The sequence below is a fragment of the Phoenix dactylifera genome, chromosome 1 (genome assembly GCF_051530095.1).
Source record: "Phoenix dactylifera cultivar Ajwa chromosome 1, Ajwa_hap1_PhDact_Kaust_v1.1, whole genome shotgun sequence".
Taxonomy (NCBI): Eukaryota; Viridiplantae; Streptophyta; class Magnoliopsida; order Arecales; family Arecaceae; genus Phoenix; species Phoenix dactylifera.
This window is the reverse complement of record NC_143190.1, coordinates 6,832,167-6,904,255: the sequence shown is the minus strand read 5'-3', so window position 1 is coordinate 6,904,255 and position 72,089 is coordinate 6,832,167. Positions and strand designations below refer to the sequence as shown.

General features: G+C 38.7%; 4 protein-coding genes and 1 long non-coding RNA gene across 10 annotated transcripts in view; 4 read left to right on the top strand and 1 right to left on the bottom strand.

The window, feature by feature from the left end:
* The window catches only part of LOC113462860 (uncharacterized), a 7,709-nt gene extending 17 nt beyond the window's left edge, over positions 1-7,692 (top strand). The window contains exons 1-4 of one of the 6 annotated variants that reach the window (XR_015976860.2): positions 1-245; positions 326-444; positions 679-751; positions 7,481-7,692. The exon at positions 1-245 is cut by the window's left edge and continues 11 nt beyond it. Coding sequence is in view for 4 of the 6 variants with exons in the window: in XM_088719351.2 (XP_088575477.1) it covers positions 91-245; positions 326-444; positions 3,271-3,386; positions 7,481-7,555 (465 nt within the window). In the remaining 2 variants the exon portion in view is untranslated. Of the gene's footprint in view, positions 246-325; positions 752-3,270; positions 3,387-7,480 lie in introns of those variants that run through there. The other 5 variants (XR_015976859.2, XM_088719351.2, XM_026805443.4 and 2 more) reach the window with 5 other exon arrangements.
* A 4,725-nt stretch (positions 7,693-12,417) lies between these two features.
* Positions 12,418-21,875, top strand: LOC103709192 (cis-prenyltransferase 4, chloroplastic-like). The gene is made up of 4 exons (XM_039114346.3): positions 12,418-13,008; positions 13,289-13,356; positions 21,017-21,472; positions 21,595-21,875. Exons 1-3 carry the CDS (start codon positions 12,454-12,456, stop codon positions 21,465-21,467), a joined length of 1,074 nt encoding a protein of 357 aa, XP_038970274.2. The 5' UTR covers positions 12,418-12,453; the 3' UTR covers positions 21,468-21,472; positions 21,595-21,875.
* Positions 21,876-23,993: 2,118 nt separating this feature from the next.
* Positions 23,994-31,243, top strand: LOC148715011 (uncharacterized). Its single transcript, XR_015976856.1, has 2 exons — positions 23,994-26,349; positions 27,621-31,243. It is a non-coding gene; the product is annotated as an uncharacterized LOC148715011 (long non-coding RNA).
* Positions 31,244-33,761: 2,518 nt separating this feature from the next.
* Positions 33,762-38,019, bottom strand: LOC103709160 (uncharacterized). The gene has a single exon (XM_008794387.6). The coding sequence runs from the start codon at positions 37,101-37,103 to the stop codon at positions 34,272-34,274; it is 2,832 nt and encodes a 943-aa protein (XP_008792609.2). The 5' UTR covers positions 37,104-38,019; the 3' UTR covers positions 33,762-34,271.
* Positions 38,020-50,720: 12,701 nt separating this feature from the next.
* On the top strand, positions 50,721-54,848 carry LOC103709159 (CCG-binding protein 1). The gene is made up of 3 exons (XM_008794386.6): positions 50,721-51,014; positions 54,152-54,225; positions 54,323-54,848. Exons 1-3 carry the CDS (start codon positions 50,783-50,785, stop codon positions 54,647-54,649), a joined length of 633 nt encoding a protein of 210 aa, XP_008792608.1. The 5' UTR covers positions 50,721-50,782; the 3' UTR covers positions 54,650-54,848.
* Positions 54,849-72,089: the final 17,241 nt, after the last annotated feature.

The following is a 72,089-nucleotide window of genomic DNA, read 5'->3' as shown; positions in this document are numbered from 1 at the left end:
GGCCACCGCGTCCTCCCCTGAACCCTAAACCCTAAACCCTTGGAGCCATCGTCGACGGAGACTTCGTCTCTCTCTCTCTCTCCACCCGAAATGGCTTGGCGCGGGTCGATCTCCAGATCGCTGCTCGCCACCGCGCGTTCGTCCTCGTCCACCCTCCGATCGCCGGCGGCGGCCCCCCGCCTCCGCCCTCCGCCGCTCGCCGGCCCTCGCGTCCAGCGCCGCCGTCTCTCCTGCGCCCCTCCCAGGTGAAACCCCAGTTCTAAATCTGTCTGTTTTCTCTTTCTTTCCTATAATTTTCGATTGCTGAAGTGGTTTTCTCCGGTAGGACTTTGGGAGAGCTGGCGTGCGCCCAGTCTCTCCTCCCGCTCCACAGCGTGGTCGCCGTGCCTTGCCTCACCTCGCATCTTTCCGTCAGCGCGAGAGCGTGCTGTGAGCTCTCTCAGGGTACCTTTCGTCGCACTTGTCAAGATCGCTAGTTATGTCCTTCTTTGTGAGTCTTGTTATTAGTCTAGTCTTGCTTTTCTGGGATGTGAATCGCACGATAGAAAGGAACAAAAAAAATGCTATATTTTTTATGTTGTTTTGAATCTATAAGTCTGATATGAGGGGATCTTGAATTATATGATTAGGGTTTTGTAGTTTCCTATGTTTATTGTTTTCGGGATTGAGATTTGATAGGGAAAAATGGAAAAGATGGTTGATGCAAGAGACAGGCTGGCATTCGGTGGGAAGCTTTGACTTCTAACTTGATGTAGGTTTCCTCTTTCTTAATTGCTCTTCCTGCAGTAAATGGCTAGGAAAGTTTAAATTCAGGGAGAAAACCTGGAAATTTGAATAATTTGAAGGGAACAAAGAAAAAGAAAACACAGTCCTGTTCTGTGGGTTACATGCGACTGATATATCTTGTTTCTATCTTTTACGTTATCAGTAATTCAGTATTGATCTTAATGCAGCTTTTAAGTTTTTGACATTTTTAAAGTATTATATATATGCTTTATTTTACATTTTGGGCTTTGAATTCGATGCAGTTGGTTCACAGATAAATCAGCATATTTTTACATGTACTTATGGATCCATTCTCATCTTTTTCTCATTCTTGTATTAACTTGCAGTCGGTACTTGACTTTGATATTTTCCCTTTCTTTGCAATATTTTAAATGACTATTAGGATGAACTAAGCAACTGAAGTACTTGGGAGACCATTTGAGGTATTGTTTATTGACTGACAATGGGATGTTAGATAGTATGTAATGGGATTTGCAGAGACATTCTTTACTGCTATCCTTTATTGATCCTTGTTATATGTTTCTGGGATGGCGTATATTAGAAAGTTATGACCAGTCTACTCTTTTTTCAATTTTTTTGTTTCACTTGAATTGATTTTTGGTTGATTTGAGTTAATTGGGATTGAGATTTGATAGGGAGGAATGGGAAAGAGGGGTGATGCGAGAGAGAGGACAAGATTCAGTGAAAACAGGGGGATGGTGATGTTTCAACCACTGTAGGTTTTCCCTTTCCTAATTTTTATGCCAAAGTTAAACAAATATATTAGGTATAAAAAAAAGAGTGGGACGGGGGAAAGAAAATTGAACAAATGAATAAAATGGAACTCTTTGGTAGAGATGATGTTATTGATATTGTATCTTGCTTTTGATATTGTACTAAATTGGTAGCTCATGCTAGTTTAGAATGGATTTTTTGATTTGGTTAAGAGGTTTCTGTGCATATCTTTGGTTCTTGCCAATTGAAAAATGTGCAATTCGGAGCATGATGTAAAGGACTTGGATATTAATGCAGTAGAGTAATAATGTAGCACATGAATATTTTCTTTTTTCTTTTCCTTTATTTTCCTGAGCTGCCTTGTGGAAGATGCTGTAATAGAACATATGCTTCTGTTTTTCAGATCTTCAAAAAATTATGTTTCAGAAATGTTATTTTTTATCTTTTTCTTCAGATATGAATGTGGAGTGGTGAGCTTTCTTGCATTCAAATTGATCTTTCCCTTATCCATGCTCCCACCTGGACCTTTTGTTACATTCCCCAATCTGAGTTTTATGCTTTGAAAATATGAAACTCTACATAGCATTTCGTCATGAGTTTTAGCAAAACATTGAAGAGCCTGTTTATTCATTTGATGAAGTCGATATTGTATGGCTATTGTTGGTTTGAACTTTAATAATTTGACATTTAATGGTGAGGACCGTCAATTTCAACAAACATTTGGCTGATTTCCATGACTTTTTGCGGGAAGGCAGAAGAAACATCCATATCATTAAATAAAAGAAACACCCTTGGTTCCTATTCTGTCAGGTTCCTTTTTCTAAAGCTGATGTGCAACTTAACTTGAATGAGCCAATTGCCTTGTTTCATTATCATGTAGTACTTATTATGAAGAACCAAGTAGCAGTGTTTCAAGATGTTGCTTTATGTTTTCTTACGGCTATGGTGCTAATTGGTTAGACTGATATTGCTATATGCTTTTTTTTTTCAAAAAAAAAAGATGGAAAATTATGGGCAATGAGATTCTACACTTTTTTTGGAACTTTAATGCAGTGTCTGGTGCAAGTTTGACTGGAATTGTAATCAATGTTGATGCCTAGGATGCCTTGTTCTGTTGTTGTTGCTATTGTTTAATCTATTATTGTTCTGATCATGGAGAGAGAACAGGGCATCTAAAAACGAAATGGTGCCTAATGGATAATGTTGGGTGTCTTTTGTGGTAGAGGGTTCAGGAAAATATGTGCATTGTGGCTGTTTTGATACTATTGATCCTGTTATCTAATAAATCTGGATTTGAGAATATTTGAAGTTTATGTGTTGCCCACTCGTGGATATAAAGTGGAGCAGGATCTAGACATGCAATAGGCATACGAAATGAACTTTTAAGGAGGGACTGTCAAGGAAAGTGGCAAGGTTTTAGAATGCCAATGCCAGATAGTTCATTTACAGCTAACATGTGTTTCTATGCTTCAGTCATATGCAAATTATTTGTTCATTTAGTAATAAATTTTGTCAAATCAAAACAAAGATTTGTGACATAAAATCTGTTAGGCAAATAGTTAATCTGTATAGTTAACTGGTAGCTTTTCACTCTTTGGCACCTCAAGAAAAGAATATTTAACATTATGGAGGAGAGTTGGCTAATTGAAAGAAATGTTGCTAATTTGGTGGAATGAGTGCATCTTTGTGATTTCTTGCTGATGTATTTTTTGTTCTTTCTTGGTAGCTTGGGGTTTGAACATGGTTTCTCTAAAATCATTTGAGATGCAGAGGGGTTACTGAGGCTCCAAGTTTGTTATGGGCAATCGGCATGTGTTCTGGATGAAGGGTTATTAGTAGGCTCTTCGACTTCCAGCATCTTTCCATTTATAATGAGTAGTATGGAGGTAGAAATGATTGTACAGTAGTCTGCACTTCCCCTTAAAAAGTGCATTTTTGTTGTCCCTTTCTCGCCTTTTTGTGTATTCTATGATGTCTTTTGCATTATTGAAAACTTTGCATTTCTAAGAAACTTGAAAGGTATTATACTTTGTAACTTTATGGGACTATTGCTGGTTTATAACTAAATTTTGGGGTTTAGGGTGATCTTCTTGTTTTGAGATTGTTAAGCCTTGAAATGTATTTCAATTGAAGGTGACACTAATAATTGTAGTTTTAGGCTCACATTTCCTTCGTTTATTTAGTTTCTGAATGTAATAACAGTGTCATAACTGCATATCATGTGATAAATTTCTATCAAATGTCAACCATGAAACCTTACACATGAATTTGGTAGCTATACTCGCACCATCACAATTCTCTTTGAGTTTTCTATGCTTTGGTGTCAGTTTCATTTTTATTTATACTTATTTGTGTTACATGGACTCGGTTTGTCTGGCCGGTGCGGGCGTCTAAAGGATCTGATCCTTAAAATATCAAAGAATCTTTTCTTGCAGAAAGCCGTTTTGAAGTGTCACGCTAATGCCCGTGTTGAAGTGTCTGAAGACTAGGTGTTACCATATTGAATATGAATAATAAGTAATAACAGCATGACACTTCGAGTTCGATATGAGCAAACCATTATTATCATTTTTTTCATAACGTGAGATCTTATGTTGAGATAGTAATATGAAACAGAGATCATTTTGGATTTGATCTTGTGTCAGGGGCAAGGTACGCTGTACTAGCCCGAATCGGATGGTACGGAACGTACCATACAGGTTCGATATCGGTATCTGGTATGGGTGATATACCGACATTCGGTAGGTCAAAAAATTTCATACCGTATTGTACCGACACTCAGTATGCCAAAAAAAATTTTGTACCGTATCGTATCGACACTATGCTTGTGTGGCATCGATACGGAGTCCAATACTGAGACGGCAAACCTTGGTTAGGGGTACATTTCAGCATCACAAACCATTCTTTTCTCCACCAGAATTCTCTTTCTGACATTTATAATGAAAGAAAAAGTACAAAAATAAAGAAAAGATCATTTTTTTCCTTATTTGATCATATCAGAAAGGAACTACGAAAGTAGTTGTTACATTTGGGGAAATGAAGATTTAGAGTTATGGTTCTGGCTGAGAAGTGATAGAAGATTAGGGTTATTGTTTATAGGAGTTTCATAAGGGAAAGGTTAATGATATTTGCAACAAGTCAAGCCTGAGATTGGGTAAAATGCGTCTATAAGTTATTGAAGATTAGGGTTAGAAATAAAAATAGAAATGGGCCTCTAAAGATGCTTAAAGGTTGTAGGTGACGAAGTCCTTTGGGGAACTTTGAGAATATTTATAAATAGAAAAGATACTATTTTTTTAATTCAGGTTTGGTAATGAGCTTTTAGTTAAAGATATTTTTGCATATGGATGATAATAGCAGATCAGGCTTGTGCAAGCAAGCTATTAGATCGAGACTTTCAAGTCCGAAGTGAGTTAAGGTTCCAAAAGTAGATGAAAAGTGCATAATGGATGGACATAGTGAAGCATAGTCGATTTGGTTAGTGAATCATATTCTTTGGGTTTTGACAGACAGAAGAATGTAAGATGAAGTTAAAAGCACAATATATTAAGAGCAAAGGGGAACAAGAATTTTAGACTGTGTTCTGATAGTTAGCTATTTATATGATATTTTAAATCTATCTGGGAGATTAGTCAAACAAAGACTAAACAAAGCTATTTTGATGGATTAGTCAAACAAATGCTAAACTGGAGTATTCAAAACCTAGTCCTGATGCGTAATTGGAAGGTCACTCTTGGGGCAAATCTCCTACTCAGGTAGTTGGTGGATTATTGTAGCAATGTACCTGGATATGGTTTTATTGATAGCTTGGCATATTGTGATAATAAGACAGTGTATTTGGAGGTTAAGTGGAAGGGAAAAGTATAGAGTATATGTGTTGGTAGTGTGAAGGACATGAGGAGCAACTCTATGCACTACATATGGAGCGGTTAGGAAGCTTCCAGCATGAAGAGGTCTTAAGAAAGGGTTAAGCTTTAACTGCTTATCTTAGCTAGGTTAATAATGATGTTAACTCTTTGATAACATAGGAGGTCCCAAGGTGCATGTTAATCAAAAAGATGCGGTATTATTTGGCAAATTTTAATCTTTTATTTATTAGAGTAGTTTTGTAGGAATAGATGCTTAGATGTCTGGAAAAATTATGATCTGTGGTAAAGTTTTCAAAGTCAAGATACACATAAGCTTGAGAGAGGGCAAATGATTCCTAAAATAAAGCAGAAAGATGTGGATATAGACAAGAATTTCTATTTTAGTATGAAGGCAATATATGGATGACGCTGAAATGGTAATTGAATGGCCCTTATGATCTTTATAATCATTGAGGCAAAGGAAACTTTTTAAGTTATGGATATGAATGGTCTTCAACAAGAATCAAAGTGCTAGGCCATAAAGATGTTGAGATTAATGTGTAGTACAAGGATGGATATAAAGAGAAACGAATCTTGCACAAGCTTATTAGATGAGGTTTATAAGTAGCACCAGTAGAGGATAGAGTGATGGGCGACTGTTTTTGCCATGTGAATTTTAGGATAAAGATGATCATGTTTAGGAGACTTTGGATTTAGATTGAAGGGGCAGCATAGATGAAAAGACAAACCTGATTGATGCAAGTGTGAAAAGGGGCATTGGAGATTAGTTGAATTTTGGTGTTGGATAGAAAGAATGGGGTAAATGTGATTCAGAAAGCATTCATAAAGTATCTTTATTCAACTTTGTAAGCATCTTTGTTTCTCTATCATGCTAGCACTTGATGATATATCATTACCTCTTTGATCTAATGATCATTTCAATGTCTTATGCTTTACCCTTGTCAGAGTCCATAAGCTGCTTTCCTGTTTGAAATAGTGATCTAATATGCAATCTGAGATTTAAGGAATAGTGATCTAATATGCAATCTGAGATTTAAGTTACCCAGCTTTGAGCGGAGTTGCAGAATTGTATTTGCACTTGACATAGCAATTGACTTGCATGTTTAAGTTCTGTTCGATAGATTTTATTGTCTCGTAAGCAGTGAACATTCTCTATGACATAAAACATTTTTCCTACCTCCAGCAACAGGATTGTAGAAACAAGAAACTAGGAGGTATAAATATCAGCATGTCATCTTATAAGTGCATAAGTTGAACTAGATGGTATAGTTAATCTTCATCGATATTTGTGACCATGGAAATCAAATTGAAGATAGTCCCATCACTATGGAGTATCAATTCTGCCCAAGACATTTTTGTGGAAATCCATTAAGCAACATATATGTGCTATGTCTTGTTCTATTCTCTTGGTATTTGGTCTTTGGTTCCATGTAAGTGCTGTGGCTGCAGTTAAGGCACTTGATTGTGCTGTATCCTTTCTCACTCCTTGGATATTTGGTACATGGGGAGTCAACCTACACCTGTTATTGTGGCTTGAATTTATGATCTTAATTATATGATTGTTGAAAGATATTACTCTTATGACCTCTTAAAAGCAATAAAAAAATGTTTAAATGCAAATATAGAATTGTACCAATTGTTCTATACATGGTAGTTAATTTGTAGTTGCATTGAATCATAATGATATTGTGTTTCATATATGTAGGTCAGAGATCATTGAGATAAAGAGTAATTTTTACATTGAATCTAATTACAGTGTTGCATATATGTAAGCCAAAGATCATTGAGAGTAATTTTTTACCCAGGTCAAATCCCTATACATGCTACGTACTGCTCATTTTTTTAAAAAATTTTATTTGTATGATATAAGAGCAGTTAGATGTCAAACATGCCTGAAAGCATTAGAGTAAGTCATGTTTGTGCTATAAGGTTTAGCAGCATCAGCATAAATTATTTATTACAGGAGCTTGTCCGCACAGTGGAAGTCTTCATCATGATTTTTTGAGATCACATTAAATCACAACTAATATGTTTGTCTGTGCTTGATTTAAATCATTTTGACTAAGTCATGATTTAAATTACTTGCTGAAAGCTACGTTCCCCACGTGCAGGTACTTGAAGGCAGTAGGATTGATGACAAGCTTGTCAAGAGCATTTGGAGCAGTTGTCATATGGGGTGTCTTTGAAACCTTTGAGCTAATATCGTTAGCTGCAGGACTAGAACAAACATACAAATGATTCTGCTTGTTTTTTATAAAGTTTGAATTCTTCCCAACTCTTGGATTCCCAATTCATGTCTTAGATGCTGTCTGCTTTTGTTTCATGTGGAACTCTGAAATTGGTGGCTTGCATGTTTGGTTGTTTAGTTCAGTCCTTAAAATGCAATGTTAAGGGAAATTTTGAGGTCCAGAGACTAAATTAGGTTCCTATATAATTAGGTTACTTTGTGTCATTTATTTATTAAATTTCATTTTGGAGAACAACTTTAGGTTTGCCAAATCTTGTAGTATAAGATTAGAGACTAGGAAACAGCGGTTATCGTGGAAACGAGCTTCTCTGTTCATTCCATAGTCTGCTTATTTTCCTCCTGACAATTTCAAATTTGCACTTTCACTTCTGTAAGCATCTACTTCTTTGGTGAAAAGAACTCTAAATGTTTTTGGGATGAACAAAACATTCTAAATGTTATGCCTCAGGGTCTGGACTTGGTTTCTATTTACCTTAGATTTGCAGAGAATGCAGTATGCATTGGTTGGTGCATTGCAGCTGGTAAGCCGTGTTGATTGTTTATTGATGGAAAGGGGTACGCAGGCACAGAGCTTGTTATTAGACCTCCTTAATAATCGAATCCGATGGCTAAACCAAAAGAATTTTTGATAAGTAGCTTTATGCTTGGATCATTGATTACCCAAGGGGAAATCAACTTGCATTCATTTATGTGAAAAGATGGGTGGTCGATGTGTGGGCGAGAGACTTTCAAGCTGTGGTCTACGTAGATTGCCAAGGTAAAGACAACGGGCTAGCAGCAAGTTTTTCAAGTTAGTACATAATGCTTTTCAGAGTTTATCCATGCTATCAATATGTCGTTTCTTCTGAAATACAACATAGTGCATTTGGAATCATTATGCTTCATGTTTTGATATGTTTTATTGATCTAAAACAATTTGTGGTATGTAACAAGAACGTTTGGTAGCGTAGTGTAGAATCATAAGGAATGAATCAACTGCTATGAATCTCAATGGGGTTTGAGGATCTCTCGCAGTATTCTGCTAATATTCATACCATATCATTGAGAAGTATAATGGGTTAATTTTTGCAAGCATTGTGTATGTAGCACTTTCGCACTATAATCGTTGCTATTCTCTTTTGATTTTTTTTTTAATAAAACAAAAATATGGAACTCTCCATTGTTCTAATTACAGTTCTTGTTGATAAAAATAAATCTGAAGTGTACATAACCAAGAATCTAATGTATAGTTAATAATTCTTATAGAGACTGTACTGGTCCAACTAAATTTTTTATTGAATATAAAAATTCAAAAAATAAATAAATAGAATGGATTTGGATTTATGTAAAATAAATAGGATGGGTCAGGTCTGGGTTAGATGTTTTTCTTAATTAAATCCGCTTTGATTGATCCGATCCAAACCCTGACTTGACCCATTGCCACCTCTACTGTAGTCTGTGGTTTTGTGGAAGGGCATACAAAAATTCATAGGCCCACAACTGGCGACCTAGTAACTCCGCATTTAATGAGCCATGACATATGGTAAAAAATGGTTGAATTGCATCAATTCCTCTCTCACCTAGTAAGAGGATTGTCCATGTAAATTTTATAGGAGCTGCATAGCATTTTTTGTATGCATAAAGTACTGTCATTAGTTTCTGACATAATAACTCAGAGTTAGGTGGATTAAGACATCATATTATCAACAAAGCAAGAGAAGATTCGAGGCCTCTCTCTTTTGTACTTGTTTGGAGAGGGAAAAAATCTTCCAACCAATTTAGTGGAGCCCAAATGTAAAATGAAAGATGAAGAGAAAAATATATGGCGCAAATATGCTGTAAAATGACCATTTCTTCGGCATACTAAAATATAGTCGCAACCTCCTTTGATGTAAATCTTCCTAAGCTTTGTTACATGACAATTCTTTCATATAATGAATCAAGAGTAAATAAAAACAACAAAGAAAAGGTCCCAGTCGATAAAGAATCAGAAGCTTGTTGTATTGGAAGTGTAGAACTAAATTAAAATACCTTTAGGCCCTCTCGGATCTTTTTATATGGCACCGAGAGGCCAGTTTTACTCATACCCTTCCCATCCGTGGGCCCGGCTCGGTTACCCCTCTGAGCTCCGACACGACCCCTCCGTGGAGTACGTCACACCTGGCACTACCAAGGCTATCAGTGGACCAATAAGCCCTCCCATTCCACGTGTCCCAGCGGGGAGCATTTGATCTCCATATTTAATCGACGCCCGCGTGTTTCGAACTCGGACTGCACGGGTGGCTGTTTACTATCTCTTCTATAGCTGTATATATATATATAAATATAAATATATATATATATATATATATATATATATATATATATATATATATATATATATATATATATATATATATATATATATATATATATATATATATATATATGCACACATACATAAATATGTATGTATGTATGTATATCCATTGTTACACATCTCTAAACAAGCCTTTTGCCTCGAAAATCCTTCCAACTAGAAGATTACAAGAATGTATCTTGCAATTTTTGTCAAACACTTCAAATGTTACAATTGGGGTCCTTTAGTGCGAAAATTTGTGAAAAATTCTCTAAAATGCTTCTCGAACTTCTTCTTTAGCATACACTCTACAGGCCAATCATCAACCCAGTTGAATGTCACATTGTTGTAGAAGAACGCAATTGCAAGCGGATGAGAGCATGGTTAGTGATACATGATGCCGTTACCATCTCGCGAGCGTACGTGGTATCGTATCTGTGATACGAAAAAGATCCAAGATTATAAGTGCAAGTTGGGTACCAATTCTGAGGGCATTTCGGTAATTTCAATAAGATGGTGCGGAACACACTGAAGATCTCCGATTCGAGGCCAGGCAATGCTAGTGTTACTATTGTTTATCAGAATAATATGTATATTTTTGCCTCCGTTGCTAACGCATCTCTAAGTAAGCTTTTACCCTCCAAAACCCTTCCAACTATAAATAATATTACCAGCATGCATCTTGCAGCCCTCATCAAATATGCCAAATGCTTCAATTTGGATCTATTACTGTTGGAAATCGATCCGACTAAGATGCCGAGCTAGTTGAGCTATTGAAGTACTTGGACAGTCAGCTGTTTAGATGCTCTGTTGCTCAGATTGTGGAGATTGGATGAAGATTGTGATGTGTATCCAAGATGATAATTTGGTGGCTGTTGTGCTCGGATGGTGATGGCTCCGTTGCCGGTCGCTCCTAAGGTGATGCTGGATGGAGGAGATCGTGTTCGGACCCTCAATCCGATGTTGGATTCGATCTGAAACAATAAAGACAGAAAGTCCGCTTGCTAGAGAGTATCCTATAGAGGATCCTTTGATGTTTAAGTCGGACTCTTAAAAAACAACGGAAGTGCTGAGAAAGGCAGAGTGGCAACCCAAGGGTGTAAAAAGGTGCTTGAGGGTATTTACTGGGAGGATCTTTCAGGAATGATTTATATAAGCTAGGATCGGTGTCTGTTGCTGAGAAATTTAGGTGTGCAAAATTGGCCGATTTTGGTAATCGATTGCGCATCTTGAAGATCATGCGCAAGTGTTTTGCCTGTGCATCTCACTCGTTCGTCACGCGGTTATGGAAACCATTCGCGATCATGGCCAAGCTGTCACCAATTAAGAAAAATATTTGAAATTTGAAGACCTTTCTGCACATTACCTTCATTACCTTGTGTGAAATTGCCTTCATTACCTTCATTACCTTAGAGAGATTACAGTTATGGAGACATGAATTCTCTCTTCATCCAAATGGCTCGAGTAATAACTTTTCCTCTTATTGTGTGAAGCTCCAACAACCCACATGCATTTGGAAGTGGTATGAACATTTTAGTTGTGGAAAAATAGAGAAAAATAAGCATTTCCCCCCTCCACTCTTCTTTGACAAAAATAAAAAAAAATAAATATAAAGAGTTTTCTTTGTTGATGTAAAATAACATATCCTCCTCTCAGAATACTCCTTTTAATGAGATTGGTCTTCCTATAGATTTTTTTTGTTTGATAAATGCCTATAGATATTTTTATAGGACCCCTTTTTTGTTGAGATGAAGGAACTAATACATGTTGAAATAGGCAAATATGACTTTAAATCTCATGGAGAATCAAATGTTTGCATATTGAGATTTCATTATTAAAACGGTAAATGGAAACCAGAAAAGAAAGAGATTGACTGGCTTATACTTTTTTTACTTTAGAACTAAGGACGAAAGTATACCAAGTAATATCCATTTAGATTTGCTTTTGTATCCAAATCTAAAAAAAAAATAGATATGATATAGCAAAACAGTTACCTTATTCATATTTAAAAGTCCTATTTGATATTATTTGTAATTTTATTTAGTTTTATATAGCACGAACTTTAAAGAAAAATAAGTGATTAACTTGTTTTTTACTTATTTATATTCTAGTGATATCTTTTTGGTGGTTTACCTCTATATATATATATATATATATATATATATATATATATATATATATATATATATATATATATATATATATATATATATATATATATTAAGGTATAATTTCTCCGTCTGAGCAGCGTTAAATCCACCACGACCCACAGTACCTACTCGAATAGTGACCCAATAATGGAGGTACGTATATAGGCAAATAATGGAGGTACTAGTTAGATCTGTCGCGGAATGGGAAACCGAGGCCCAAATAATTCCAAGAAGCTCCCCATCGGAAAACGACGTTTCTTCACCTATTTCACTGTTGTTGCATCAACGGTACGTGCCTTGAACAAAGAATCAGGCATAAAAGCAGTTTGCAGAGAAGGGGAAATTGAACAAACACTAAACGCTGGAACCATGCCGCATCTTTACTGGTATCGGTTTGGGTTGCCGCTCGCAGCTCTCGCCAACAGTAGCGAGCATGCATCCCATGGAGCTCTATTTCCAATCCGGCAATACTTCCATGAATCACACCCTTTGCGACGTGCACCATTGCTGCCATTTGCTACTAGTGGCAAGCCAACCCATTTCCCCTCCCTTCCCTTGCCCTCGATCCCACATAAGCCCCCCTTTTCTTCTCCTCGACACCACTCCAAAGCTTTCCTCGGCAAGTTGCTGAGAAGGTCAAAACATCCGGAGAAAGAGAAGATAGAGGGAAAAGAAAGTGCGAGAAATGGAGATGATAGCTGCGAGAAGCTGCCATCGGGCGTGCGGCGAGAGATGCTGCCAAGGCATGTGGCCGTGATCATGGACGGCAACTCCCGATGGGCGAGGACGAAGGGACTGCCAACTTGGGCAGGGCATGAGGCTGGTTACAGGTCCCTCCAGGAGATGGTCAAGCTCTCTTGCCGATGGGGGATTCGGGTTCTTACCGTCTTTGCCTTCTCCTTTGAGAATTGGCTCCGACCTAAGGTCTCTTACTTTGGATCCGGAACTACGCAGTGCATGTTTTGCACCACAGAGATTGCTCATCTCAAAAACGGAGAGCTCTCAGTTTCCAAGATTAGCAAAAAGCCCTCCGTTTTCGAGACGAGCAACACGACTGCTATCCGAGCATGCATTACCCTCCGCATTGCAACTCATGCATGCAACGTAAAAGATCTGGATTCCTCGCACTCCTCCCACTCCACCATGCAAAGTCTCTAATTTACTTGCAGCTTAATTACGTACGCATATTCTTGTTTCTTTGCAGGTAGAGGTTGATTTTCTGATGGTGCTAATTGAAGGTGCTCTCAAGGAGAACATTAAGTATTATCTGAGGTAGGTGTGGTTTGAAGATTTTAAAATATATATATATATATATATATATATATATATATATTGCGACCTTTATAGCAAATTTGGAGGCTTATCCCTTGCATATATAAGAGTAGAGTTTAATAATGTAGTTATTTTTTAATATAGATTCAAAGATCTTGATCATAATAATTATAAGGGTCGATTATATACTCAGTGTAGGTAAGAAGCGAGATCCAAGCCAAGATATTGGTCTGGAGGAAAATCCTGATACAGATGATGGGATAAACGTTTTTGAGTAACAACTGTTATTTGTTAGAACATAGAATGGGAATATTATACAATGTGAACAATAGATGTTAGTTGATATTTTAAACGTGTATAGATAAATATAAAATTTTAAATTGTAAATCTTAATATCAGTTTTAGATAACATGTATGCACCATTTATTATACTATTACAAGAAACTCTCTATGTTAATGAGTCTCCAAAATTCGTGAAGGCGATGCCCAGCAGGGCTCAAACCCTCTCTCCCCTCTTTAATTTTAATAGTAGGGGACCATGGATGGCCCATAGGAGGAGTTAGAGAAAGGACTGCCCACAAGCCCATAATCTGTCGGCCATAATTAAAGCGACCATGTGAAGCGGTCGTATGCCATAATTTGTTGGCATTAATTCTTCCTAGCCCTTGTATAATGGGAGGAGTTGCCGGTTCATGCCACATCAATTCAAGTAAACAATAAAATAAACTTTTTTATATAAAGAGATAGTTTGAGAAATCTTAGGTAGGTAACATCATTCACAGATAACTCAATTCTGCTAAAATCTCTTCCGTCCATACTGTTGTTTTTCTATTCTAACTTAGACATCGGAGGGTCTCCTGCTAGAAACTCTCCGACAGACGGACTTTTTGTAGGTTATTTTCGAAGGAGATTAACTTTCTACATCTCAGCCAACTACTTCAGCTTGGCTCCTACCGACTTCAGGGTCATCCGAGCTACGCTCCGACTTCAGTTCGGAATTCAACAGCAACAGATTGACACTAGAAGAAGGATCCCCAACTATACCACAGATCAAGTGAAGGAATAAATCGCCAATATGAGGTCGTGTGGAGCTCACGGTGCATCTCACCCCTCGCAACGCCACTCTTCGGCCTCGCGAAGCTCACTATAGAGCCTAGAATATATTCCGCCAGAACAACCTGCCGCACCGGTGAACAACGAGCAGTTCATCCTGCTCATTCAATAGGTGCAGGCATTGATTACAGCGGTTCAGGGGTTGCAACAAGCAGCAACACGACCAGAACCAGTTCGGCCGGAATTCGGTCAACCTAGCCACCATTCTTAGTCGTCGGTGCTCCACATGCCCCTGGATAGTCGCCACTCTCAAGGTCAGGACTCGGAGTGGTCCCGTTAGGGTCGGCCCACTCAACAGAGTAGTCCTAGTGGGGGCAAAAAATGGTGTACTCTAAGCCCCCATTCTGGCAAGGACTCCACTCCAAGCCTCTCGCCTCCTTGCCACATGGAGCTTTCGCCCCAGCAGGATGCCAACCTTGATAGGAATTATAGCATATGCTCTCATGAGGAGTCATTTCTCCGACGCTCTGATGATGACCTAGGAGCTGTAGTCATGTAAATTTACGGTGTGGGCACCATTCGCATGGGCGGCTTATGGCACTCACTGTGCGCTGGATATAGAGCTGCCACAACTGCCAGTTGCTGAAATTATTAGTTCTTGCTGGCACGTGTTGATTGGCTTCTTGGCAGGGGCTGAAGTTGTTCACCTCGATTTATGCCCAAGGTGAAGGAGGTTGATCCGGTCCGAGGTCGAGGTGTCCAATATTTTCTCTAGTGCATTAACATTTATAGAGTTGTCTAGAATAATATGTCTCACTACTTGATTACTTGCACTGGCATCCTGAGCAAACACTTGTGCATTTCCTTTTGGTTTATAATCGGCTGGTTTGGTAAGTTCTAGATTATCCTTTTTCTTGATAGGGCAATCTTGTACCATATGTCCCACCTCGCCGCACGAAAAATATGCTCCCAGCTTCTTAAGATAAGGTCCATGATGATTCTTATCACAATACCCGCAAGTGTTCGATCCATTCTTTTGGTTAGAGTTGTTTTCTAAGATTTTGCCCCGATCATTTTGGGTTCTTGTTATTCATTTTCTTCTTTGATCTCTTCAACTCTGATTCGACCTTCAGATCTCTTTCCAGTACATCTTTATAACTACTGAATAGGTGAGATGACAAACGCAACTAGATCGGATGTCCTAGGCCCTGCTCAAACTTATTAGCCTTGCTCCTTTCAGATGCCAAGAGTTGGGGACAAAATCGACCTAACTCATTAAATTTGTTTACATATTCTAATACTGTCACGTCATCCATCTGCCTCAAAGACAAGAACACATTCTCTTTTGCTAACTTTACTGACTCAGGAAAATATTGATCATAGATAATTTTCTTGAACTCCTCCCATGTCAATTGATCATCCTCATTCTCGTTTGAGGCTTTCATAGCCATCCACCAAAATTCAGCATTTTTCCTCAATATTGGTATTGCCATCCTGACCTTCACACTTTCGGAATATTGTAGTCCATTGAACATCTTCACCATCTTCTGAATTCAGATATTTGCGGCTAGAGAATCAGCTCCACCCCCGAACATTGATGGGTTGAGCTTCCTAAATCTCTCATAATAGGACTCTATAGGTGGTGCAGGTCGAGGAGTGGCCTGCATCTACTGCTATTACTGAAGGAGCTGAGCCACCACCTGGCATACTCCAGCAATGTCTGCTTGGGTGGCTACCGCAGTTGGAGCTTGCTCAATCAGCTGGTTGGCATCTTTTCTCATTGTAGCTCCTCTCCTCCTAGCAGTAATATTTGCCAAGACTTTATCATCTCTGTAGCTCATTATCACCTATTAAAATACTAACATTAATAAATTTTCTATGGTTAATCAATAGTAGAAATCAGAATATCTATCTTTCCTTATTCAATTACGCGGAACCTAACTACACAAGACCTAACTACCCATAGCTATATTTTAAGTTTTACCCATAATCAAACCTATTGCTTGGATACCATTTTGTCGCGACTCGGATCTGAAGTTTGTTCTGTCGCGCTCTAGATCCGGAATATGACATGGTCGTGTTACTGTAGAGTATTGCCCACAATAACACGAAGCCCATGATAACAATATTCTTTCATATAGCATGATAGAATTTGTTCGATTCCATTTGCTAATCAAAAAGAAAGGAGTACAGAGCATCTAAAATCCAACATCATGCCTGTAACAATCTGGAACCTTACCCAAAATGGCTAGTCGGAAGATATTATTTGGGTTCTTTGATTTTGTATAGGTACCCAAGATCTACCAAGCGAATAACCAATGTGGAACTAAACACACATCCGCACGGGTCCTCACATACCCTCTCCGTTCAAGTCCTGACGTCCTCGTTAGGCTAAGGGTTCAAATTCATTCCAATTTCATCACAAACACCACGATTGGCTTATGGTCAGCCTCAATAAATTCGTGCCGCAGTGTCCTCTAGTCTACATAGGTTATGAATCGGATTTGCTCTGATACCATTTGTAACAACCTATAATCTCATCCAAAATGACTAGCTGAAAGGTATTATTTGGGTTCTTTGATCCTGTATAAGTATCCAAGATCTACCCAGTAAATAACCGATGTGAGACTAAACACACACCCGCACGGGTCCTCACAATGCCTAACCCATCATTAGCTACACCACTAAAACTTTTCCATAATATTGTCAAGCTTGCTAGTGCGACCTCCAAGCCAACTTTCGTCCCTACTGATCTTATTTGCCTAGGGAGAAAAATAAAACAGAGGTATATAAGCGACACAGCTTAGTAAGTAAACCTTTTACTGTCTTACCGGATCAAGTATAAATTTAAGAAAAATAATAGATATTCTAAAATAAGCATTTCATAATACCGTATATTAAAACAAGTCATAAGCAAATCATGCATGCATAAATCATTTATAATTCATAAACATAGCTTCAAATTTATTTTTCAAATAAATATATAGATTTTTTTTTCCATTTAGCCATATCGTAGTTCAAAACATTCCTCGTAGATATTTGTGCTATGGTTCTTTTATATCCGTAACAGAGCTAGTGTTCATAATCGATATAGATTTATGTTGGTATGCTAATTTTATACTTGTTGGCAGGGCCAGTGTTTGTATGGATGCTAGATCCGAATGTCGATTTTTTCAATTCAAAGGATCATACATAGCTATCTCAGAGCCTTTCGAAAACTTATATATTTTTTTAAAACATACACATAGATAGGTGAAAAATACTAAATGACATGATCTAATTCATAACAAAGTTATTTTTATCAAAATATTTATGAAACTATTTTTTATAATAAATCATGATTTTTATAACACATATGTTGATCCATAATTTTTAGAAAAATATGATATTTCTACAAGTAGATTTTATGTATGAAAAACATAATCATAACTTTGAAAACTAGCAAGGAATATAAAATTTACTTACCTCTATTCGCTCAAAGATTTCTAGATTCAGTTGAACAACTCCGCTGCACCTATCAAAATTGTTTTAAAAAAAATTACTCGTTATTCACCATTTAAAATCTAATTAAAATATCTAAACAATCCGAAATGGACTTGAGCAGACTTCAGATCCTGACTGGGTAGGTCGGACCTAGATCTACAAATCTAATAGAGAGAAGATGATTTCACCGAGGACGGAACCTCTCTCTCTCTCTCTCTTTAAATATTTTATTTATTCTTTCCTATTTTTTTCTTTTTTTTCTTCTCTTCTTTTTCTTCTTTTCATTTTCTTCGTTTCTTCTCCTTCATCACCCTCCCCTCTTTTCTTCCCATAAAACAGAAGGGGGAAGGGCGAGAGCCCCCCATCAGAGGGCAAGGGAGAGGAAGGGCTGAGGGCTTGCGCTGTCTACAGTGTCTGTGGCCGAGGGCCGTAGCGATTGTGGTCGCTGTGGATCGACCACCGGTAAGTCCTTCCCCTTTTTTCTTCTTCTTCTTCATCCTTATGTTGGTGGCCCTTTGTCGGATTCCGGCCATTGCTAGTTGATCGGAAGGAGGGGAGGTAAGGGAGGAGATGTGAAGGGCACAGGAGGCCTTACCTTGCTTCGATGGCATCCGACGGCCCGATTTCCAGCAGACACAAGTTCGGGCAGCCGTGAGCTCAATCAGGAGAAAGGAGAAAGGAGAAAGAAGAGACAAAGAAGAAAGGACGGAAGGAAGGAAGATGGAGGAGGAGGAAGGAAGGGGAAGAAGGAAGGAGAAAGAGGTTGTGGGAGCTCGGTGGAGTCGGAGGTTTTTATAACCCCCTTTCAGAATGGATAAGGATGCCAAATGGCTATAGCAGCCATACTGGCCATACCGGTCGGCCGTTGGACAGTTGCAATTGCCTCTAACGGCCGTAGCCTTCTTTCGGCCAGCCGTTCGGAAGCTCGGATAGGAGATCATGCCTCTGTTCTTTCCCTCTTCTTCTTATCTCTTTTTTTTTAGCCTTTGAATCAAAAGCTGGCTGGGCTTACCGACTTTGGTCCAGGTGAGGCCTAACTAGCTTGGTTCTTACATATTTAGAAGGCAGCTTCCTTCCATAAAAAATAATTAGGAATACATTCCTAAAGATTATAATCCTATCTTGTGCGTAAAAAATCCTCTCCCTCTAAACCTGAATGGGAATGCACGACACTTCGACTAATAAAAAAAAAAAAGCTTTTCAAAACTCCTCCAATGTTGACATAGCAACTTATAGTTGAATTTACATGTATTGCACAAATTTCCACCAGGCACACCAATCCCACTACCATGGGGCACAAAAAAAAAAAAAAAAAAAAAAGTCATGCAACTGAATAAGCATCCCCTCGCTATCGCAGTCAACTGTAGCAACAAAATTTATATTAGATTTAAATGTCATTGAGTCATAGCTTAATTGTGCCTGATTAGAGGATGCCGATATAAGAATTTTGATTTTCAACTGAACTTCCGGTACTTGTGTTTTCAAAAAAATTAAAAAAAGAAGCAAATAACCTTATGTTGGCAGCAGCGTTTGGACGACAGTAATTGGAAGGTTGCCTTTACTTGCAACTCATGCGCAAATATAGTTTTCCTTCAAATGTCAAATGAGATTATTTTCATTCATACATAACATAAACAAACATAAACGTATTTAAATTAATATTGGATAATTTCTAAATGTAGAAAATCTAATTCTTTCAAGATAGAAATGCACAAATTGAATGCTAGCAGAAAATTTTTACAATAACAATATATAGTATCACCAAGCACTTGCTCACATACTATCATCTCTTGCCACTTGAACAAGAAATCTAAGGGCTCAGTTCTGGTAGGAGTCAGCCCTCAAGATCTGGAGTGAGTATACAAGGTGGGGATTAGTCTCCTCTTACTCTTGAAATGACAGAGAAGGAAAGAAAAGTAAGCGGAAAGAAAAGAAAAGAAAAGAATGGTAGATTTTCTTTTCTTTTCTTTTTTTTTTGGTACAACAGCGATTCACATCCTGCAGGTATGGATGCGGCAACAAATTAGAAAACAATAAAGTAGATAAAAAAACTCGACACTCTATCAAATTAGAAAACAATAAAGTAGATAAAAAAAACTCGACACTCTATCAAGCTCCATCCATGCAACCCAATCAGCTGCATCATTCGCTTTTCTGTAGGTGTGTGATCTGATGGGTGCTACACTCCTGCAGTAGTTTGCGAATATCGAGGAGCAGCGGCCTACCCTTATTTGCACGGCTCCGATTTCGGATCCAATCAATCACTGTGGCCAAGTCGCCCTCGAGAATGAGCCGATCTGCATCCAGTGTCCGTCGAGTAAAAGAAATGCCCTCCCAGGCAGCTATGAGCTCGGCACATACCACCGAAGCATCGAAGATCCGCTGACCCCCTGCCGCTACTAGTTTGGACTCGTGATCTCTGATGACGAAGTTTACGCCTCTGTATCTCCCATTGTCGGCTACATTGCTATCGAAATTTACCTTCAGGAAGCCAGGGGGTGGGGGCACCCAAGATACAAACATATAACTGGGCACTGCAAGAGCTGGAAGGGGGACCCAGATATCCCTGGCTAACCCGATGGGTGAAATCTCAGCAGTACTAATGAACTCTGCTGCATGTAGTAATGCTCTAGCTGCTACCACCCTCGCAGGCGAGCTACTGCTCTCAAAGACTCAAGCATTCCTGTCCAACCACGAGTGGTAGGTCAGGTAGGCAGCACGAGTCCCTCTCTCCTCCCACCTAGATCCTGATGCTGAATCCTTCAGAAAAAGCAGGAACTCGTCAATAGACGACTACCTCTGCTACTGATCATGATGTACCCCTGCACTCCTCCATATCTAACTAGCCCGTGGGCACTCGATCACCATGGTATATGGACTCCTCCACCTTTGGGCATGCTCCACAAGCTGTAGCAATCCTCACTCTCCGTCGGGGCAGATTTTCTTTGATTGTGTCATTCATGACTGCATCCTTAATTGACATTGTATTGGTTTTAAATTAAATAAGAAAAACTGCCCTAATCCATCACATTTTTTTTTTTTGCCGTTGCCTATATGTGAAGGGCTAAAATCCAAATGCTGCTTTGAAGAATAACATAAATTAGACTGCTTTTGTTATTGACAGCGAAGGTATTCGGGTACGCATAATTGGTGATTCCTCAAGACTCCCAAACTCTCTACAAAAGATTGCCAAAGAGACACAGGAGAAGACAGAGACCAACTCACGGCTTGAATTGAACATTGCAGTAAGCTATAGTGGAAGAAAGGACATAACACAAGCATGTCAAAAGATTGCGTGGAAGGTGCAGCATGGTTTGCTGGACTCAGCAGACATCAGCGAGTCTCTAATCGACCAAGAACTGGAAACGAATCGTAGTAACGAATTTCCTTGCCCTGATCTACTTATCAGAACTGGTGGTGAGCTGAGGTTGAGCAACTTCTTGCTGTGGCAGTCTGCTTACACTGAGCTTTTCTTTACAAAGACGCTGTGGCCTGACTTTGGAGAGCCTGAGTACATTGAGGTTCTATGCTCTTTCCAAGAAAGAGAGAGGCGCTTCGGCCAACGAATCACCTAAGAACGGTATAACATCCTCCAGTTCTCTTGATCAACATCTTTTGTTTGACACTTTCCTCGGTCAATATTTACCTCATGACTTGGATGTCAGATTTTTCCTACAATTGACTTGTTTGATGCTTCTACAGAACACCATATTATTTGGCCAACTAGATCCCGAGTGAAGCTGTCAATGGATATACTCAATAAATTCAGTCAGATATACATTGCAAGTCCAAGTAAACCATATATGTGTAACTTTTCACTATGTCCTTGATAGAGGGTGGAGGTGTTCATGCCTCTCGTAATGCTTTATACATGAGTGCCTTCTTTTCTGAATTAATCTGATAAATGAACTCAGCTTGCCTGCATGCTTTTCTTGTACTGAAGCATGGCGTGGATTAATTACATTATCTAAATTGGCGCCCAATTCTTTAGTGTTGAAATGGTGTTCGATCTCAGTATTGTTGGGTACTTGAAAATCTAACAGCTTAGGGTCCTGGATTGCAGTTTACTTGGCTCGTTTTTATTTTCCTTTATTTTGTTTAATGAGCAATTCTCTCCACGGAAGCATGGGATAAGATATTATAAGCAGAGGATGGTCATTTGAAATTGCATGAAGGTTTAATTAAAAAAGGTTATGAGAGGAAAAAGAATAAAAATGCTGCCTTCTCTCTCTCTCTCTCTCTATGTGTGTGTGTGTGTGTGTGTTTCCCTCTCTCTGCACACACTTTTAGCGATGGACTATGCTCTTTTGAGAGCACGTATTTTAATCTTCAGGGAATTATCGGGTACCCAAAGCAAAAATCTACATGATTATGATTAATATGATTGGAGATATCTATAAACTAAAAGTTAAACGTTTTAGCGGTATCTAAACTATACATCAAGGAGGCACAAAAAGGAAGGTTTTCATTATGCTAGTGCGCTGAAATACGAAAATTTGTATAAATTAAAAATTAATAAATTTTAATGCTTAAACCATAGCAAAACATAATTTTATATCATCTTAATTGTATATTTTTCTTCTCGTTTAATAAATAGGTTTAGAGACCACCAAAATATGCGATTTTTATTTCAGATACTTTTAGCGGTATTAATCATGATGAACGTGTAGATTTTTAATTTAGATGCTTGGTTATTTTCAACTTGAGAGGAGTAGTGCACTCTCCTCTCAAGAGCGGAGTAAGCCATCTAATATCCTACTGATTCTCTGTGAAAACATTTCAAGCCATCCCTCCTATTTTAACTTGGTATATTTGAGCTAGTTTCTATAAGAGGAAATTTCACGCCAATAAGATCTAGTAACATCTTACCAAACCTGGGGTTTCATGTGTGACGGCCTAGATTTGGAACATAACATGATTGTGCTATCGAGAGGTACAACCCACGAGAACACGAAGCCAACATTACTTTTAGCTTTCAAATTATCACAACAAAATATAATAATTAAATATCTAATTTTATTATTTATTAAATAAAAAAATTGGTTCAGAGCATCTAAATTCAATATCAATATCAAACCCATCACCCTCAACATTCAGAAGATCATTAACTACAAATTTGTAGTCAATAATAAAATTTTTCTACAAAATCATCAAGCTTGCTAGTGCGAGTTCCAAAACTAAACCAACCTTTGTCCCTACAGATCCTATTTGCATAAAGAGAGAAAAATGAAAATAAAGATATATGAACGACACAGCTCAGTAAGTGAACCTTTTACTACGTTACTAAATCAAGGATAAGTTTTCTATGCCAATGCATCATTGAAGAAAAATAACAAAATTTTCAAAATAAACATTTCATAATACAATATATTAAAAACGGGTCATAAAGCAAATCATGCATGAACAAATCATCCATCTTTCACAAACATAGTGCCAAGTTTATATTGCAAATAAATTCGTAAATTGTTCTTCATGTCATGTAATTCTATTATGGATCAAAACAATGCTCACAGATATTCATGCTATTGTCACTATAATCCGTGACGGGGTCATCTTCGTAATCGACAAGATATCATAGTTCATATCCGTTACCAACTTTAACTCGTTGGCAGAAGGTCATTTTCATTGGATGCTAGCTCTAGAATGTCGATTGACCCATATTTCTAGAGACGGTCATAGCAATCTGTGAGTTTTTGAAAAATTATATCTTTTTGTTAACATATACCTATAAATAGATGAAAAACACTAAACGGCACGATCGGATTCATATTTCATAATAAAGTTATTTTCATCAAAATATTAATGAAACAATTTTTTATAATAAAGTATGATTTTCATAATATATATTATGATCCTTAATTTTAAGAAAAGCATGATATTTTCATAAGCAAATTTTATGTATGGAAAATATGATCATTTAAAAAAAAATAAGGAGCGCAAGATCTACTTACCTTCTCCGTCTTAAACCATCTAGGTAATTTAGTTAACCTTATAAAAATATTAAAAACATAATTAGTTTCTATTTGACAATTTTAATCGAATTAAAATAATAATAAATAGGGACAAACGTTCGATGATTTTAGGTGGATCAGGTCTGAATTAACACCAAAATAGCGCATCATCAGTGGATTCCATGGATCTTGGCAAGGCTGGGTGATCAATTCAGCAGGCAGCCTCGGGCACCAAAGCAGTTTAAGGTTTTTTTCAGAGTCCAACTCCGATTCGAGATGACTCGCCTCTCCTTGGGCATTCTAGAGAGAGAAAGTGGAGAGAGGAGAGAGAAAGTGGAGAGAACAAGGGAAGGGGAATCGTGAGGTCCCTCTCTCTCTCTCTCTCTTCTTCTTCCCGTGAAGTGGGAGGAGCTCGGCGGCAGAGCCGGTCATGGCCGGCGACCCCACGAGCCTAGGGGTACCGGCGGGTTCCCTGCCTGGCGACGGCCGGCCGGAACGGGAGAAAAGAAGGCGGAACAGAGGAAAAGCAAAGAAACTTGTCCGAGACCAATCCGGTGATTCGCCGACCAGATTCGGGGTGGTGACAGTGGCCCATAGGCCGGAAAAAGGGATAAAGGGGGCTTACCTCGTCTCTGGCGAGCTTCCCCGGTCGGATCGACGGCGAAACCTCCCTAGATCTGCTGCGGAGAAACAAGAGATCTCAACCTTTAATGGGAGATCTTCCGAGGTGGATGCCAAAGGAGAGGAAGAGAGGTCCTTTTATAGATGAAATTCAGTCCGAAGATGGTAGGTTCTTAAGCTGCCAGTCTCTCACCTTTTTCAAATTTATTGATTCATCAACGTTTTATTCATCTTAAAAGTGACAGTTGGTACTGAAGTTATCTTAACAAAATTTGCAGATATTCTTTTTTCTTTTAATAACAGAGCCCAAGAAATATCATGCTGTAGATATGAAGCTGCCCTCAGCCTAAATAGATTTCTTCATCACACTATTTTGCAATCCAATTATTGATTTTCTGATCATTAAGTTTAAAGAAACCCAGACATTCTAGTTGAAGCATAGTCCAAAAAAAAAAATGTTGTAAGGTATCTTGGCAATTACCATAAAGCACCCATTCTGATCTATGTTTCATTATTGTGAAAACAATTTATCCCCTTGTACTGAAAGTAGACCAAGGCATTCGCAACCCAAGCAATGTAAATGAGGCTCTTTTAGGCTTGCCTCCCAAGATTACTTCCAGTTGAATCAGTTGAAGTTTCTTTGTACCTTATCATGAAAGGAGATCCACATGAGTTCAATATTTTCTGAATACAATTACTTTCAGTCTTCTAATTTAACATCTTTTGGAACTTCTTGCCTAATGCACCTCCTTGTCTAGAAAGAAACCTCCACTACAGCTTTCCTATCAGGTGGTTCAGCCACCTGATTGAAGCCATGCAAGGAAACATCAAAAAGAATATAAGGGAGAGTAGGAAAAAGAAAACAGAATCGGGAAAGTTGTGCGCACTAGCCTAGTGTAAGCAGTTTCCTTAACAAGCTAAAATCACTAGAAACTAATGCTTGTTGAATTCGAATAATATGTCACTCACCTTATCCACACAGAACTCATTTGCTAAGTAGTATTGATTGCATAACTCATCCTCACATATGGACTGCCCACAATTGTTATCTTTGTTGGTTGGCACTGCTACGCTAAGGGCTTGCTCCTTAGATGAGGTCCAGAGTTCAAATCCTGCTTATTTCTCAAAATAAAATAAAACAGAATAAAAGGCTCATGTATGTGCTACTAAATTGGTGATTTATAGAGAAGCATCATTTCTCAGGGTCACAATGTCCGCATAGCATTGCTCAAATGTGTTATAACTATTACCTTAAAAAAAAAGAAACTGTCATAACTAAGCTTTTGATTGTTCAATAACAAACATCAATCTAAAGTAATCCTAGATGAATAAAGGTGCATACAAAACATCACTATTTTTTTGTAGATGGCCCAGCCAACTTAGCGGGTGATATAACCTATTATGTCATACTCAAAATTATATGTTAGACACACATCTCATGTTGGTTTTGTAGAATGTCATTCTGATGCAATTTATGTGTTTGCACAATTTTATGGTATACCACCGTGTCTAGTTTACAGAAACAAGAAAAAGGACTATATACTAGCATTTTTGGGAAATGCATCTAAACAATATTGTTAATGTAAATCTCCATTCATAGGAGACTAGCTAGGCGCCGCCCAAGAGATTTATCAAATTTGTGTAATTTATGCAAATTTTACAGTATTACCAAAAGAATCATTTTGAGCTAGCCAGCAATTTGCTATTTAATAGAAGTGGCCTTAATCATTAGTAGTATGAATGCGGCCTCTTGGGAATGATTTTAATTATTGGAGGTCTAGCTGCATATCTTTGGGCGAAGGCAAAGGAGTCTTTAGCATCGGAGAGCAAGAACTCACAAGAAGTTTCATATCAAGCCATAAGAGAAAATCTTTGAGGGCATGAGGTAAAGTAGCCAGCTTAGTCTTTGATTTTAAAGCATCTTCATGATTGCGCAAGTTTTGCCATGTTCAGGAAGCCTACCTAACAAATGTCTCAGGTGAAACTCAATGAGAACTTGATTGGAATTATCCTAAAATACTATGATTCGATAAGATAATCTAATCACTGATAGGGGCTTTTCCTTTTCTATTGTAGACTTGTGATGTTGATTTCTTTCAATCTTAAACATTAGTGTAACTTTTGATAATTATGTTGTTAACCCATGGAGCAGTTTAGATTTCAGAATATGATTGGATTTTTGGACATGAAAAAACACCATTCATTTTCAGATTGGGCATCAAACCCAGCCCCTATCATACAGCCTCAGGTCAGTTTGCCCTTTTGCCTTGCCTGAATTAACTTCCCTAGCCTATTCCCTTCTTCACCTATCTACGGATAAGTGGATAGTTTCCAATTCAAAGGGAAAAGTCCCACCTGCTCTAGCTTTGCTAGGCAGTACTGGAAACAAGGCTTGCATTTTAGTCACTGAATGATTTCAGTTAAGCTGATTCTTCTTCCCATTTGTTTCTTCCCCTTTTTGGCTATGAAGTTTACCATCTAAGTTTTGATGGATAGAAGCATAGGTGTTGAGCTCCCAGCTTTACATGTGCTTTTAAGAGAAAAAACTTTGTCAGTGGTAAGAAGAGACTAAGAAAGGGGGAGAGATTCTGCTGGATATATGCATGTACAAAGTTTGTGCTTATATGCGCCCACATAGATGAGCATGTCTTTATGATAAATTTTTGCATGCATGCTCTTTTAATTTTTATGGCTTGAGTTTTATTTCAAATTCGTAATTTAGATCAGATCTCAAAGAATGCATCAAATCAAGTCATGAACAGCTTATCTTCTAGTCATTCAGGTCAATTGCATATGTTAGGCCCTGATGCTTATCCTTGGAGGTGTCCTTAGTGCATGGAAACCTATGGACACATCACAGTGCATAAAAATGAAATATTGCCAGTAACTGATGCCCAATGCGGTGGACAGTGTCCTAAAGAGCATATAGTTACCGATATACTGAGCCACTTTTGCAGTTATAGGATTTGAATATACTCGACTATGCTGATTAATTCTTGCTGCCTTGCATGGTATGCAGCATGAACTTGTTGCAGCTTAGTCACATCGATTTGTATTCATAGTATTCCATCACCAAGCACATCCAATTTTAAAGTCACCCAAAACATCCTGAGTTAGTAAAATAAGTTTTCTTATCTTTTCTTTATGCATTTGTAGAGGATCCATCCCTGGACAAGGCTGCATAGGATTCCATTTTTTATGCTTGTATCAAGTGCCAATATAGTAAGGTTGCTTCATTCTAACCTGAGTGTCGCGGGTTTGAAACACAGAAATGGTGTCATTGGAATGGAAACAACCTCTCTGCATATGGGGGTATGGCTGCATATGTCTGACCCTCCCAAATCCCGTAGTGGCGGGAGTCTTGTGCACTAGGCCGCCTTTTTCTATCAAGTGCCAGTATGGTATGACTGAACATATAAAATTGATCTCATGTTTCATTCTATCTCGAACATTAATGAATATCTTCTGCCAGTGTCTTTGATCTGATCTTCCTAGTACATTTCTGTCACTTTGCTGGGTAATTTTCCCTTTTTAGATGGCTGCAACACCCTTCTTTACCCTATTTTACCTCTCACTCCTGTTGATTTTGAAGAGTTTGGCTATCCTGTGGATTTTCTTGCCATCAAGAAGTATTCCCCCTATGATAATATTTCAGAAGGATGTCCTTTGTCCATCGGTATTGGTACATCATCTTTCAAAACAGGGCAAGTTTCATCTGAAATTTGCAAATTAGGAGTATTAAAGTTATTGTTTAAGAACTGAAACACTTTTTTCCCCATCTTCACAAATAATAGGTTTGTTTTATAAAACTAACTACTTATGTTGTCTATTGGCATATATATAGGTAATATAATTTCCTAAGGTGGTTTATGTCTGAAATAACATTAAATGCGTCCACCTTTGCAGCCATCTTAATGTTTTGCATCTTATGGAGTCTCACCTTGATTAGTCAAGTGCCCCTGAATATAGAGATGATACGCCATGGTTCTGGAAATGACTATCCTTTCTTCAAGATAACTGCAGTTTAGACTTGTTATAGGCATCAATTAGATTAAAGGAAGCACTGGAACCAGCAAACCTTTATCAGTTCAATTAATCGTTTGTATAAGACTGTATATGATTTAGGTTTTAGCCTAGAAGAGTACACGAGTAACAATGGAACTTCAAACAAGTATTTCTTTTTATCAAACTTATTAATATCTATAGTTAATTTTCTTTAATAGTATATTTGTATTTCTTAATAATGCACCTAATTCATGGCTTAGTCAAGTGCCCCTGAATATAGAGATGATACGACATGGTTCTGGAAATGACTATCCTTTCTTCAAGATAACTGCAGTTTAGACTTGTTATAGGCATCAATTAGATTAAAGGAAGCACTGGAACCAGCAAACCTTTATCAGTTCAATTAATCGTTTGTATAAGACTGTATATGAATTAGGTTTTAGCCTAGAAGAGTACACGAGTAACAATGGAACTTCAAACAAGTATTTCTTTTTATCAAACTTATTAATATCTATAGTTAATTTTCTTTAATAGTATATTTGTATTTCTTAATAATGCACCTAACTCATGGCTTAAGTAGGTTATGTGCAACTTAGAAATCCTTGATTGGAGGCCATCCTACCTTAGAAACATTTTCTTTTTCTCCCTGATTGTTCCAACTTGTTAGAGGTTGTTGATGATGACCCACTTCATTGCCATTATATAATTTGAGCTACAGTAATTCCAGTGGAATTTGACTGCAAGTCCTATCAGTACAATTTGCATGATGGGCATAATAACTGAGATTGTATCCACTATTAAGATCTACGACATTAAAAGTTGCCTAAAAATCGAAGTTTTTGGAGGTTTCTATTAATGCCTGAACTGTAAAATGGGCAGAAAATGTATTTTATTGGTATGGCTTGAGAGCTGGAATGCATGAGGGCTATATAAATTTAGAAGCCGCTGCGTGAGCTCTATCATCTTAAGCATCCAAGGACCAGGTTTTAGAGGTTTTGCCATAGTTACAAGTGTAGCCATTGGGAAAAGTTAAGCGGGATGTAATGATTTGGAATTTAAAAAAAAAAATCCAGAAAATTCATTAAAAGTTCAGAAAGAATTTGGATAGCAAAGAATTAGAAAAGAAAGAGAAATCGAAAAAATATGGACTCTCTAAAATTCTTTTAAGTGTGCTTACTTAAAAGTAAATTTATGAGAGGAAAAAATATCAAATGATAGGAGAAAACATCACCCCTGGCAACATTATATGGTATTAATAATTTGTAACACACAAAAATTTCTTAAATAAGCCATCAACAATTCGTGAATAAATTGTAAAATTCATGTTTAATTGGAAAACAATTGAATTGTTCTAGATTAATTTGTTTTTGGATAATTTGTTCTAGATTAATTTGTTTTTGGAGAATGAAGATAATTGGATAATTTTTCAATAATTTGGAGAATATTGTAACTATGGGTTTATTTAGCTTCTAAATCATATATCAAATTAATATTGTATATTACTTATACCATAGGTGTTATTTATTTTGAGGCCGCTCTATGCATAGTTAAGAAATCCCTAAATACGTGATCTTTTGGCATCAAGCATTTTAAATGGAGTAGATCATGATAGATAAGGTGGAATGGTCATTCAAATGGTTCATCATATATTTTGTGCTCATGTTTTCAAATCCTATTGGTGGGGAATCTACTAGCTAGCGAAACATTGGCACAGCATGCATGCACAGTTATACTAGCCAAATTGTATACTTCCAAATCAATTGTGGAAATGATGATAATTTTGGTGCATATATTATGCAATATATCTATTATTTGCATCTTGTTTTATATAATTCCCCTCTCATGCTATTAAAAAGTAGTTGCTTTGTATTTTAGCAATATAAAACCACTTCCCTCTGAATGTTAATTGTTATCAAATCTATTACTATGCATAAATAGACTCATCTATATGCACACTCAGAGACAAAAAAATTTTATATCTAAATGGGTCGCAGAGGTACGTGAGCACGCTATATATGACCTACAACATCCGATACTGCTCAATTTAACAACAGATACAGTTAATAAAAACAAGTATCTACAGTCCAAGGAATCGGCATTGGAGACTGCTTTTCTTATCAGATAGGTTACAGAGAGCTAAAATTTGGGCCATCCTATGCATCTCTCGACAGCTAAATCTTTCAAAGTTTATGGGGCAGTTGTGCTATATGAGAAATTGTTCTTTGAAGGGCTTCATATTGCGATCCCAAATCAAGTGATGCTTCTGCCACCAAGCTAAGTTGATTGATGGCCTGATTTTGCTGCTCTGCTCAGCCCAGAATTGTTATGAAGAGGATGACAATTTATTCATCTACTTATGATTCGATCCGCAAGATGCTTTTGCAAGACTTTGTAAAGTTTCCTTCCATCATGAAGTTAAAATGGGTTCATCATCTCCACTGTCGTCATCACCAAAATCTTTTCCTGTCATATATAACTAAGTTGAGTTCGCCCCACGTAGGCAACTGGTTCTTTCTACAAGAAATGTTGAAATTGACGCAAGAGCTCGATTGCGAAAAAGAAAAAAGGGGACCAGAGTGATGCTGTTTGTCGTGTATGAATGTAATGTATACTCAGCCTTTGATGTCTTAATGGAAGAAAGAAAACATCGAAATAATTTGAATTCAAATGGCTACCTGGTTTGCGTGGCTGTTGTCAATGGCTGTGAAGGGCCACGCAATTGCCAATTGCCATCCGTGGAGCTGGTATTACAATTAATCCTTTGTTATCTCATATTTTATTATGTTCGTTTTGTTTGTCAATGCCTGTAAAGGCCCACGCAATTGCCATCCATCGAGCTGGTATTATGGGAGGTCTCGGGGAGTTGGCATGTCGATTGCGCAGTAAAAAGTCTGATGATCTCTGGAAAAAAAAAAAATTTCTGTCAAAATATGCTTTTTAAAAAAATATTTGATTGATCATAAAAAAAAATAGCCATTTCAAAACAGCCTACGTTTGGGTGAACATTTAATTTCTTAAAAAAATATGAAATAACTATCATACTCTTAATTAAAAAAAATATTATTCATAAAATTTGATGGCATGATAATAATTTTTTTTAATACGCAAGTAGTTTTTTCATATTTATCATAAAAAAAATTTTATAAAATATGGCAATATCGTTTCTATTATTTTATTTTTGAAAAAACTCCAACTAAATATTTTTTAATTTTTTTATTAACTATACTTCTTGTCTTCTTTCCTCGGAGAACCAACCAAACAAGTCCTATCCTAGAAGGTATCAAACCTCCCCTCTCTTATCAACGGCCTACCGTTCTCTCCTAAAATGTCAACTTTTACCGAATTCCTTTGTACGAGAAAGTATGGAGGAAAGTGCTCGGAAAGTAGCTTTGCAAAGTCCATTTCAACTTTGAATAACAGGGAGTTGACAGGTGGATCACGACAGGTTTGTTTGTCTAAGCTGCGTCCAACTTCCAATCAACAGACCACAGCATTCGCGAATCCAGGAAGAGCATTGGCGAACTTCGGAAATGTCAAAGAAACGAGAGCGAGACTTTTGGACGCTGGTTTGACTCCAGTAATTAGCTGTGAAATGTGATAACAACGGAGGCACACCTTCACATCATAGCTGACCTCCACTGCTGCATGCCGGACACAATATGGAACCGAACTTTTGCCGTTTAGCTAGATATCAAGTATTTGTACTTCTTTGACTTCAATCCTTGCTGATGCCAGTGTTTTTGACTTGTTCTCAGCAGCGATTTCTCAAGCAACGACTTCTTCCTGTCTTCCATGCTGTAAAATGTGTTTTGACTAACATCTCTTAAGCACACAACATCCAAAGAAAACAAAACCAGAGGTAGCGAGGGAGATTCCAGTAGCTGTATCATCTAAAAGGATGTGAGAATGGAATACCTCAACAAATGGAGGAAAAAGAAATGATGCTGCAATTGACTGCCACAACTGGTGGGGGGCTAAAAAATTCCATGTTGCTTCCCATTCAGTGTTGCAAGTATGTCTTCTAAAACATGCAATTGCCACCTGTTATGAAGATTATTTATAATCAAGTGGAAGATTATGTATAACCAAGTGGTGCATCTTCTGGTTGGCCCTGCAAAGTATCTTTTATTCCAGAAGGGGAACTAAGCAAGCTCTACAATCTTGTTTTATCTCTCGGCTCTTCCTCTCACATCACTGGAGTAAATGTTTTGCTCCTCTCCACAAAACAAATCTACTAGAAAAGTTAATCAGCCATTTAGATCCAGGGGCCCCCTATGCATGTGTCAATGAAATAGATAATTCAAAAATTTTCACAAGTTCTCATGTCACGATCTCTTACAATAGTTCCCAGCCATTTCTGGGAATGAAACTTTGGCACCGGCTAATGGAGAAACTGACCTCAATGTATGTCCCTAGGAGAAAGAACAAGCAAATTCAGAATATAATAATTATTCAGACAAGTACATAGACAAACAAATAAAATAACTTTCCTATCATATATGTGGTTATTGATGTGCCAGCATTGCAGGTTATTCCTCCTTGAATACAGGTGAAGCTTGTGTGCTCTCGCTTGAAGAATAAAACAGTTTATATGCAATGAGACGTTGGACGATGAGAGGATGACCATATTATCTGTATCTCATTAATCAATTGCCACTTGTTAGTGTGTATCATATACCTAGACTTAAAGAAAAACTTGGCCTACAGAGATTTATATATTGATCCTTTCTGGTCCGCACAGAATCTGACAAAAGAAATCAGTTCTCATACTCTGTTAAAGTATAACCTCAGGACCAGCAAATTGGACTGAACACATGCCTACAGGTATCTTTGCACACTAGGTTACAAGCAACAAAATTTTTATAAAAGCCATCATGCCATCCTTCCTATCAACTAATTTCCATTTATATCAGCAAAATAATGGAATTAAGGTTACTGATGGAAAAAACTTACCCTGAGATGGTAAATGGAGTATAGTTCTGCTTGGCATTCATGACCATGACTCCAACCAATTGATTCAACTTAAAGAAACAGATAAACTGCACTCCGATCTCTTTTTAGTGAAAATGCTAGATGACATCCTAGATAGTCACAGAAAAAAAGTGTGACACAATAGGGATAAAACACAAAGTTAGGGAAAATCAAATATATATATATATATATATATATATATATATATATATATATAGATATATATAGATATATATAGATATATATATATATATAGATATATATATATAGATATATATAGATATATATATATATGCAAACAAGTGTACTTGAAGATCTCTCTGAATAACCGATACACTGAAAACATTTGATACATCACCGATTGCAGACATGAAACCAAACCCATAAGAATGGAAAGAAAAAGGGTTAAAATTGTTTGCTTCATCTTCCTATCTAAGCAATGAGAATCTTACAATGCAGCAGAACTGTTCCTGCTCATTCACTTCTGCTTTACAAACATATTTGACTGAAAAGGTGCTCCACTGGTAACTTGGTGATACATAGCTTTTAACCAAACTCTACATGAAACAAAATGATACATATCCAAGGAACAGTCCAAGAATAAGCAAGTTCACCTGCGGAACCATAAACTATCACCCCTTTCTGATGGGGAAACTCCTCTAGGATGCAAAACAAACAGATGAAAAGTTAAACTACCCCTTTGGTTCTGTTACTGCATCCCCCAAACAAACCATTACCAGCATTCATGATTATTCTTGTATGTTCGAGCTAACCGGGAGGCCGCAGGCCTCCATAGAAGTTTGACAGAATCTGCATACCAAATTGTGATGGCTATGTTTTCGATGCCTCCACAACTGTGGATAGTCTATCACTTTCAAGAAAGGCTGGATCCAAAAATTTCGCCACAAAAGCCCACATCCTGTACACATCTTCAAAGTTTGTGAGGAACCCAAGGGAAGCAGTAACAACCTCCACTCTGATAGCAGCATTCTTAGTTTTGCTGTCATGGCGACCATTTGATGTAGGCCGGCAGAATGAAGTATCAGTCAAATCCACTGCCCCGTGTAACTGTTTCTGGTTTTCCATGACCCTTATATGACTAAGAAAGCCGATGCCCAAAGAAACGCCATTCTTCTCAGCCAGCCTTTGAACAATTTCTGGGTTAACCAGCGATCCACTGCTATTCTTCACACTGAATGCCACAGCTGCACCTCTTTCATACTTGATTTTTGGACCATAGATCTGGACAAGAGGCAGGCCATTGCCCCCACCTGCATCTGGAAAGCGCAACTGCAGTAATGAGGTAACCAGCCAATTGATCAGATAGCGCAATCTAAGTGTGGTCTTGTTGAGACCCATCATGTTCACATGATCAAGATGCCTACAAATTATTTCAGGCTCCCTTCTGCTCCACTCTTGAGCATCCTCATCATCACCATCACTTACGGCATCATCATCACCCAGTGCATGCGTAGAAGCTTCACCAGCATCTGAAGTATGATGTAATCCTTCTGCATGCTTGCCGTCCTCCATGCTGAAGGATACCCTACGTCCCATGCTTGTGACCCCTTCACTCTCTTCTACACCGAAAAATCTACCTCCAGCAAATCTGTTATTATTTCCTTCTCTCCTTCCCAACAGCCGAAACTCACCTTCTGTTTCCCTTCTTATGGCACTTTCTTTTGCCTCAACATGGCCGTCTGGGCATATTTTAGATGTTGAACCATTCTCATGACTACTGTGGCACCCAAACACAGAAGCCGAGATGCCGGTTTTCATTCCATTGGCAGTAGCAAACTTCACAGCTCGTGTACGTGCTGCTTCTTTGGTTACAGGCTCTTCCTCAATCTCACTGATATTCTGGAAATCTGCATTCATTTGGCCTTTTTCTGGATGCTCTTCTTCAAGATCTTCCTTAACATGGTCTAGTTCTTGTGAGACTGATAAGACAGCTGCATCAAAAGATAACACATGATCATCATAAATTGGGCTCTTTGATATCTTGGACATTTTTGGCGATACCTTCTTATGGTTTTTCCTCCCAGCAAACCAAGTAGGTGGTAATGGAGATCCCAACTTCCCTTTCTGCAACTGCCCTGAATTGTCTGACCCATACGGGCTCTGGCCCAAATCAATCCAGAAGGAGTTCTCCGATGACTCATCCTCGCTAAAAACTGGGCTTTTCATGACCTCCCCGACAGAAATGCTCTCTGTCTCCTCGAAGATGGTACTCGCCTGATCCCTGTCAGAGCTGTTATCATGATCTATCTCACTTTCAAACACATCTCTTACTTGAGCCGATGTGAATGCACCAGAGAAAGCTGGCAATCGGGATCCTTGGTGGGCATCAGACTGCAATGATTCATCATTTCCATTGACTGTCTCATCTTCAAGCCCATCCAGTCCATCCAGACCATCCACAGAGTCACTCAGATACTGGGGAAACACTGGAACAATCCTCACCATTCCCGACCCTGTGCCACCACTTGGGTTATGCAAGCTTCCCATCACTGACTTCTTGATAAGGAGGCATCCGAAACCAGTTGGGTCAGAGCCGAACACCCGGTAGAACGACGTTATAATGAAATCTGGCCGGAAAAGGGACAGCCCGAGTGAATCCATGTCCTTGGGACCCAAAGAACCGGCGTCAAGCAACACATGCCAATTATTCTGCTGCGCTAGTGCCATCCACTGATAAGAATACTTAGCTCCAGTAACCCTAGACTGAACTGGGAACACAAAGAGACCAACAGCCGAATCCCGCTTCCTCCTCTTCTTGGTTGAGATCTGCTTCCTCAACTCCGTGGAACAGATCTTGAGCGTCGGCCATTTGAACCATGCATTGCATATCTTCGCACCCTTCTCCCTTGCAGCCTGAGCCATCCAATTCACAGACTGGCTCTCATGATCAAACATGGTCAACAGCTTCTTGTTTGTGTGAAATGGGTAAGATTCGGCAAGCAATTTAAACGCAGAACCTCTGCTGACAGTAAAGACCAGACCATACTCGCTCTCGGGAATGTTCAAGTAGTCCATTATCCGGGTCTTGATATCATGTTCGGCAGTGCCCTTCTCAGCACCACCATAGAGAGCATGGTTGCTCAAATTGGCGGTGATCTCTGATAGACTAAAAGCAGAGGACTCCCAGCTCTCAAAGCTCTGGAGGTTAGAGAAGAGGCCAAAGCCACAGTAATCGAGGCATACCTTGGCGCCGCCATCGGAGAGGTGAGAGTACTCGTCGGATCTCAACTTGTCGATCTGGCTGGAGGACTGGTACTTGGGGTACATGGTGAGGAACTTGGAGAAGGCTTCGTCGAGGTCGGGAATGGCATCGGCGGCGTGGAAGGTGCGCTCCGCAGCGAGGGCGGTTGCTCGGAGGAACTCTCGCTGGGCGTGGAGGCGGGCGAGGGACCGCGACCGGCCGATCGAGCCGTCATCAGGGTTGCCGAGCTCCGAGTCGACGTCCTGGGACTTGAAGAGGGAGCCATCGTCGCAGGCCTCCTCGAGGGCCTCCCGGAGCTTGCTCTCCTGCAGCTGCCGGAGCATCGAGGGCCGCCGCTTGCCCTCCTCGGACAACCCGGACGACCCGTCCCGCCACCGGTTCTTCTTCTCCAGGATAAGGGCGGCGCAGTGGGATATCGGCTTCCATAGAGACAGATGCATGTACGCCACTCCTTCCAATCTCCTCAGAAGACCATCAAATTTGGATCAAAACCCTAATCCTGGAAAGCACGGAGGGGGTCAAAATCCGAGCTTTCGTTCAAAAACCGAAACTTGAGACGGTGGGGTGGGGATTAGGGAAAAGGAGGGAAGGAAGCGCTAGAGATTCAACAACATTCCCTAACTTTTAACGAAGTTTGAGGACTTTTGGAAAGAAGAAAGAAAAAAGGGCATTCAAACCCTAGAACCAGAGATTCCCATTGACGAAACCCCCAAAGATGAGAACTTTGAGAGGATCAAGAACCCATTAAGAGGTAAAGAAGAGAAGAAAAAAAAATAAAAAAGAAGCAAAATGGAGCAAGATTTGATTTTGATTCCAAAACTCCCTTCTCTCCTTTTCTCATCAGCTCAAGAAGTCCAAGAGCCAAACCCACGTCAGTGGATTCAAATCAAAGGCTTTTACTTCCTCTCACAGAAGCCTCCGAAACCCTAACACCTGAACCCCATTCAAAAGCAAAGAAAAATACAGCTGAGATCCTGCAAGAACTAAAGAATCCAAAGAAAAAAAGAAATTAAGAAAAAAAAAATCAGCAAAAAAGTGTCCAAAAACAAGTCCCAAGAACCCTATTTTAAGCCCCTCAGAGCAGCCAAAAGAACAGATCTTCCCCCATCTCAACAGAACCCAGATCCCCCAAACCCCTTCAAGTGAAACAGATACCAACCCCTCACTACTCTCTCTCTCTCTCTCTCTCAATCTTCTCTCTCTTCCCCTATTTCTGTTTGCTTTTCTCCACCAACCTCTTCCTGCATCAAATTAAAAGATGGCCAGCTCCATTACTCCATTGGTCAAGCCATTACAAGTTTGCATTCATTATTCTCTCCTGTTCCCCTCCCTTTGCCCATTATAACCCCTACCACAGCACCACCTACTCTCTCTCCTCTTTATCAACTCACAGTAAAAAAGAGAACAAATAAGAAAAAGACAAGTAAAACAAGGCTTTTATTAACTAACCCACAAGTAGAGAGCATGGTTATTGACTTCCCATGACAAAAATATTCTATTTTTCTTTGTTATGGCCCCTGCCACATCACTCTCATCAAACATCCAATTAAATACTTGTGGGGTGGGGGCATATCTTGCCACCTTTTATTGCTAGGCCAAAAGTCAATCACCAGCCTTGGTGCAATGCTGGGCGCTCTCATGGGGACGTCCATGTTATCTTGCATGTTGTTGAAGAGATCTTGGCACATGACATGGCTTCCAAGTTCCATTTTTCCTGTTTTTGTGCTGACAATTCACGATTCGTGGGTTAGCAATTAAGCTCCTTTGCTTGGCAGCAACGCATTGGTTGCAGAGTCATCTCATTGAGCATTAGAACAGGCTTGTTCCTATCTTTGTAAGCACGGTGGAAAACTATTTTGGGATGGTAGGTGAAGGGTTGGTTCCTATCTTTGATATCTTGGTGCCAGAAGCAGAGCTGAGAGCAGCCTAGTTAGTGTTGAGATATGTGCGACACGTGTTGCGGGCGGAGATGTTCTCCTGGAGCACGACTTTGCGACGATCATTAGATGGTTTCTACAGAATTCAGGCGGGGTCGGAGACTACCATCTGTTGGTGAGAGATGTTCGGGCCATAGTGGGTGATAAGATGATTATTCAGCCAAAACATGTGTTCAGAAAGGCAAATGCGGCTACGGATTGGGTGGCGTCCTTTATCGCCAACCATTCAGGAGACCTTCTTTGGATAGGAGAGACGGAGTTGCCTAGTGCCCTTGCGATGTTTTGCTTTTTAATTTTTTTGGCTGCATCCATATATGTTATGTATGATACTTCTGTTCTAGTGTTAAAAAAAAAAAGGGAAGAGAAGAAAAGAAAAGAAAAGAAGGAAGAGAGAGGCTGGTTATGGTCGCAATTTATGGATTGAAGCCAATTGGGTTAGAGGTCAAACCATGGCAGCTTGTTATACTTGGCCCGTTGGTGGCATGAGATGGTAACTGAGCTCATGCCCATTTTTTGAAATGGATAAAGATATCACTTTACCAGCACTTTAGTAGCAGCATTATGAAAAACGACCACATGAATATGTCGTACCTTCCTGTGGACCAAATTTTCAATTATGTTATAGTTAAGTGAGCATGATTTTTTTTAGGTTGCTGTTGTCACGAAACTGCACTTATTTAACCACTATAGATATATTGGAGATATATATTTTAATATGTTTTAGATATATTTAATATATGAGCTATATTTTAGATATATATTGTCTAAACAATATCTATTGGCTATGCTCAATCTTGGAATGCGACCACTGCATGCCACTTTTTTTTAAAAAAAAAGGGAAAAAAAACCTCAAGAAAGTAAGAGAGTAGAGAAATTATTCATAAAATACTACATACATACATACATATATATACATATATATATATATATATATATATATACATACATACATACATATATATATATATACATATATATATATATATACATATATATATATATATACATATATATATATATATATATATTAGTTTTCATGTAAGTTTCAAAGCCACAATGATGACCAGATAAGATCAAGTAACCTAGTGTTCCAGCATGTTTCAAAGCGGCAATGATGACCTAATAAGATTAAGTAACCTAAATCAAGGCCTCCATGTTCAATGTGCATCATCAAATTTCGACATCTGATAATCTACAATCTGTCTTTAAAAGCTGAAAGTAAAATTTGTTTTCTAGTTCTTCTAATCCAAGGTCCTTCATTGGTCATTTTCACTTGGTTACAAGTATATAAATTTCTATGAGTCAAAAGTGACACATCTAGTTGAATTAATTAGCACTGAAACACCCAATCAGCAATAAATTGGAAGCTAATACAGGACCTTCATTCCTATCCCATCTCATTGGATCATTTATTTTTATCACTATCATCCATGCAATTATGGTCATTTTTTAACCCAACTACTCGAAATCACAGTATAATTAAAGCATATAAGTCAGTTTCAACTGTGGAATACCTTCCATCACAATTATATATCATATGCCAACTTTATTTTTTCCTATTCCCTTCGGCATTGATGAGTTAACAAACATAGTTCTATTCTTTTCTTCGGAAAAATACAAGCTTGGTGGAGTGTCAGATATTTAAGTCACCTGTTGTTGGTGAGGATCTTTTGAGATGGGAGAAGTTGTGTAGGTCAGCGCATACTTGGAAGGAGGTAGGCAAGTTTATTCATCCATCCAAGGAAGAAGCCTTCTCTAGCCTTGGGACAAACGTTTGACCCATTTTTTACGTTTCCCATGTACAAAAGTAGCTCTGATACTTGAAACAAAATACAGCTGGGGGCAGTCCAATTTTTGCATCATAATATGCAAACGAGTACCAAAGCAATTTGACCGTTGGAAAGGCATGTTCTTTTTGTTACTAAAATAATAGACGGTAAGAAAAAACTTATCGATTGAGGCGTGATATCACTGTCCTTAAGAATAGATCGCGCCTCTCGAAGAATAAATCTCGGTGTAGCAGGTAATGACGGCCTATCCTTCGGAATACAACAACCGGATCACTCCAAACATATACTCGCAGGTGCAGTGACGCTAGCAAACAGCCCATAATCGCTCAGGAACACAAAAAACAGAGAAAGTATGAAGAGAAGAAAGAGATAAGATTTACTTCTTATAGTCCTCGGATCGAATATAGAGTAGAGAAAAAAGAGGCGTTTATTTAAAAGACACGATGTTTTACCAAGAGACACAAAAAGTTATAAAATTTAAATTCAAACAAACCAATTTTGAAGATTATATAAAGAACTTTTGAGTTTCATCTCTTTTCAATGTGGGACTAAAGAAAGTACACTAGACAAAAAACAAAAGAATGGTAGACTTGTAATTTTGAAATACTCCAACACTTTCACCACTACATTGTATGTATATGCAAATGAGGTGTAGGCTAACTTCAGTGCTCTTTTCCATCTTTTCAAGTACATAATCTAGACATTGATCGATGAATAAAATTCTTCTCTCTTAACCAAGTGACCTATTCTTCTCTAGAGAGAGAGAGAGAGAGAGAGATAGATGAGTCTGGTTGCCACTAAAAGTTAATTTGATTTAGGCACCAAGCTAACTGAATCATTGGAGAACTTGACAATCGATTGTTTCGATCGTAGAAATCGGCAGAAAGTTGTAATGTTCCGAGACCATATGGTAGTCGATGTGCTTGGATGGCGACGGCTTTACTTCTGATATAGTGTTGGAAAAAGAAAATCATGCTCAGACTTTCACTTCAACATTAGATTTGATCTGAAACGGCAAAGATGGAAAAAAAAAATTTGTTGAAGAGTTTTCGACGGAAGACCATTCGATATCTAATATAATACAGTAAAATGACTTGTATATGATTTTCGGAATGACCTACTTCTTGTGAACCAGTGACCAGTCAATGTTGTCACGCGGCAGATCTCGTTATCTTTTTTTTTCTCGATGAAGACAGCATATCCCATTATCAAGTTTTGATATTCATTTCCATCAACTTCCCAGAGACTATTTATTTTCTCTTTTGTACTTCATTTTTTTGTGTCAACGTGACATTTAGAAGTTCTCCGCCTTGGCTTATGCAAGGACTCAAATATATAAAGAGCATTCTTGGTCTTAGCAAATCACTGTAGCTTAAACAATTGCTACGTTGCTTTTCAAAACGTGTGTTTTAATAGTGGGCCACATAGTTCAAAACTTCAGTTACGTACACGCAATTGTGAAGATTCCAAGAAATGAGACACATTATCTTGCAATTATACTTCCAAAGTTAAAGCATATATAGGCTTGGTCTCCTGAAAGAGAGCATATAATCTTGGATGGAATTAGTAAAAACTATCTAAAATTTTATAAACTGATTTTGCATTGAAATAATTTGATTCCTTTTTTATGCTCATGCGAAGGTGAAGGCATGATAAAAGTTGTGGAGTGAAAATCATGAGCTTGCAAGGGCCTGGAGAACAAATTATAATTTATTTTGACTGCGTATTTGGGTGTGTTTTGTGAAGGAGCAAGCGATTTCCTTTTGACTTGCAACTGGTTCTCTCCACTTTACCTACTAATTAGCTGGAAGATGCCGACTGGTTATGCTTACATATTTTTTCATTTTTTTGGGCCTCAAGAAGACTTGTATTATATGTCAGATACGAGTGAAAATATCTCAAAAGGGATTTACATGGACACTGGTACTTCAAAAATTTAGGTGTTGCACCCTCTAGTGGGAAGTATATTACATCTGAAAAACTTGTGATTGGGACTCAGCCCAATCCTCTACTAATTTATTAACTCAAATAAGTCAATTCAATGAATCAATATATATAAAGAGAGAGAAAGAGAAAGAAAGCTAGACTTTGCTACACTCGAACCGACATTCATTCAGATCTGATCAAGTCTATATTGGACAATAAAAGTGATCCGTATCATTAGATATAATATATTATCTCTAAATTACTTATATACTAAAAATTATATAATTTAGTCGCTTTGCCCTATACATTAAGTAATAAAAATATATGTAATTTGGTGTTATTTAGGCTGTCCATTTTGGACCATTTAATGCATAGGTTAGGCCTTTCCAATTTATATGATTTTTTATTCATAAGCAATCTATAGGTAGTTGGATGTGAGATTTCTATCGTCCAAACTAAATTTAATCAGATCTAAATGGAGTTAGTTTGTTATAATTTTATATACAGAGAGAGGGACTTGCAAGTTTTTTTTTTTTTTTTCCTCCTTGATACTCTTGCATGGTGAAGTGTGCCTCTTGTGAAGTTTCAATGCTAGAATATTTGGATATCTACCCATCTTCTCATTTTCCAGATCACAAGGCAACCACAAAAAAATAACCGTGCGACGGAGTAGACTTAATTTTTTCAATGGGAGCATGTCCGGGAAAAGTCTCCACCTTGGGGGATTTTTCTCTAATCGAGGCGTTTACCGTTTCTTCGCTTCCTCTTTGTTCTCATGTGCTTGCTTATAGCTCATGTCCATTTATGGTGTGTCGTCTAAGGCCTTCCATTTTATTTTCTCAGTTCCTCATTTCCTAAGCAAAAAGGTGGCGTAAGCGTAAGGTTTGCCTGTGTTGAAGAAAGAGGAGATAAGTTTCTGATACCATTCCTCTAGAGTGCCGAAACTCTAGGTTTTCCCACTTCTTGTTTCCTTAGAGACCACAACATCTCTTCAAATCTTTTAAGGCTACTCATCTATCGAGATTATCCGATCTTATAGGGTGTTAGAGAAACTACGACAGAGACGAAAAATTGAGGAGAAATGTTTTCTCTATATATTTCATAAAGAAAAGCGTACAACATATATACACAACTCTAGAGAACAAGGATTTCTTTAATGATGATTGAGATATGGGATATACAGTAATGATAAATTTATATATAGAGGTTCGATTTGATGAGCTGTGCTATTTGTATGGCTATAATATATCCTTTAAATGGTGGCTAAGATATGGGATACATAGTAATAGTGGATTTATACATGGTGGCTGAGATATACCTGGGATATATCCCTTAAATGGTGGATTTGTACAGCTGTAATATAGAGGAACAGTTTAAACTGTGGCTTACTCATCTATCAGCATCTGTGATCATGGGTGCATATGTTTAGTGGAAGGTGAGAAGCATCACTTTTCTCTTTGGGAGTGGAGCTGAGAACCAATCTCAGTGCAATTGAGCGGTAGACCTGTAGTCCCTTTTGCATCATGCTTCTTTGAGTGCTTTCCAACTTGCTCTTTTATTCTTTTCCTGTAATTGCTGTACAGTTTAGGGGTTTAGTCTAAAAGTTGGCATCTAGATGGGCTCCTCTACAGTATTATTATGCTCACAATTATAGCACATCTAAAGAAGAGAGAATAATTTGATTGGCATTGTGGTGAATGGAGGAAAAGAAGAATGGCAGCTTTGGCATTTGACCCAGACTCTTGAGGAACTTGGACCTCGATATCTGGGCTTAAAAAAATAAAGTGGCCTTGCTGGCTGCTCTACTAGGCATAACCTTAAAGTGATTGGCTGGACTTGTCAAGAGGACTGTTTTCTTCAAACAGATGGCATTTGGATCTGTATACATTAGAAGTACGACCCCATCCAGAAAAATAAAAAGGTTTCTTTCATAGACCATAAAGATGACCTTGGAATTATTTATGGGGCAAGGAAACCTGAAGAACTACAGGTGAAGTCTTAAGATGATTCCTGTCCTCAGGTTAGGAAAGAGTACTCTTGTGTTCATTTTTGCAGATACAGGCAGGCTACATTTATTTATATGTTTAATTGCCGGAATTGTCTGTTTTGAATCTTTTACCAAGCCATTATTCTTCTGTTCCTAAATGAATACACTTTTTCTTTCAACATTGGGTGCACACATTGGTAATGGATGCACATGTACAATATGTATCAATTCATATTCAAAATGTTCTTATAGCAGTCATAAGAGCACAAGGTTATATTGGTTCGACGAGGTTAATAGTAAATCTTTATTGCAGAAACTTAAACTTGATCCATTTTCGCAAAATCTTCATACTGGTACCATTTCAATTCATTTGTTCTTTTTGCTCTAAAAAAAACAATTTTTGTAAAAAATAAAAACAAATTAAAATTGTTGCCACCTTTTTTTTATTAACTGGAGCTGCAGTTATGAATTATGCCCCCAACAAGCAGGACGGATCCAATTTGATATTCTTTATTTAGTTCTATAACATTCTTAGCATGACTAAATATGGCATAATCTTTATTTAGTTCTAGGCAGATTTACATGAAGTAGACTAAAATGATCAAGGAAAAGCTTCGTATGTATGGATAGCCAATTGATGTTAAAAGAATTCGAGGAACAATTGCAAATCCTATCAAGATTATAAGCATATTTTCCGAGTAAGAAATGTTTAGGTTCCCGTAAAACAAAGTAAAGATGATTTAGAGAAAGACCTAATTCATCACCAAGATGGTGTTCTCTCTGGCATCAAAAATAAGTGGGTGGTAATACTATAGTCCTGATTCTAGAGTGTCCTCTAAGTAACAAAACAGGTATTGCATGGATATCAGACATGTTGATGGTATGAGAGTAAGAATGCTTGGGTATATTTGAGTAGTGAAAGTGGAAACATGTGGATTAAAATGAAGGGGTTGAAACTATCCTTGAGGTATTGAACACAGTTCATGGGATTTGGAGTGATCATGGTCCCCTCAATTGAAAAAAGTCTTCCATATTGAGACAAATTACAACATTCCCACTTTCTTTGGTACCACTGGCAATTTAGTAAAATTTTTAGACCATTTTTGAGAGAAAGAATGCCCATTCATTTTAAATGGATGGTTGGTTAAAAATAATTGAAATTAGCAAACAAGACCCCTAAAATATTATATAAATGTACATTGGCAATATCCATGATGTTAATTTTGCTAGTATTATTCACTGTTTTATTAAAACAACAAATTTCAATGTTATCACCTATTATTTAAAATATATATATATATAATTATTTATATTTTTCCTATTCTAAAAACTATATAAGTGTGTTGACAATGATTTGAATTTTTTTTATTATATTCAAGATTTGGACCTAGAACCTCTAGCTGCAATCAGAATGGTATAACCACTAAGATGAGACTTATTCCTCAAAATGCCCTACCACCGTTGCTTCTACCATGTTTTTTAAACCTCTCGATGCTCCTGCTGGATTACTTATACCTCGCTAACTCTTCTAATCTTTGCATCTCCTCCCATCTGATGAAGCTCCTCTATTATTCTACATGCAGCATTTTTTTTTTTAAGCTCCTCTATTTCCTTCTTTGTTTCAACTTATTGCTTGCACAATCTTGTAAGATGAATAGTAGGAATGTTTTCCAACAAATGAACAAGGATACAGAAAAATTTTGAATTTTTCCATGATCGAGATCCTAAGAGGAACGATTCTGAGGAGTCTATATCAAGATTAGTGGGAATGGGTCAGGGCAAGTCAGAGTTAAAACAAGGACCAAGGGCTCATTTGGTTTGCTATAAATGGGCTGAGCAGGAGCCACTTTGCTAAAATAGGTCCTGGGCCAAAGCCGTTTCAGGCCACATAAATAGGTCCAGTGTGGGAACTCATTACAGCTTCACTTTGGACCAACCAAATGTCTCAAGTGGGCTATCTTGGGCCGATTTGAGCGCGGATGCCAATCAAACAGGCCTTAAAAGAATGCTTCATGATGGGAATTGATGGGCCTTATGATTGCAAGATAGACCTAAGGGGTAATAGATATGGCATTTGTTGGCAATCCATGAGCAGGTATTAATGCACTGCTATATAACCTTCTCAGCTAGGAAATTTCCATGGCAAGAAACATGCCATTAGTATACTAATATCAAACTAGATCATAATATAGTGATTGAAAACCTTATGTGTGAAGGGTTATAGTCTGGTTTTCTGTGACTAATTCATCTCTAGTTCCAATTGAGCGAAATCTTAACTAAAATATTTGATGATCAAACTATGACTATTTTGGAGGAAAGGTTATTAGTTGAACTAGTTCCATCATCACTCAGCTAGTGAACCAGTCTAACTGCGAAGCAACATGCACAAAGCCATAATAAGAATGTAGTTCTCAATTTTGAATTTGATTAAGATCTTGACTATTTTTCTTTTCTTTTTTTTCATCATGTGCACCACATCAATATATTTAATATCTATTTTAATATATAATGAGTAATGCTATGACAAGGGAAGACTAGGAAATCATTGTTGCCACCGCTGTATCCAGTTACTACCCTTCACTCAAGCTTAATTGTTGCTAAACTCCAAGCAAGTAATACTAATCATGTCAAAAACAAATAAGATAATATAAAATCCTATTAAGTGATTTTTAAAATTGAGATTAGTATATATGATCATTATTAGGGGTTGCCATGTATCTTCATGCAGAGCCCCACATGTGGAATTTGGATGAATCAACCTTGTTTTTCATAAATACTATTTTTGCATTGTTCTTGTACCTCCGAAGACCACTACACAATCGAGAGGATTTTTTATTCATAGCATGAATGATTCATATACTTGTTTGTTGCTATTTATTGCAGCATAATGCTTGTAATTTTGCTTTGTACAAAGTTTTCCTTCTCGCTCCGATAGCATCTAGGAGTTTGGTCCAATTCTTCTTAAAGATGAGATATCAGCTATAGTTGGAGAACGTAACGTACAGTATGAGGATATATGTCAACTAAGAAAAAAATTGAAAACGTTCAAGATGCGTCGAGATAGCAACTGATATATTTCATTCAGAAATTAAAATTTCAACCGATATAATAGTCTAAAACTGTTGCTAGATATGAGCTTTGAAATTTATTGGTTAATATAATATCAACTGAGATAAAAAAAAAAAATAGATCAAATTTTCCATAATTATACCGGTAAATTTCATATATCGAGATAAATCAGGATCTTGGGCTAATTTCTAAGATATATCCTTGATCCCCATTATCCATTGTAATACCTTGTATATGGGCCAGTCCATTTGACTTGCCAAAGTATTGGGCCTGGAGGATTTGGCCCAACAGAAAGAAAAGCAAAGAAAAAAAATGCACGTGCCGCATGCGTGTGAGGAGGGAAGAGACTCCAGATGGGAGTTTGCTTCCTCAGTTTGTCAGACGGAATCCAGCTTCAGGTTGAATTCCAGTCGCAACCGAGCTTTATTTATAGGTTCCCCTCATCCCTCTTTCACTACATCGGAGATCACAAGTCCCCGATTGAAGCCGTTGTTTGAATTCTTCGATTTTCTTTCCAAATGCCAGCCGCCATCGATGTTGTCATCACTGCAAATTGTTGCTAGAAGCCATGTAAGAACCTGACAATCTCTAGTTAACTCTTTTCTCTCTCTTTTATGACCTTTGGGAAGCTCGACTCTAACTAATAATTGCCGGATTTTAACAAGGAAGAGCGATGACCTATCTTTTCTATTTTCAGATACCACCTCTTCTTCTTTCTTTTTCGGGCTATTTTAGCTGCTAGCGCTTGTCATCGTTGCCTTCCTTCGACCTTCTGCAATGGTTGGTGACCATGGTCAGAGTCTTGGCCGCCGGAATTTGTCGTTCTTGAATTTCAACTGAAGCCCTATTTTGAACATTTCGGTTGATCTCTCCGCCATCGGCCGCCATTTATGGTGGCCCAACCGTCGATCCTCCTGCCGGCAAACACCACCACAACCATTGAACTTTGGTTCCGGTTCTAATGGGGGAACAAGTTCCCCTATTTCGCTAAAAAAATTATAATAGAGATAGAAAGAGAGAGTTTAATTTCTCTCTTATTTCAGCCCTTTTTTCTTTCTCTCCTCTCTTCCCACTTTCTCTCTCTTATTCTCTTCCTTGTTTCTCTCTCTACCTGGACTTTCTCTCTCTAGGATTGTTGGACCTTGTAAGTATACCTCTTAGTGATTTTTGGATCGATCTTGATAAAGGGTCCTGATCTATGGTCATTAGGAAGTGTGCCTACCCCTACTTTGGCCACTCTCGATTTCTATTGAACCACCTATATCCTAGTTGAGCATGATCGGATGAAATTTGCCTTGATCGAACAGACCGGGATGTTGGACACTTCCGTTTAGTCAGCCCTATAAGGGTCTCAAAACTTAAAATTTTTATTCTTAAATCAATTATGATTAAATTATAATAAAATGATAATGCAATTTCGAATATTAGGTTCTGAAGGAGGATTTAAGGATTAGTTGGATTGTCTGCTCGTTGTTTGTGCAAGATAAGTAATGGTCACCTTTTCTAAATTTTTATTTATAATATATTATTTTTATATCAAACAAATTGTTAACTGATTCATACATGATTTCTAAATTGTATGAGATAGTGTTTTGAATTGAAAATAGAAATATAATTTGGAGTAATATTTTTAGAATCGTTGTTATATTATTTACTGATGTTACATCATACATGCATATTTTGATTGGATTATGATATAAATGCTATATTGTAAAAAGAACTTTGATATGTGTTAGATTTGAACTCTCAGCCTGACTATATATTGGACTTTACTAATTAGAGGTTATGCATTAGTACTTTAACTATTATTGTGCTTATTGATTCTGCTTGTGACCCCACCACATAGTATAAATATGGTATTCTGATCCACTCTATAAGGTATAAGTGCAGTATTTTGTCCCACTTCGTAGGGTATAAGTGCGATTCTATTTCTGGTCTAATTAGAGGGTATAAGTATGCCTTAGTTAATGGTTGTTGAGTTGATTATGATTTGTTTCGAATTAGATTTATGATTACGTATATGAATATTTGAAAAATATGGATTCTAATGTATTTGTATTTTGAAACAAAATTAGTTGTCTTTACACTGATTTGTCGTAAATTATGTTTTACTATTGTATCTTATTTTAGTACATTAATTATCTAGTTAGGGTATTCATTACTTACTGGACCGTCGAGCTCATTATTCCTTCTTTTCTTCACATATGCAGTTACTTAGTTCTAGATATGGGTCTTACTATGCGAATGAAACTTATCTACGTAGTTTAGATTTAGTGCTATTATAACCTTTTTATTGGATTATTGTTTGAGGTTTAATTGAGGTAAGATTTTTAAATATTTTTTGTTAGTTCGATTTGGTAGTTAATCAAATTATGATTTATGATATCACGATGAGATGTCTTGTATATTTATAGAGAAAGTTCTGTATAAATATGCATAAGTTGCCACAATCCATGACTCGCGAACTTAGGGACATACCTACAATAATTTTTTTTGGCATATGGATTAAATTCATGATAAAGCCAACTCATACAATGGGACCATTGTTTCATGGACCACTAGCAATATAAAGCCTAGAAGCTACCAACAATTAAAAAAACAAAAAAATCGAAAAAAGGGCACAATAGTCCAAGTAGATAGTGACGTCCGCAAAAAAATCTTTCCTTATGCCAAAATATCTACAACTCAGCAATGCGGCCAAAAATCTATTGCTACATACCATGTGGCTGTATATGGAGCCGATAAGAGCTGCTGATTTATGTGAACCTTTTTCATTATGCGTATATTTTAATACATCATTATAAAGACCAACGGTAGCTGATCAATGCTCTCCTCCAACCTCCAATATGGTGCACATAATTTTTTTATGCGAACACCAGATCTACAGTCCCTATCCGCATATCGTCGGATGGATCCATCCAATCCGTAAATCCATAGCGTCACCGATGAGCAAAACAGGCGCCTCAACGCAACGCTGTGTATTAACAGATAGGTTATGCATCATGCCCTAACCCGAATCCTAATGAGCGACGTGGCTGAGATACGGTATTTCCATCTTTCCAAGTTTCGGCACCTTCAGCTTTCTGCGGATTTGTAGTCTTTTATTTTCTAATTTTGCTAGCCATGAATGGGCTACCGATGTTAAAAAAAAATAAAATTCTCTAATTACACCTCAACTAGGTGCTCTTAAGTAAAATATCTTGCCACGTCACTGTCACCTGCCCTTGGTCATTGTAGGGGTTCCTTTCTAGAGTCGATACAGAGCTTTAATATAAAGAAATAATAATTATCTCTGAATCTTATCCGTTTTATCCCCGGCCTTCCGCTATCCGTCTATAAAGTCGACCCTGAAACGGAGTTTGAAGAAGACCGACCAAATCGTTGTGTGATACGAGCGGAAGGCGAGAGAAATGCTGCGATCCGTTGCTATCCCATCTCCCTCTCCCTCTTTTGCTTCGAGTTTTTTATTGGAGCCCGCCGCCGTCGATCTCTTGCGGGGTCGGCCGGCGAGACCGAGCGTGGTCTGCAACGCGCAGAGGAGCAGCGCCTCCATCCCGAAGCTCGAGCCTTTCAGCAGGAGCCGGATTGATAGGCGGATGAAGGAGCCGTCTTTTTTGCAGAAATCCGAGAACGATCTCACAGGTACTCACCGCCTTCTTGTACAAAGTTTAAACCTTTACTCTTTTTTCCCCCTTTTTTTGTCCTCGTTATATTCTTTGAGTTTCTAGGGAGTTTTGAGTTGAGGTATATGATGGTGCTCTATGTTTTTCTTTATAAATTCATGAATTTTTGGTACTAGCTTCTTTTTTTTTTTTACATCTCGGGATATGATTTGAGAAATATGTTGTTTTCTTTGTTTTTAACTCCATAATCATGCATTATTTTTTCATATATTATGTGATTTATTTATTTTCTTTCATGATAAATTCAATTGTAGATGTACAATAATAACTTCCCCTGTTGTGTGAGAAGGAGTTTAAAATTAACAAAGAAATAAATAAATAAACAAGAAGTTATGAGAAGAGAAGAGAAGAGAATAAATAAATAAATAAATAACTGGGGGGAGGTGGGGTTGGAAATCACAGTGATGCATCAGAGTCTGAAGAGAGGTTTAGGAAAATTAGCACTGTCTCCAGGACAAAGGGATAGTCAAGGGAAGGAAAATTAGCACTCTCTCCAGATCACTTGTTCAAAGTCAGGGTTACTGGCACCTTTGATTTTTAGCAGATAACTGATCAGGGTTAAATAAAAACTTTAAAGAGTAAAAATCCTTCAAAACACCAGAGATTCAACTTGATGAGGTATGTCTTGTTGCTACTTTTATTTTTTTTACTCTTTGATATAAGCAAATTGAATATCGTAGAACCATTTCTGGCCTTACTTCGCTCTTTAATAGATTTCAAGTTTGGTGAGACCTATATGATTCGGTTTGTATATGGACACAGGGATCACCATCATGTATCTTGGGCCCCTTCTTGGATGGGGAGTGAGAGACTGCTCGAGTCCCTCTTCAGTTCTGTTTTATTTTATTATGTTTTTTCTTGAATGTTGATGGAGAGGGCAACACCAGTTTTCGATTTATTTGATTAATCCCTGTGTGTATTTGATACATGGAGAGGCGATCCACATACCAGGCCCTAAAACCTTTCCGAATGTTGGAATAAAAACCTGACCTTTATTTTATGCCCTGGAAAGAGAAAAAAAAAGTGTGCATCATTCTTTTAGGGTTTCTTGTGATTCCCTTATTTCTAGTGATTGTATTTTTTACTGCCATTATTTGTTAAGAATATCTCCTACAGTGTCACAAATCAAGACCTCACCCAAAAAGGCTAATCGGAAGATAATATTTGGGTTTCTTGGTCCTGCATAAGTACCCAAGATGTAACCAGTACATAGCCGATGTGGGATCAAGCATGGTTGTATGGGTCCTCGCATGCAGGCTTATAAGCTTTTGGGAAGATATTCATTTTCTGTACCTATTTAAAACAGAGTTTCTTGAGAAAGATGGTGCTGTACTTGTATAACATCCTATCTAGCATAACTAATTGTGCTGTTTGGCTACAGTACTAGGAATAGAACTGCTTTTTGGTTTGAATGACATATTTACCCTTATCATCTATCACTCACCTATAGATCTTTCTAGATACTTTGTTTAAATAAATAATCAAGTAACCAATGAGTGCACAAATAATATGTATGTAGAAGCATGAAAATTTATTTAATGTTCGCTGACAAATACCTTACCACAAGTGATATGTTTCTTAGATGGGTAAATGACATGCTCACCATTGTCACTTGCCTTTTGTTCAACTTTATGAGTTTTTTTTTCAGAGGGGAGGGGGGGCTATCAAAGTCCCCTTTGTTATAAGAAAATGTATCCATTGCTTGTAGTTCAATTAGAAATAACAGTTGTCCTTTGCATGGCCAAATAGCTAATAATAGTCCAATTTAGAAGTACAAGCATTTACAAAGGACCAGGGTGAAGGATAATTTTGTTGAAGCATTTATGATACGAATAGCTTGTGATAGTGTTTTTTTTTTTTTGGTAGAACGGTGAATCATACTGATCTAACATGAGTACAACCAACAAAATCAGAAAAAATGAGTTGTCTGAGAGGAGGGGCAACCTCATGGGTCTCCTAGAGGACTCCACCTGAATGCTGAGCAACGAAGGAGGCAACCTAGTTGGCAGCTTTATTTGCCTCCTAGTAGATATGAGCGGCCTGAAATACGCCGCAAATCATTGTCAGCCTACGGATATCCTGTAGTAACGGGTCCCATCGTTGGTCATGTGTTGGCCCTGGATTCACTCGATCACCATGGGGGTCCTCTTTAAGGTGGATTCTATCCACTCCCAAGACGAGCCTCGCATTGGTAAGGCCTTCCCAAGCGGGTCTCAGCTCCGCTTGAGAGACGGACGTATCCTTTTTTCCGAGATGGAGAGTTATCCGTATCCGAGATGGATGATACTGCAGCTATCTAGGACCGACTTTTGTGTGCTACATTGCACATCATGAGATAAAGGAGAGTCGTCCATCTCTAGCAACTGTTCAGGCTGTACAACCTTCTGCAATCCAAAGCACACACCACAAAGGATTGGGATAAGCCTTATTCCAGACCTTATGGCCGCCTAATGCCAACCAAATGCAACCAGCATTCTGGAATATCATAGCCATGTTACACCAATAAGATGCCTTTCCGCCAGTATTGGGCAAAAGTTAAATTAAGTGCCTTTCTAACTAAAGCACCAATCAGGTTGTATATATTTGCATAGACTAACATCCTATATGCACAAAATCACATTGAAGGCGTTCTGTGGAACTGGTTCATGAATGGTACAGTATAAAATGCAGATATGTGCTGATAAAAATATTGAAAAAAGTATATTTATACTCTAACGAATATTTTGTACTATGTTCTGCTACATTACATTTATGGCAAGATATTATGGAAGTTTATTCTAATACTTAAGTGGATCAATTTTGGATCTAAAATAGAACAGATGATTTTCTTGTGAAGCTTCTATATGAAATTATGCATAGAGAATGCATTGATATAGGTTCCCGGCTAGGTCTGAGGCTTTTGGCAAGAGATCTGTTAAACAAACCATTAGTGGTTGAAGTAACTGTAACTTATCTGAGCATTTATTTAATGATATTATGATAAGTTTCTTCTATCTTTATTTATTTTTCTTTTCCTAACTGTCTTCTTCATGGTCATAACCTTATATTTTTTTTTGTCCCATTTCAACCATTACTATTTATTTTTTGGCTCTGCAGATTACTGTTCAATACTTGAAGGCGATGAGTCCTACAGCTGTTGGAGGGCCTATTTTGAACTTAAGGATCTTGAGGTATGTCTTCCTTCGGTTGTCAAGCTGTGGAATGCTTCCCTTGTGGTTTTAACCTCATTGTGGCCATTCATTTATTGATCTGCTGGGTCAATAACAGAAGGAAATGCCAAAAGAGGATGTGGAGAAGTTGGTGAGGCAATCTGGTGGAGTGAAATCCCTCATCGACTGTTTGCATGGGATCACAAGAATGCAAAAGAAGAAAGATAAAGAAGTCCAAAATCCCACATTATTGAGAACAGAGACACGGGGGGGAAAACATTTCCCTGTGCCTGATGGACTGCCCAAGACCCCTGAAGAGCTGGAAGAAGAAGAAAAGGCTAGAATGCCGGACTCTCCTTTCACCAGACTACTTAGAAGCAAGGGTAGACTTCCTGCTTGGTATACACAAGCCCCAGAACATGAAACTGATTTGAGTTGCTTCTAGTGTTAGTGACTGAATCATTGTAAATAAACCTTTGCATGTATGAGTTATCTTCAAGTGCAACTTTACAGCTTGGGATTCAGGTTAGTGCAGCATCTAGAATCAATCATAAATCTTGTCTCAAGTAGACCAGCCAAGTGTAATACCATCAATGGTATATTTGGTGGTTACTTTTTACCGATCAATGATATATTTGGATCAAGTCTTCTCTGTCCAACATAAATCTCATCTTGCTAAATATTTATATATGTTTGAAGTGTTGAATGTGAAAATCTATAGGGTGTGTTTTCCTAATCGATAATCTATGCTTTGTCATGTGAAAATTTGGGTTTGCAAAACAAATCTTGCATATTGGAGATTGTTCAATGTGTGGCAGTCCTGTTTCTCAAATGAGGTTTTACGATGCGTTTACTTATTGGATAGCTAATCAAGGATAATTAAAGTTAAGCAATAATAAGCACCAGTTGGTTAGCTAATTGCAGGGCTGGTTAAATTGTAGTTCAGTTGCAGCTCAGTTAACCACATTTTTTTGTTGAGCTGGCAGAATTGGTGTTTGGTTGCCAAAAACATGGTCAAGTTCTATTTTAGCACAACAATGTCTTTGGATGAGGCCTTCACTTCTATAAAATGGTTAAGGACTTCACCATTCGCATAATTTTCATACATATTGTTGTCCAACACAGTTTGATATAGCTATGGCTCAACCATGATTGTCATCATCGGGATCCATGTTATTTCTCAGATGCAAATACATAGGGCTATTTCAAACATTGATCCCTACCAACCATTCTATCATCATCTCTACTTTGTTCTATGATGCCCACAAATCAAAAATATGAAGTATGAGATGCAAAATATCATATAAGCATAGGGGCTCAGATTATAACATCATCACATCGACGCATGGGCTGCACAAGTATCATACAAACATGCACCCATCTGATACAGACACATCATCATAGCTAGGGTTAAGTAGATAACCACATCTTAATCAGGGTTTATCCAGGAACTAACGCAGCTTAGGGATTGTTCATTAGTTAAGTGTTGATCGAACTTCGCATAATTAAAAATCTTTGGCATTGAATAAAATCTCATCCTAAGTAATTCATGATTGATAGAGTTATGGGTTGTGCAAAAATATTCCTCAATTAAAATGATTACATGTGATCAGAAAGAAGTGAATGACTGAAACATTCCATCATGCATCCAAGCATACAATAAAAAAATCAAATGGGAAATAAATTCAAAAACTTACATAGTAGATCTATATATCATATTATATATTATCTATAAATATATATGTTTAATATATGGGTTTTTAACAGCAAATATGAAAGGAAACTGAAAAGGGATGGCTCAAGGTGTAAAGGAACAGCCATAATAGTCTCATGTTACTGTGTAAATTAACAAATGAACTGCAATCTGGTCATATGTATCCTGATGGATGGATGGATGGATGGGAAGAGAGGATGGCAGGGAGAGAGAGAGAGTGCAAATAATCAAATAAACTACATGCTTGTCACTTAAAAATATTAGGCCTCATACTGGCATTTTATTTCAACTAGGGAGGAAGCATGCGTGTTGTACGTGCAAATTGTTTTTTAGTAATAGTATTGGCTATTAGCAAACCAAAAAAAAGTTGTTCAAAAATTGTAAAATATTTCGATTTTTTGAAGTAAATAACTTTTTATAGTCTCAAAGGTGCTGTGATATAATTATAATTGTATGGAAAGCATAATATACCCATCAACAATAATCATGAATGACTTGCATCCATTGCTACTAATAAATGCAAACATGAACCACATTATGACTTGCATCCATCGCTACTAGTAAATGCAACCATGAATCATGGACGAAGAATTAAAGAAGCATGACAAACTATGCTTTCTGAATTACCTTTAATTATCTTGCAAATATTTTCAGTGGCATCATGGAGGACACAACTGGATGAATGTGAATGATTCTAGAGAATCTTTGAACTTGCAAGGGAAAGCTTCATATTATAGTTAGCAGTTAGCTATAGCAAAAATACCAATGGTTGAAGATATAAAAGAATAGAAACTTCCATTTTGCAGAGATAATGATTCAAGACTCGAATGGTTTCGAACTTTCATGATTTACTTGAAAAAAATTGTCACAACCCAGGATCTCATCCAAAAAAACTAGTTGATAGTATTATTTAGATTCTTTGATCTGCTATAAGTGCCCAAAATTTACTCAGTATATAGCCGATATGAGACTAAATATAAGTTTGCATGGTTCTTACCAAAACAAAAGAGAAAAAAAAAGAGAGGCTAAGTTAGGCATTTGACAAAACATGTAAAAGGCCAATGTTGCAATTAGTGCTGCAAATGGGTCGGGTTGACCTGTGACCCGATCCGAATTTTAGGACCCGCGGAGCCGAGTCGGGTCTTAAATTTAGACCCGTTCTATTTTTCGAGTCGGGTCGGATCCACCCAATCTCGACCTGGATCCGGACCCGACCCGACCCATTTTTTTTTTAGGTTAACCTAATTTGCACATTTTTCTTGAGATCTAATTATGATCAAAAGTTGTAGGTATGGACCCGACCCGATCCGATTTTCAATCGAATCGGGTCTGGGTCCAAAATTAGAATTTGAATAAGAAATCGAGTCAGATCGGGGTCACTCAGGACCCGATCTCATCCGATCTATTTACAGCCTTAGTTGCAATGAATGGAAGGTTGTAAAGTAGCAAGCCAAGCAACCAAGTGTCCTATTTCACCAAGAGTTGTGGGCTCAGACCTTATTGATAATGCAATGATTGGGAAAGAAAAGTCTAGTTCGACTTACAATGAAAAAGATGCAACTCTTTGAAATCCAATGAGTAGACTCCAGCTCGGAAAGCAGAACTAAACAAGGATAAAAGTCACTTGCCTCTGTCAAACCGTTGCCAAGCATGGAGACTTTTCCAGCATGAACAGTTTTATTAGCTTGATCTGCTCCATAAAGTAGCATGGGTCCAGGCTGTAAATTTCATATGATATCCGACGGTCAAGATACTAGGATGATAGCGGGACAGTATCCTATCTTGATATCCCGCGTGATGTCGCACCAGGATCTGAGATCATATTATAGGATATTTAATAGAGTAGAGGAAGATGGAGAGAGTCGACCGCAAGATAGAATTGCTAAGTAAACCTAACAAGTTTGCCTCAAGCCTAGATTCTACGTGTTGGATCCACTTGCCAAACTCATTTGAGGCGAGATCCATTAATTTTATTCTTATTTTTCATATATATTATAGATAGATTATGGTTAGAAGCGACAATCAAGTTGGGTTAGATCAGATACAAGTTGAGATGGATTAAAAGTCTCCAAATCCAAACCTGGCATATTTATTAAATAGGTCAAAAATTTAAAGTTGAACTTGACAATTTTATTGAACGGGTTACCTAACCCACCTACAAAAAGATAATCAAGTTAAATAAGTTAAACGGTTAAGCATTATCATCCCTTACTATAGTTATACTAATTATAATTTAGACATAAATGAAAATCATAATCTACATTAAATTTATTAACTTAACTAAAATGTAACGAACTTCTTAAAAAAAAAAGTCAGGTATGTATAAGGTTCCAATCAGCTCAACAATCAAAAGTCCGACATGATAATCGTCAAACAACTATACGACGGATGACCAATCTGAATGGTTATCCAAAAAAAAGTTCCAAAGGATACTATCGCAGCCACGCCAAGCTTCCCACGCCATCCCACTGGCCACTCATAGTGTGAGGATCCGTGCGAGTGTATGTTTTGTTCCACATCGATTATTTGCTAGGTAGAGTTTGGGTACGATCAAGTAATCCAAATAATATCTTTCAAGTAGCAGAGCCGATCTGGTCCATAGCCTATGTGGACTAGGAGACACTATAGCACGGATCTATTGGGGTTGACCACGGGCCGATCATAGTATTTGTGATTCAATTTGAATGAATTTAAACTTTTAGCCTGACGAGGATGTCAGAGACAGCCATTTTGAGTGAGGTTTTGGATTGTTGCACACAGCTGGCTTAAAGAGAAAAATATATTTTTTTATTGTTTTAACTAAAGAAAATTTTATTTCCAAAAAAAAACCCTTCGCAGAAACTTCATCATCTCCTCTTGTCCAAACTCCAATCTTGCCTTCTCTCACCGACTTTTCCCTCCATGTAACCCATCTTGGAATGGACCATTTTTAAGATAAAATCACAATGATTAAGCTGTCAAACCGGACTTAACGGAGGAAATCACGATCATCCTTAAGCTATAGCAGAATAATGTTTGAAAAAATGGCCGAGGTATAGCTTCCAGCCTTCCCTGATGCGGTATACGGCCATGCCAAGTTCCATGTTGCAGGTAAAAGCTTGAGATATTAGGCCTCGACAAGTTGGGAACGCAAGGAAAGATCTGAGGCTCCCAATGACAAGACTTAGAGAAGAATCTCATGGTCATTGTCATACATACGGCCATGGGAAGGAGCAGACATGTACATCATTGAAGGCCACTGGGCCCAAACAATTTTGCTTGTAGCACAGTATGCTTATCTTAGTTTCTCTTTGGTGGTAATAATATTATAAACAAGTTTTGTATCTTCTAGATTGGAAGCTGGAAAAAACTTTGATTCTTTATCGACTTTGTGAGGACCCATGTGGATATATATTTAGTCCCATATCGATTATTTACTAAGGAGATCTTAAGCACTTATACAGGACTAAGGAACCCAAAAATACTTTGTGACTAGTTTTTTTGGAAGAGATCCCAGGTTGCGACAAACTTGATGTGGTTGATCACTAGGTACCCCCGTATGAAGACAAACATGGAATCAATGGAGTGAGATAAAATCACTCCATCGGTCCTCTTTTTATTCCTACATATAAAAAATGCAAATGTTTGATTGATCATTATATTGCTAAATCTGAAGCATTTTCAAAAATGCTACATATTTTCTAGATATAATGATTATGAACAAATAGCAAACCATCCCACATATTGGGTTAACCTATTAGGCATGACATTGCAAATGGTACTAGATTCTAATTTGCAAAGATTTCATGATTTATTAATAGCAAATGACACAAGAATTTTATTTCTTTTACAAGGAAAATGGCACAAGTTGCTTGTAGCGGGGAATCCTATGGCCTGCCTCTCCTACCTTGTCTAAAGAAAATACAAATAAATAAAAGTAAAAATCTCACTTAAGTGACTAAATATAATCTAAAGATTTTTTTCTTTTACCATGATAAGGGCCTATTTGGAAAACTATGTAAGATATAATTGGGATGGACATATATAGAGTGAAATAAGAAAAGGGCCAACTAGGAATCCTCTGGATCTGCAAAGGGTCGGGATAATCCATTCTTTTTGAAAGGTGACTTAAATTACACAAGTTTGAATAAACAAAGTTTTTTCTTATTTGATTTAGTTCTTTCTCTCTATCAGAAATTTCTCCTCAAAGTACCAATTGTTTTGCTAAACAAGACCTAAATGAAAAAAAATGGAATGTAATGTTCGCAAACCTCACCAAGAAAGGAGAGTGGCGAGAGTCAAATTTATGTTATCTGCCAAATGATTTAGCACCTAGATTTTGTTTGGCACATGGAATAGTGGAGGATGTCTCAAAAATCATTTTGAGATATCCTACCTAACATCATTTAAGAACTACAGAATAGACTTATTTGACTAGACAGGATAAGTTCCAGTTAGTTGGGATAAAGTAAACGGTCATGTCCGATTTCCTTGTACCCCATATCCGCTTTCGAGACACATGGCAGAAGTGTAAGACAATTTTATTCTTGTAATTAGAAAAAAAGAAAAGGTGTTTTATGCGCTTATCCTTCCAACTAAATACACAAAAAATTCTATCTGGTGAAATATTATTCTATCCTAATCAGACAGGATAAGTTCCAGTCAGATGGGATAAATTATTCCATCCCCCGCTCCAAATAGTTTGAATCCATAGAATAAAGGAAGTTATCCTTTTTTTTTTTTTCTTTTCTTTTTTTTGCGTGATGGTGGTGGTGGTGGTCGTGGTTGTATTCTATCCTCCAATGATATTTAGATAATTTTTATGTATCCCTTTCAAATGTATTCTACAGCTAAAATCGATGATATTGCCCCATTTGGCAAAGTTTTTGGTGGGCTAGAAAGTTCTTTCCGACCCTCCAAAAATACTTTTAGATTGAATGGAGATGTTTGATAAAAAAATCGAAAAGCTATTTTAGCTTTGCCAAAAAGCTAAAATAGCTTCTCAAAAAAAGCTTCAAAATGGAGCTTCTTCTAAAAAATACTTTTAGCATTCATCAAAAAGCTGTTTTGATTTATAATTTTTTATTTTTTAGACCAAAATACCCAAGATAAAATATTATAATTACAGAAAATATTCCTTTGTATTACAAAAATCTGCAGAAATCCCAACAAAGCAAATAAGAAACCCCAAAATTAGTTCCTAAAAATATTATATTAATAAACTATTAATATATAATAATAATAATAATATTTTATATCTTTATTATTGTATTATAGTATAAATATAATATTATATTACATTATATCATAATACATTGATATAGTATGTTATAAAATATCAAATTATATTATATTATTATGCTATAGTATACAATATTATATTACTATATTATAATAATATTATATTACATTACAGTAATATTATACTATATCATATATTTATATATTATATTTTATTATTTTCTATTGTACAATATTGTGTAATATTTTTTATAGCTATTTTATTATATAAAATATATTTTCTTAATTTATTTATTAAATAGTAAATAGTTTTTGATAAATGCTCAGCTATAAATTTTTTTCCGGTGAAGAGCTCCGCCAAACCGCTTGATGAAATACTATAAATATACTGTAGATCTTTGAGTACGGTCTACGGTGGCACTACAGTAGTTAAGCTTCGCAGCAGTGGCGTTCATACAGGGACCATGAAAGGGATTTATCCGATAGAATAAAACACCGTACCGTTTACCTGTACGCCTCCACCAAAAAAAGCCACCGACCCTGGGACCGACCACAAACACCCACTGTAGATCGGACACGCGTCCACTCCCCCCAACGTACGCCCCGCTCGGCCGCTCCCCTTCCCGAGACCCGAGAGCGCCAAGCTGGGGACGGCCCGCTCCGGGCGCGGCAGCGAAGCACCTGATCCCGCCCCCCGCCGTACGGTTCGCGTAAGAGAAACATAGCCTCGGGAATCGGTCCGGTACGGCGGCGACCGGACCGAGAAACCCGTGAACGGGGAACAGCGGCCTCTGCCACCGCTTGCGACTCGTTCACCGCGCCGTACCACATCCTATCGGCAATCGATCCGGTCGCTGGCTCCGTCCCCCTCGCCGCATTCCCCAACAAACTCAATTATTGCCGCGGGGTCCCTTCACCGCTTTAAAAAAACCAGGGGAGGAATATAAGCCCGGGACTGTAGATGGAGGGTTTATGATGCCATCATAACGCAAAATTTTCTTCAGAATATTACAACAATGTTACGTAACGCTTCGTTGCTCTTCTATCTCGCAGAACTTGACGTGGGATAATTGAACTTTTCCTTGTGATATTTGTGTTACTGAATTTCTCTCTCCTGTATCCCTTGTCTCATTTGACGTGCTCCAAAACAACACATATTACAGTCATGGCCGCCACTGAAAGGAGGAATAGGAGTCATGCAGAAGTTGCACATCTTTAGACTGCATGCATGAGATCCAGGTGGGCCATTCGAGCAACTTGCACACGTCAGCCTGCAAGCCTATGAGCACGTAGCATCACTAATGCAGACCATGCATGCATGCATGGCGTAGAGGGGTTCCTTAGTCTTGCATTGATGAATAACAAACAAGTAAACATTTAGTTAGAGATGCATCATAAGTGTTGGTGGAAAAATGGACCACCCCACAAATGTAATTATAGCGCCCAAATCCATCAGCAAGCTCGAGCTCATCCTAAGTGATTGAGCTCTTCCGCTTTCGAGCTCATCCTAAGTGATCGGGCTCTTCCGCTCTCGAGCTCATCCTAAGTGATCGGGCTCTTCTGCTCTCGAGCTCATCCTAAGTGATCGAGCTCCCTAAGTGATCGAGCTCTTCCGCTCTCGAGCTCATCCTAAGTGATCGGGCTCTTCCGCTCTCGAGCTCATAGACCAGAGAGCCGAGACCAGAAGGCCGAGACCAGAGAGCCGAGACCAGAGAGCCGAGACCAGAAGGCCGAGACCAGCAGGCCGAGCACAGCAGGCCGAGCCCATGCCTTAGCCAAATATCCAATTTCCACCTAACCCTCTAAGGGACCTGACAACTCCACTATAACCTGCCACTATCTCCAAGCCATCAAGGCATAAGATCTTCGCAGGTATTCGGCACGACCTGCCATTAATGCACGAGACTCTCTCAAGTCTCCGATGCACTTAGTCATTTAATGAACACGGCCCAAGACGATCTCCGGATCACTGAACCATCAGAGCGTATGGCTCTACCTGGCCGCCGGTTCATTCGGTAATAAATGCACTTACCATCCACAGACCCCAGGCCCGCTACGGCCGGCGGTTCAACCACTCCAACAGGTCCGATCGACCGTGACAACTCTCTGGTTCCGGTCTGATTCGGCCCCGTTCTCCACTATGCCATAAATGGGCCAAATCGTGCCCAATTATCACAGACAGGGACAAATCCCCCGGTTACCTCCCAGGTAACGTAATCCCCTCCTATAAAAGGGAACCTGGGGAGAACCAAGGGGGGAGGACAACAAAAACGGAAACAGACCCCCGGGACTGAACCCTCCGGGAAGCACAGACACAATTGAGGACATCATCCTCTTCGTCTTCTTTATCTTATCCAAATGTTCTTGCTGCCTTCTCCATATACTCTCTTCCCTGCTCTCTCCACATATTGGCCCCCTCTGACTTAAGCATCGGAGGGCCGGCGCCGGGGAGCCCGGCCACCGGCTTTTTGCAGGACTTACACCCTCCAGGAGGACGTCGCCGGCCGGCGCACCGCCGTCCGCCCCCTGTAGCAACGGAGCTCCTCCTTTTTCGACTTCGCGGCGGTCCCGGGTCCAATTTCCAGCAACAATAAGAGATATCGGAAACGCATTCAGCTCTTCAAAACTGTTCGTGCTCGCTTGCTGCTGACACGGCAGTACATGGTTGCCAAAGGTGGTGGCCCACCAGGGAAAAAAAACCCAGACGTGGCTCGACATGACTTGGAGCCATCAACGATTACACCATGTCTGGCGTGTCAGCGGGAAAGCCAGGTTGCTGTCCGGCGACATGCAACTCGCACGGGTTCTGATCACCCTTCGTGAGGTCCTTACGAGTGCCCCGTGGCACCATGACCGTCTGATACTTCGATCAAAGGTCTTGCGTACGCGGTAATGATACCGCCTGAGTTCTGTTTCCGAACAGGATAGCGTCTTTCGGCCGCTTGCGACCAAGGGAGCGGTGGGGCCATTAATCTCAATCTATCTCCGTATCTAATATGGAGCGCATCACTCCATATGGTGTCAGAAAAATTCCAAATGCGAGCGGCCAAAAATGGCCGCAGCGGTGCCGCCTGGTCACGGAGCAACCGGTCAGCTGCGCTGGCGTGTCAGTCAACAATTGGGAACTGAGGTGGGGTCCATGGGTCCTATAATTGGGCTACACCCCGAGGGGCTTGGGTCCCGACGGTCTTGGATGTTGCAGGCTTCAGGGCCCCACCTTGACTGCCGAGTTGCACTCGACAACAGGGATGGTTTGCAAGTCCTGTAGCTGTTGGCCTGGCTGACCTTTGGGTGGTCTTGGATATGAGCTCATTTAATAGGCTGTGAACTCGGATTTCGGGTTTGTATTTTAGACTTTTAGTTGTGGCGTTCGCAGGCCTCTGATGCTAGCTTTAGCTTAGTTTTCTTTCTTTCTTTCTTTCTTTTTTGTAAGGAATATTGTCATTAATGAAACATTTACAGTATCTTCTTTTAGCAGCATGTGCCTTAAACTTGTGAAGTTCATGTTTAGTGCTTGAAATAATAATTGCAGCTTCTTATACTTACTAAAGACTGAAAGTACTTGATCGGATCCTTAGTGAAGTGGTTGTGAATTATCCAACTCTACATCAAAAGAAAACACCAGTTTATTTGTTGAATTCAACTAAAAGTATGAAGCTTGAGTTTTCCAAGAATAGTTTCTTCCCTGTGCAAATAAAATAGTTTCCTCTTAATTACATGGATCTTACAATATCTCCTTCAACTGCTACTGCATACATTAGAAGGAAAAACGAGGAAGCATCAGGGCTTACCAGACTCATTTCCCAGGAAAGCTATCCAACTTTAGATGTTTCATATATTTGAATCATATCTAAAATTAGGGGAGAATTGAATTACGTATAATCCAAATAGTAATATCACATTGCTTTTGTCAGATGAAATAGTCACTAGAGGTATTATTGTTGCATGTTGCAATCGCTTCACGATCGATGGTAGCATAATTCCATTATCCTCATCACATGTGAATCACCACTAATTAAAAAGGCGCGGCATAGGCTAATCAATTCTAATGAACAAGCTAAAGGGGCGTTCGGTATGGGGTGATAACCCCAGGATCGGGGGTGATTCGGATGAAGGTGATAAAATCAACGTGTTTGGTTATATCTTAGTAATCCCACATGGCAATGATATCGGATCACCCCCACTTTTCAAATCACTGTTCAATCTAGTGATTGGAAACCCGTCCTTGAGGACGGGTATCCAACATTAACGAAGCGCGGTGATCTTAGATTAAAATATGCTGACCAAACTATCCTTCATAGCTGTGGGAGACTCCACGAAAAAAATAACAATTTTTTTTTTTTGCTGCGAGTCGTTTGGGTTACTTGTGCATCATCCTGTCGTAATTAATAAGAGGAGAAACCCTCCTCTGTGTGTTGTCCTCTTTTTTGATTAAAAAGAAGAGAGATCGTGGAAGAGGGAAGACCATGGAAGTAGACAGATCAAGAAAGACGAGAAAAGGAGAAGACCATAGATGAGGTATGCTTAGATCTAGTGTGGATAAAGATCTAATCTTAGGTTTTCTTGTTATCTTTATTATCTGATCTCTTGATTTCTTATTTTTTGATTTTTTGTTTCTTGATTTTTTTGTTTCTTGATTTCTTGTTTTTTGATTTCTTTCGTTTCTTAATTTCTTATTTGAAAAATAATATAGGATTTATTTTTCTCTCAAGATATGTAGGTGCATTCCCGTTTCCCTTTTTTTTTTTCTTGGTGCATTCCCTTCTAGATCATAGAGATGGCAGACATGGGAGAAAGGGAAGAAGTGGAGCCGAGACACACCAAAAAAAAAAAAAAAATCAAAAAGTTAGATGACAAGGCATATCTTGGATACGGTAGACATGGGAGAAGTTAGTGATAGGAAGCCTTCTTTTATTCAATTAAATATGTATAATTACTTGTGTCCAATGTGTGCAATATATTATTGTTTCTATCTAATTTTTAGGATGGAAGAACAACTTTTTCAAAAAAATAAAAAAACAAACTCAAGGGCAGACAGAACTACTTTCTTGAAAAGAATTTGGACAAAAATTGAAGATGCAAAGCTGGTTGAGTGCCTTATTGAGGTGGTGAATGCTGGTGGTTGGAAGGGTGATAATGGCACATTTAGGCCAGGATTTCACCAGCAGTTGGAGAAAATGATAGAGAAAAAGCTCCCTGATTATGGACTGAGAGGAACTCCATACATTGAAAATCATGCATGTGAAGTTACTAAAAATGCAATGCAATGCAATTGCAGAAATGTTACATCCAAACTGCTTGAGATTTGGGTGGAATGATAGAGAGAAATGTGTGGTGGCAGACAAAGATGTATATGACCTATGGATGAAGATATTACATAAATATCTGTTTTCTAAGTTGGTTTTCAATTTATGCCTTTTCAATATAATTCTTCACTTGTTTGTATCTCTAAAATTGTTTAATAATCTTTATTTTGTTTTGACAGAGTCATCCCCATACAACTGGCCTGAGAAACAAGCCTTTTTCTTATTATGAAGACTTGTCAATTGTGTTTGGTAAGGATAGAGCAAATGGAGAGGGTGTAGAGGATCCACCTGATGCTTGTGAACAAATTAAGAAAGAGAAGGAGCCTTAGGTGATACTATGAGTTTGGGAGATGATATGGATGCTGAGGAAGGTTCTCCTAATGCAATAGATTCACCACCATCTATTTGCCAACCTACAGGTGTTGATACTAGTACTGCAACAATTGGAAAGAAGAAAGGAGATTTACAAAGTAAAAAGAGAAAGCACAATGATACTATCATAGAGAACTTGGTCATTGAGATTGGAAGGATAAGCAGTATATGTGAAGGGAGTAGGGAAGACTTCAAGAGAAATGCAAACTTTTTTGAGAAGAAGGGACAAAGTGATGAGAGGCGTATGGCTCTATTCAAGGAGACTATGAAGATTGAAGATTTGAGTGAGGATGATATGTTGATTGCCGGCGAGGTCATTAGCAAAGATAAGTTAAAAATTGACTTCTTTTTTATCCTACCTCAACAATTCAAGAGAAGATATGTGCTAAAGCAGTTAGAAGGCGGTGCATATAGACCCTCATTTGACTTTGATCCAGTGTGATGCTACCTAAACCTCCTCACAGTTATAGTTGGTGGTGGTTTCTCTCATTTGACTTTCATGTTTAATTTTGCCTAGTGTAAATCTTATGGTTTGTTTATTATGGATGCTTGTAGTGAAAAGAATACTTTAGATGGTTGTGGATTTGGTGGAGTTTTGATGTTTAGCTTTTTAATGATTCGGGTGTTGCAATTCTTAGTCATATCCCATTTTATTCATGTGTTGGCCACATAGATATTATACATATAGATAATATCCAATGGAACTAGTATACTGAATTTTCACATTTATTTACATAGACATTTTATTCATGTGAAACCTGAACCAGCTAGATGAGCATATAACATCCATTCTATCTTGAAAAGATCTTGAATTCCTTCTCCTTGAATAGTTCTTAACGACTACAATTTTTTTGAATAGGACCCAAACCATAAAACTAAATTCTTTGGCACTTGGGCCGAGTCATGGTAGTCTTAATAGAATAATAAGAACATGTTGGATATTGTAACAATTTAACTATAATTCAATTTGTTCAAACTTAACGTCATGAAGAGTATTGTTGATAGAACGAGAATATGGTATGATTTTCTTGTGATAAGGGCTACTAAAAATAGAATATGTAACAAAATTATGGAGCTATTATAGGACTTAGCATATTGACTTATATTTTTGATTTATGAGAATTAAAAATACATAAAAAATCCATCTAAGATATATCAGGAATATTTATGGTATTATGTGGTCGGTGATCTTGGATCCCCGTACCATACCAAACAAGTTATTTATGGATATTCGAGGATTTTTAATCACTGGACTATGGCCTACCAAACACATTGATCTTAGATCACTGGAGATCAAATCACTCCAGCATTCAGATCACCGGAGATCTTAGATCACTATGGTGATCCTGTTGGGGTTACAAACGCCCCCTAACGGGAAGAGTTTAGTTTTTTTTTTGTTCACATCTGAATTGGATGTCCAGTTGAAATCACGGACCACTAAAATATCACTGAATGAGAGGAGTTAGGACAAGATAAGACATGTAAATCTTGGTTTCCCCTATCTGCCATTTCATTCACCTGCGTTGAACCTCTTTGGTGATCGGAGAGTCTTGATGCCAAAATTTTCTCCAACTATGGAGATTTGGAGCGTGCCAATCAATCTGCAAAGAGATGCCGATCTGTACATAAAAAGAAAGGCTCACCGGATTGGCTTTGGCCGGACCCTTCGATGTCTATGTCAGAAAGGACTTTGGAATAATAGTAGGTGTTGCCGTAGAATCTAGACCAAGGTTGAGATGCACCTCGAACGACCCTAAGGTCAGCTGAAGATGAGTTGAGCAGTTTGGTTAAGGCATCGGGCACTGGCCTCCTTCGCAAATAATTTATAGGAAGTCCGCTTGCCAGAGAGTTTTCAGCAGCGAATCCTCTGATGCCTAAGTCAGAATAGTGAGCCAACAGTATGGAAGGAAAAAACTTCAGCAAAGTATAGTTCTGATATCATGTAGTATGTATGATTGCATAATTAAGGTCCCCAAGACTGCCTCTTTATATAGGAAAGCTGGTTTTGTCGCTACCTGGGTTGGCGCACACTAGTGGTCTAGTAGCAGCCAATAGTATGGCCTCGGCATGGGCGGCGGATGGTACTGGCCATGTGCCGAATGCAGGATTGTTGCAACGACCCGTTGTTGTCACAATGATTGATTGCCAAGACTGTCAGTCCTTACCGGCACATGTCAATTAGTTCCTCGGTTGGAGGTGAAGCTGTTCATCTCGGTCGGTCGACTCCTCGGATGAGGCCGAAGTTGTCTGCCTTAGTTTATACCGAGGTTGTCGAGACCGGTGTGGTCCAAGGTCGAGGTGTCTAATATTTCTCCTATCACATGCCCTCCACTCTTGAGGCCGAGTGGCATTCCAATTTGAGCAACGAAAGTTAGATCGTTGCCTCAATCGAGGATAGGGCTCTCGTCAAGGGGCAATAAATGTGTCAATTGGTCTTATCGAAGTGTAGCCGCGTACGGGCTATCTCGAGATGTCATTAGTGCAAGGCTTTTTAGAAGCGTCATTATGGTAGCGATCCTGGTAAATCGTCTGCACCGTACCTCGAAATGACATGTGGCTCGATCTACCCAAGTAGCCGAACCGGGACTCTAATTAGGGTAGTTTGCGCCTCTAAATAAGGGTGGCACCTCCCTTTAGCATATACTTCTTGCTTCATTTGCTCTTTCGCTCGAGTGCTCAAGCGTGTAGGCTCCCGGGTGGTGCTCCGGCGTAGTCCCTCATTTCCAGCTCCGGCATCCTCTATATTCTCTGGTTTCTAGTGGGTACTACCTTTGGGTGCTCGTCCCTTCTCCTTATCTTCTTCCTCACTCCTTTATCTTCTCCTTCATATTTTTCTTTATTTTTTTTCTTCATCACCATGAGTGGAGTCTAGGTTAATGCCCCAGAGGAGATTTGGTTGTCCAGACACTCTTCTCAAGTTTTCAGGAGCTGTCACCTCTGAGTGAGTCTGAGTCCAAGGTCCAGTGTGGCCCAGATTATGAGGTATCCATCCTTACCCAAGAGGAAATGGACCTCATCCAAGCTCAGCATTTCGTTCTCTCCAAGTTCACCTTTGAGCTCGCTGGTCCCGATGTTCAGGTGACTAGTCCTTCGCCTTCTCGGCTCGGCCTATACGAGGAAACAATAAGGGCCGGGCTGAGATTACCTCTCTACCCCTTCTCTGTCCAGCTGATGAGGGCCTATAGCCTCATACTGACACAACTAGTCTCAAACTTATGACAGGTTCTCGTCGGCTTTTTTTCTCTTTGTCTTCTTTGGAATATCCGAGCCCCGATTTTTCTCTTTTGGGCGTGCTTCACTCTGAAGAGACTTCCTTGGGACAGCATCTGGTGGTACTTTTCTTCTCGGAAAGACTGTCAGTTGATCCAAGGCACTCCCTCCTCTATTCGTTGATGAAAAAGGAGAGTTTTCTTTGTTTCTTTCGAGTAGTCATGGCGGTTCGAAACCATATGGAGGATGCCTTGGAAAGAATTAAATCGACCTCCAAGGTTGTCTGGTGACGACCAAGAGGCCTTGAACAAGCTCCTAAAATTCCAATGCAAGATTTTTGCCCTATAGGAGTTGTTATCCGAGGAGATATTGATCGGCGTCAGTCTGAGCCCGACCAATCCCCAAGATAAGCTTCTTCTTATTTTTTTTCTATTTTTTCACCTTAACATTATTGACTAATATTGTCTTTGATTTTGCAGCTCTTTCCACCATGAAGACTGACCTCGCGTTGATTCATCAAAGGAGGAAATGAAGAAGAGGTCGGCTGCAGCAGCCAAGGCGAGACCCACCCAGAGAAAAAGGTCTAGGGGGGAGTTCTCCTCGACCCCTGATGCCAAAGCTGCCATCAAGGTCACTGTCGAAGCCCTGATTCTTGAAGTCTCCCCCAAGGTATCCGTACCTCGGGTGGGGACTGTGAAGCTCGATCCCGAGGTTGAGTTTGTAGAGCCAATCAGGTCAGCCCCTCCGGAGGGGGTTGTCTTCAGCTGCCACATCGGTCATCCCTTGAGGCCTGTGTCCTGGCTCGGTCCGATTTGAGCCGAAGAGGCCCCTCCACTTCGGCCCGCGCCTCCGGAACCTACTTTCTAGCATGGTAGGCCGAAGAGTCCAATTTGGCCTTGGAGTCTCCTGGGGTGGTGAGAGAGCTAGTCCGAGCCTTGCAGCTCCGAGCCGATAGGTTGCTTGTACGTTCCCTCAGCCTTGCTAAGTTCTTCAGTGGGGCCTTTGCCACGGTCATTCAAATAAGTTTCTAATCTATAAATCTTCATTAAGTCACATACCTTGGTAACTCACTCTCCTTCTTCTTCTTAGCATGCCCTTGAGATTGGCTGCATGCATGAGAGGATCATAATACTTTTGAGGTGCATCTCGAAACTCGGGGAGAGGGTGGAGGGCACCAAGCAGCTGACCAAGGAAGGTCAAGAACAGGGCAGAGGCCGCCAAGCAGCTGACCAAGGAGAGGGCAAAGGCCACCGAAGACAAGGTTGAGTTGGCAAAAGCCAACGCCTCGGCTGTGTAGGTTTAGGCGATAATTAAGGAGAGCTACCTGTCTGCAGCCAGAGTGGCCTTAAAAGTCGCCGAGCAGAAAGTCACGAAGCTTTCCGCGAAGCTAGTCCAGGCGGAGCGGAATGCCACTAAGGCCTAGAAGTTTGCTAGCCGAGCTGAGGAAAAGTCACCAAGGCCTAGAAACTCGTCATCCGAGCCGAGCAGAAAGCTAGTAGAGCGGTTGAAGAGTACCACGCCTCTGAGGAGCTCCAAGAGGAGACCTTGGAGAATGGGACTGATGCCTTCGAAAAGGGCTTCAAGGAATGTCGAGCTCAGGCTCAGCGGATCTTCTTAAGGTTGGATTCTCCGGCCTTGACGACGACAATGATGGCGACGACGGCACAAGCGGAGGCAACAAAGATGGTAACGTCGATGGTGGTGGCAAAGGCGACGACCTCGACATCAGCAAACACAGTGAGGTGGGGGCCAACTCCGACAAAGGCAAAGGAGTTGATTCAAGGAAATACCCTCCTTATCCTGAATCTTTGCCTTGATGTTGTGGATCATGTCCGAGGAGTAGGCCTCTAGGGTGAAGGTTCTGCCGGCAAGGGTCTTCATGAAGATCCCCATCTTGCAAGGTCGGATCGAAAACTCTTCTTTTCAACCAAAGAAAACTAGGTATTTGACAAGTCAGGCGATGGCGATGAAGGCGAGGAATGAAGTCCCACCTTTTTACCTTTTTTCTTGTTTTTTTTCTTGCTCGAATAAATCAAGCTCAATGTATTTTTTTTGTTCGGCCT

Coding starts and splice junctions, on each gene's coding strand:
- LOC103709192 (XM_039114346.3), top strand. CDS start 12,454: ATGCCGCATCTTTACTGGTATCGGTTTGGGTTGCCGCTCGCAGCTCTC. Junction 13,009..13,288: donor AGAATTGGCTCCGACCTAAG/GTCTCTTACTTT, acceptor GTTTCTTTGCAG/GTAGAGGTTGATTTTCTGAT. Junction 13,357..21,016: donor AACATTAAGTATTATCTGAG/GTAGGTGTGGTT, acceptor TGTTATTGACAG/CGAAGGTATTCGGGTACGCA.
- LOC103709160 (XM_008794387.6), bottom strand. CDS start 37,103: ATGCATCTGTCTCTATGGAAGCCGATATCCCACTGCGCCGCCCTTATC.
- LOC103709159 (XM_008794386.6), top strand. CDS start 50,783: ATGCTGCGATCCGTTGCTATCCCATCTCCCTCTCCCTCTTTTGCTTCG. Junction 51,015..54,151: donor ATCCGAGAACGATCTCACAG/GTACTCACCGCC, acceptor TTGGCTCTGCAG/ATTACTGTTCAATACTTGAA. Junction 54,226..54,322: donor TTGAACTTAAGGATCTTGAG/GTATGTCTTCCT, acceptor GGTCAATAACAG/AAGGAAATGCCAAAAGAGGA.